Consider the following 72089-nt stretch of genomic DNA (forward strand, 5'->3'; position numbering starts at 1 on the left):
CCTTGGCTCACACCTCACTCTGCTCCCTCTGATTTTTCAAGTCCTATCTCCCCAAGGATTCAGGATCCTGGTGTATTTGAACAACACTTAAGATGAAAAAGGAAGACTCTTAGCAAACATAGTTCCTGGAGTCTTCTTTATTGCTCGAGAGTGAAGGCTGCTTCTTTCTTAGAATAAATAAAAATTCTACCGCACTGAGAATGACTGGTTCTGAAAACATCCACCAAGCACAGGCATGGGTCCTCTTCAGCTGTAATCATTGCACACATACTTAACAGAATGCAGGTTCTTCGTCTCTCCCAGACAGAAATAATGACTCTCATAAAGTCAGCTTGTTTTAAACCAACAAATGGTGTGGCTGACAATAGAAGTGTAAATATGGTTATAGTTAATGGATTTTATTCAGCCTTGCTCCGTTTCAGCTCTTTAGACTGATGACTAATAAAGAGCTGGCCAGCATCATTCACTAATTGCCTCCAATTAAATCAGGGGCCAGGCCCCGCCTCCTGTGCAGACCCCAGTCCCTGGGAGTTCCTGGCATCTAATAGTGCCCAGGAAACTCTCCCTGGCTGCTTGGTAGAAAAACAGAAACACACAAGGCAGCCAAACCAGGCAGTTCCTCTACATCCCAGCTGGAGAGGGGTGCCCTCACTGAGCATGACCACAGCGACTACCGGTGGGCGGAGCTTTACACCATACTAGAAGCTTCCGCATCCTTTCCTCACTCACAGTCTGGCGAGGCACAGAGTGAAGGTATTGTTGTCTCCATTTTCCTGATGAGCAAGGGGCAACTTATAGAGGTAAAGGGGCTCTTTTTTTGCAGAATCAATGGCTCCCATGAAAGGAACAAGGAATTCATGCTAAGTGTTTTCCTTCCCCAGTCCAGATTCTTTTCTACTGCACTGCTTCCAGTTCAGCTGGCTCATTCACTCATTCACTTATTCATTCACTGACCGATTTGCCAAATGCTTATTAAGCACATACTTTACACACAGGGTGGCATAGGCCCTAGGGAAACAGTGGTGAGCAAAGCAACGTCCCTGCTTTTATCGAGCCTGTGGTCAGGAGGGAGAGAGAGCAGTAAGTACCTAAACAATTATATAAATAAAAGAATTTGACAGAATGGCAAATGCTATAAAGAAATAGAACAGAGTAATGGGATAGAGAATGGTCAGGGAGGTAAAGATGGGGCCCTTTAGCAGGATTGTCAGGGAAGCCTTCCTTAGGAAGATGATGCTAGAGCTGGAACCATAATGATGACAAGGGCCAGGGATTTAGAGATCTGAGGGGTAAAGAGTCCCAGGAGGCAGTTACAGCAGGTGCAAACGTCCTGAGGCAGGACTGCAATAGGCTGGTTATGTTAGAGTGACAGAAAGCCCAGTTGGGCTGGAGCATCTTGAGCAATGGGAAAAATGGAAGTGACCAGAAGGTGTAGGGCCTTATAGGCCAAAGTATAGCCTGAGTCAGGCACTATACTAGATGCTGTGGTATGGTGGTGAAGAAATGGGCAACCAGGAACAGCCAGCCCAAGCCTCCATGAATCTCTAATGCCTGATGTCAATATTACACCCCTGCCCTCTGCGTCAAAGCAACCGTGGAACCACTCTAATCCTTTCACTGACAGGGTTGCCCCAGGGATATGGCTTTCATGGAAAGAATTAGTCAATCGAGATAAACTGGGGATTCCCACTACTTCCGATGGGTTCAATCTGCAACCTGCCCAGTCCCTTCTAGACTTTGCCTGTAGATCCTGGAATTGGAGGAGGAAATGCCTGGAATTCCATGACTGCTTCCCATGGTTCCCCCACCCTCTCCTACCATGTCCAGCCTGAAGTCAGAGCCACCCTGGCCAGCCTGAAAGGAGGATGTCAAGAAGCAAAAAAGCATCTCCAGCTGCCCAAATCCCTTTGCAGCATCAGATGGACAGACACACTGATGCGGGGTAAACCCTCTGGACTCTGCGTGAATGTAGTTGTTTCCCCAAATCGAAAAAAAATTCTCCTGAAATACAGGAAGCGTGGACAGGAGCCAACCCTGTTAAAGTAAGAATAACAGCTCACTCTGTGTGCTCTTCCCTTAGGAGCTATAACTGGGACCCAGCAACAGGTTATCTCCAAGTCATGACAAAGATGGGTAGGTAAGAGGGAAGGAAGACAGTCTTTCCTGACGATTCCCTTTCCCTCTTCCATCTTCCACTCTGGCCTAGTCACCCTTTCACACACACACACACTCTTTCCCAGTTTCATTCCAACCCCTTTTCCTTGCTGTGAGTATGTACTGCCCCTCCCCCAACCCTGTCCCTGCCTCAAACCAAAGACCATGTTTACTCACAAGCCGACCTTCAGACCTTCAGGAAAACACATCCTGGATTTGCTTCCTAAACTTCCTCTTATGCATAAAGAACACATCGTCCTTGCAAAGCGAGGACTGAGACCTAATATCCCATGCATCACCACATTACATGGTTACCATGAACTTGGACAGCCTGTAAGCAACCTTGCAGATGCCTCAGGATCTGAAGTCATAGTCACTTCTGCTCTGGCTGACACATCCAGCTGACCTCACAAGTTTCCTGTTGACTGAGGAGCATGTGACAGCTCTGTGAGGCCACCAGCCTGCCCAAAGGCAGCTCTCGACATGGCACTCCTTCACAAAGGAGCCAGTTGTGGGCAACATGGATGTCCACCCCTGGGGGACAGATAGGCAAAATGTAGTGGGTAGACTTCATGCAGTACTATGCAGTGGTTAGTCATTGTCTAGAGGCACACGTGGCGGGATGGATGGATCTTAAAACCATAGTGCCAAATAAGACATCGGAAGTGGAATGAGACAGAGAAAACCCAAAGTCATTTACATAAGTGAGAGTAACATGCCTTCTAAGCAGCTCAACAACAATGCACCTTGTATGAGAAAATGTACAAACAGAACAAAAGAGGTCAAGCATATTAAAATGTGTGGCTTATGGATGAGGAAATGGGACTAAATAAGTAAAACAGAGAGGGAATTTGTAGGGACCAATGACAACGTGTCATGAAGTGAAGAGAACAATTAACTCAATCCTCTCCTCGAAGTTATAAAACATCAAAAGGAAGGACACAGAAACCTCTGAGCTGGCCCAGGCTGAGATTCCCAACCTCAGCTGCCACTTCCCACTCAGGTCAAACAGGAAAACCAGCTCCACACACAGCACTGCTGCTTCCTCGCCTTTGATGATGCTACCCCCGCCCCTACAGCCAGGTCCACCCCACCCTTTGAAGTCCAGCCCCTGCCACCTCCTCCAGAGATTCCCACCTCTGAGCAGCCACGCCCTTCCTCTGCACCACACTGCAGGCACGATCAGTGTGCCTGGGAGCTTGTCCTTATTAGTAGGCAGATGTGGTCCCAATGGAGTCCCAAAGGTTGCTCTTTTCAGGGGGGCAGTGCAACAGTGGCATGCTGTGACTGTGACATCTGCACACCTGGATTGCAAGTCATGCCTTCGAAGGACTTCCTGGAAAGAACTGACCCAGGAGGAGCCCTTTCTCCCCACAGAGATGCAATACTTTTCCATGAAATTCATCACAAAGAGCAGGCATGCATGTTTGGTGAATGGCTAAATGACAAGATTGCTCACACCAGCCCTTCTACAGTTAAGCCCTAGGCAATGGGTTCAAGATAGCTCTCTGAGGTCTCCTTTCCTACCTTCCTGCAAGACTAAGGCATAGCCAGCTTACCTCTCCCCTTCGAAACTACGTCCATCCCTTTATCCTCTGGACCTCCTCTAAAATTGAGCCTGACTGTGGAAGCCATTACCCTGTTATTCCTGATGCTCCACCCCTACCCTAGACACCAGGCTCTTAACCAGAACCCACCGAGAGTCCTATAAACATAAAGATGCTGGGGTTGTAAATGTCAAGAAGTAGCGAAATCTCCTTCCCTGGCTTCAGCATGTATGCAGCAATAAACAAATGTTTTTAAGTACCCGTTATATGCTTGGTACTAGTTTTAGCCCTGAGGATTGATGAAGATTCTCTCCTTAACTTCCTTGTCTCTTCATTGTCCAATTTTAGCAAGAATCCTACTAAGTCAGTTTAGCTAGAATCCCTCTTCCTCTTGGTGTCTAGTCAGGGTCCTCACTGTGATAGTTTGATTTATAATAAGAAATATGTATTTGGTCTGGCGCGCCATTTCTGGCACAGAGCACCTAAAACCCTTGGAATTTCCTAAGTGATAAGAGATACAAATATGCCTTAATATTCATTCAAAAAAAACCTTTCAACCACACCTGAGTTGTTGCTAATGAGGTGACTGTTTAAATCACCTAAGGATAGGGGCTGGTTGCCAGGGGAATTGACCTTGTGATTGAAGGGTGGGAACCACTGGGGAGGGGAGAGGGGCTGGAGGTTGAATCAGTCACCGATGGCCATTGGTTTAATCACTCATGCTTATGAAGCCTCCATAAAAACCCAGAAGGATGGGGTTCAGGGAGCTTCCGGGTTGGTAAACACATGGGCATCCTGGGAGGGTTGGATCCAGAGAGGCATGGAAGATCTACTCCTTTTCCCCATGCCCTGCCCTACACACCTCTTCCATCTGGCTGTCCCTGAGTTATATCCTTTTATAATAAACCGGTAATGTAGTAAGTAAAATGTTTCTCTGAGTTCTTTGAGCTACTCTAGCAAAGGAGGGGGTGTAGGAACCTCTGATTTATAGCCAGCCTGTCAGAAGCACAGTTGATACCCTGGACTTGTGATTGGCATCTGAAGTCAAGGGCAGTTTTGTGGGATGAGCCCTTAACCTGTGGAATCTGGCGCTCTCTCCAGGTAGACGGTGTCAGAACTGAGTTGAATTGTAGGACACCCAGCTAGTGTAGAAGAATTGCTTGGGGTAGGGGGTGGGGGAACTCCACACACTGGAACTGGTGAGCAGAACTGTATTCATCCACCACCAGCTCCCAGCTGACACCTGATCACCACGGTCCACCTTGAGCAATAATCCTGTTAAGGTAGTTTAGCCAGAACCCCACTTATAAGCCCCCATGTTTCCTCTTACTAATTTTCCATCTATTGATCTACACACTGCCCATCAGCTGTAAATTCCCCCTCGCCGTGCTGTATTTGGAGTTGAGCCCAGTCTCTCTCCCCCACTGCAAAATCCCACCTTCGCCTATCGTGTTGGTCTCCCTGAATAAAGTCTGCCTTATCGCTCTTCAGTGGTGTCACTGAATCATTTTTTCTTAGCAGGATATGATAATTAGTAAAAGCAGGCTAGGCCTGCCCTCATGGGGCTGATGGATAATGTATTACTTCCCACAGGAGGGGGCCGCTCCCACCCATTCTCAAAAGAAGACGTGTGAATTTTGCCAAATTCCATTTCCATTCTCCTGGGGCCCTTGCAGTGTTGGCAGTAGAGGGGAGCTACTGGCTGGAGACCAGCTGCCTTGCGAGGCCCTGCCAGGACTGGTACAGAAGGGCTGACGTTTCTGTTCCCAGAGCCTGGCTCCCAAGCAGGATGGCATCTGCTCAGAGTCTGATAGGCTCAGAGCCTAGCACACTCCAATTGTCCTGTGGTCTTGTGGCACTTTCAACCTATCAACTGAATCTTTCTTAAAAAGCTAATCCTGTGTTTATTGGTTTTCTGCTCTGAACTGGCATCACTAGAATTTTCCTTAAGGATGGAAGAGCTCAGAGAACCAGATCTGGATGTCTCTCCAGTGCCAGGACCTGAGTGAGAGAGGCTGGTGACATACTGAGGAAAAACTGGCCCAGTGCCCACCCCTACCACTCACCGCCCCCTGTTTTCCTGAATGGCACCAGCCCCTTCTGAGCCCTTGGACAAGATGCTGGGGATCTCACCCCAATCAGATGTCACTACACTAACTGGCTGAGTGGCCACGGCCGAATCTCTCCCCTCTCTGGACTGATATCCTATCTAAGTGTTTCTTGAATAAGTGAAATCGCAGATGCAAAGGAAGTTTTCAAGCTTTGTGAAAATGTAAGGTCCTGTGGGAACACTCTGTACTTCCCACTCAATTTTGCCATAAACCTAAAACTTATCTAAAAAGTAAAGTCTGTTAAAAACAAACAAGCAAACAAAAATGTTAGGCCCTACAATGAACCCTGGACAGAGAATGAAGCCCTAAGTTCTTATAAAAGCGCTGCACCTTCCTGTGTGGCTTTGGGAAGTATGGAAACTTTCTGAGCCTTGGTTCCCCTGTTCTACCCATTGTGGCTACTATAAGAATCAAATAAACTAATGGGTTTTTAAATATTGAGTTAATTATAGAGCACTGTCCCTCAGTGAGCACTTCTTGTTAATATCTGTCACTTACTAAAGAGACTGTACTGAAGGTTGACCAGCCAGTCCCAAGGTGGCAGAAATTTTGTAGCTCTTAGAGAGCACTAGGAAAATCTAAAGAAAAGATGGGCACCACAGACAGCACATTCAAAACTGAACAGCTTACAAATAATAAATGCTGGAGAGGGTGTGGAGAAAAGGGAACACTCTTGCATTGTTGGTGGGAATGTAAATTGATACAGCCACTATGGAGAACAGTATGGAGGTTCCTTAAAAAACTAAAAATAGAACTACCATATGACCCAGCAATCCCACTACTGGGCATATAGCCTAAGAAAACCATAATTCAAAAAGAGTCATGTACCACAATGTTCATTGCAGCTCTGTTTACAATAGCCAGGACATGGAGGCAACCTAAGTGTCCATCGATAGATGAATAGATAAAGAAGATGTGGCACATATATACAATGGAATATTACTCAGCCATAATAAGAAACGAAATTGAGTTATTTGTAGTGAGGTGGATGGACCTAGAGTCTGTCATACAGAGTGAAGTAAGTCAGAAATGGAAAAACAAATACCGTATGCTAACACATATATGTGGAATCTAAAAAAAAAAGTTCTGAAGAACCTAGGGGCAGGACAGGAATAAAGATGCAGAAGTCGAGAATGGACTTGAGGACACGGGGAGGGGGAAGGGTAAGCTGGGACGAAGTGAGAGAGCAGCACCGACATATATACACTACCAAATGTCAAATAGATAGCTAGTGGGAAGAAGCCGCATAGCACAGGGAGATCAGCTCTATTCTCTGTGACCACCTAGAGGGGTGGGATAGGGAGGGTGGGAGGGAGGCACAAGAGGGAGGAGATATGGGGATATATGTAAACGTATAGTTGAGTCACTTTGTTATACAGCAGAAACTAACACACCATTGTAAAGCAATTATACTCCAATAAAGATGTTAAAAAAAAAACTGAACAGGAGGAAGAGAAGGAGGAGGAGATGGAGAAAGAAAAGGAGATAAAGGAGGAGGAGAAACAGAAGGAGGAAGAGGAAGAGAAGGAGGAGAAGAAGTAGTAGAACAAGAAGCAGCAGCAATAGCAGAAAAAAAAAAGAAAAAAAAAACAGAAGCAGCAGCAGGTGCCAACGCAGAAGGATAAGAAACAGAGGAGATGCTGAAGAAGCAGAAGAAGTACAAACAGAAGAAGCAGAAGCAGAAGAAGAGACAGAAGACGAGGAAGGAGGAGGAGGAGAGAAGGAGGAAGGAAGAGGCGTGGAAGTTGCCAGAGAAGAAGGAGGAGAAGTGGATAAAGCCGAATTCACGAAAGTAGAAGCTGAAGCCAAAGCCACCGCCGCTGAAAAAGCTGGCGGGGGAGAAAGAAGGAAAAGCAGAAGTGGAAGGAGAGCGTAAGAGGCAGGAGCAGCCCAAGCAGAAAAGGAGCAGAAGCGGAAGTGAAAGAAACAGAGGAAGAGGAAGAAAAGAAAGGAGGAGGAAGCAGAGAGGGAGGAGAGAGAAGTAGTAGAAGGAGCCGTCGAGGAAGAAACAGCAGCAGAAGAAGAAGCAGAAGCAGGAAAAGCACAGAAAGCAGAAACTGAAGCCAGAGCAGCAGAAGCAGAAACCAGAGCGGCAGTGGCAGCAGCCGGGCCCGGGGCAGAGGTGCAGCATCCACCCAGGGGCAAGGATGAGAGGACGTAGGGCTGGCTGGGCACCGGCTGCTCCTCGAAGCCCAGTTTCCTTCTACAGCCAAAGAGGCAGGTAAACCAGTGACAGGCTCTTGCAGTTCTATTTCTTTGGGCCCTCAAGACAAGGCCAGGGACCGAGAAGAATTCCTTCATTCTCGTTTTTGTTCCCCAGACAAAAACGAGAATGAAGGAATGAACTTTGATCAAGCGCCTTCTGAGAACCGAGCAGAGACAAAGGAGACACAGTCCCTGCTTCCCATGAGCTCAGAGTCCGGGGCAGGGCAGTACTAGTGGTCAGAGGAGGGGCAGAGATCTTTCAGGTCCAGAATTTGGGAAATGAGGAAACGTCAGAGAGGCTTTAGAAAGAGGTGAGATTTGAGTTCTGAGTCAACAAGTGGAGATGGAATTTAATACATGGATTGGTGTGGGGAAGAAGGGTTCCTCTCCCAGGAAAGGGGTGCACCCAAGGCTCTAACGTTCAGCCAGGCTGGTGGCCTGGATCAGATACCGGCCTTTCGCACCCGGGGCTGAGCACAGCAAGCCGCTGTCCGGGAAACAATTCCTCTCCCAGTCAAGAGGTCTGTGATACGGAGATCAGGCCTGTCATGGGACAATCTTCCTGCTGGGGGAGAGATGGTCATTTGGACTTGTCTCACCTCACTGACTAGAAGTGCCTGGGAGGTGACCAGAGGGACCTTGGTACTGAAGAGCAGACGCCTCCAGACCCTGGAGGATGAGCTCGAGGGGAGAGAGAGCAGGGACTGTCAGGAACCCTCCAGGGTCCCCCGTCCTCTGCAGGGTTTCTCCTTCCAGGAAGACTGAAGGCTTCAGTGTTGCCTCCAAATCTAGTGAAGAGATCCAGCCTGTCTCCAGAGCAGACCCTTCCCTGATTCCTCTCAGGAGCCAGATTCTCCATAGCTGCCCCAGCCTTTGAGCAAGGAGTGACCCAGAGTAAGTGAGAGTCAGGCCCTGAGCAGAGAATCTCAGGCTCTGTGAAGGTCCAGCAGAGAGTGGGGCCCCCTCAGACCTCCCCCATTCACCCCAAGGACCCCAGCCCTCATTTCTTGAGTCCTGCTCCAGCCAGAGTCTATGAAGGTGTCCCTTCCTGAAAACCCATGGCAGTGTGACAATGAAGCCAACATGATGGGGCCATCACCTGATGAGGCAGCATCTCGGTGGATGGTACAGACCCTTCTCCCCTCCCCTCAGGCCACCACAGCCCTACCACGAGGGTGAGATAGAGGAAGTGTCTCTCATGTTTGTCTGTGTGTGTGTGTGTGTGTGTGTGTGTGTGTGTGTGAGAGAGAGAGAGAGAGAGAGAGAGAGAGAGAGAGTTGAGATGGGGAAAATTGGGGAGTTCCAGGCAGTGATGGGATCTGTCACAAGGGGAAATTCCAAGTGATAGCAAGAGTTGGGGTAAAACAGGAAAATCAGAGGGGATAAGGAAAGGACAGAGAGGAAATTCTTCGGCCTTGACAATACAAGGAAGCTTCCTAGGTCTGGTGAATATTAATTGAAAAATGCCCAGTGATGCATTTCTCTTCACAGCATCCAACAAAGTGCTGGGCGCTGGGGTGCTTGGAGCCCTGGCTTAGAAACCAGTTTGCTTCTCACAGCATTTGTAAGATGGTCCCTCTCTCCCCGCATAGTTACTATATGTAAATGGCTTAGAGCAGTACCTGGCAGACAGTAAATGCTCAATAACTCTTAGTTATTATATTATTAAAGGAAGCATATTAAAAATGCCTATTAATTGATTAGAAAAATTATCTTAATACCTGAATGGGCAGCAAAAATTCTTGTTCTGAGCAGGTCAAAGTTGAAAGTATTTCAGGACTGAGGAGGCTATGTCCTTCAACATGAGGGCAATAAGAGGAATTAGGACCATTTTCTCAAACCAGTGTTGTCTTTGAATCCTATTTACTTTGGGTGAAACTAACACCACCAATAACCTTGTATCCACCTGGGTTGCCTCCAAGTTTGCAATTACAGTAAAGTAAAATCAGTAACTTTTCAAGTCACTTAATGGCAGGCCTAGCTGTCCATCTCACCCCTCTCATGCTGGAGTATCTTTGCAAAATGCTTTAAGAGCTACAGATAAAAGAAATTGTTATGGTGTAGGAGGACCAAGGCTCTGGGGCTTCTCTGAGTGAGAAATGAAGGAGGCCCGACTTCTGTGCCTTATGCAGCCATGATTCACGAAATCTCTCAACTCACCTTCCCAAGCCAGGTTTCCAATCCAACGTTTTCTTCGTATGTTGCAACATCAATTGGCCTTGATGGTCAGCAAAGGGGACATCTCCTCTCAAACCTGTCTGTTCTTCTCCATGTCCACCCCTACCACTCTGGCCAAAGCCACTCTTATGGCTCTTCTAGAGCCCAATGACCTTGATGGTCTCAGATCTGCAGCTGCCAGCAAGATCTTCTTATTTTTTAAAAAAAAATTTATTTGAGTACAGTTAATTTATAATATATTAGTTTCAGGTGTACAACATAATGATTCAATATTTTTATAGATTATACTCCATTTAAAGTTATCGTAAAATATTGGCTATAGTCCCTTGCTGTACAATATACCCCTGTAGCTTATTTTTCTGTACATGGTAGTTTTTCTTAATCCTTGACCCCTGTATTGCCCCTCCCCCTTCCCTCTCCCTACTGGTAACTACTAGCTTGATCTCTCTACCTCTGTGAGTCTGGTTCTGTTTTGTTATATACAGTCGTTCGTTGTATTTTTTAGATTCCACATATAAGTGATAACATACAGTGTTTATCTTTCTCTGTCTGACTTCACCAAGCTTAATACCCGCCAGGTCCGTCCATGCTGTTTCAAATGGCAGAATTTCATTCTTTTTTTGACTGAGTAGTGTCCCACTGTGTATGTGTGCATCACGTCTTCTTTATCCATTCACCTGTTGATAAATGATTAAATTGCTTGCATATCTTGACTACTGTAAATAATGCTGCTGTGAACATTGGGGTGCATGTATCTTTTCAAATTAGTGTTTTTGTTCTCTTTGGATATGTGGTACAGCCACTATGGAAAGCAGTATAAGTTTCCTCAAAAAACTAAAAATAGAACTACGATATGATTCAGCAATTCCACTCCTGGGTATATATCCAGAGAGATCTTTTTAAAATGCAAATATGGTGGTATTTTAGCCCCTCTCCCTTCCAATCAATCCTATGACCTTGGGCAAATCCCTTCCCACCTTGGGACTGTGAATCCTTAGAATGATACTGAGGAGCTCCGGCTACTTGGTTTCCCAGGGTCCTCTCCACTCGGTCTATGGTTTTCTGTTGCTGAGGGTACTGATTTCAGACTCTTCCGGCCCAAACAGACTTTGGAACTAGCAGTGACATGGCAGAAGTGGAGGTGCGAATAAATCTCCCTAAAGAAACAAATTCTCCTGCTCGCTGTATTGTCAGAACATTTGTGCTTGAAAGTGGCCTTCACAACCAGAACCAAGGGAATTCTTTGTCATCTGCAGTTTAATTATTGGTTCAGTTACTTAAATGAGTGACTTAAACTTTCCATTTCCTCTCCAGACATCCAGAAAGTGGGTATGAAGCACCACAGCATGTCCCAAAGGCATGATGTGTAGTCTATAGGTTAAAAATTTGACACAGGCAAGTCTTTAAAATAAATCATTTACAACTGTTCATGTTCTATTAAAGAATAAATAAGGACCTCTTGGGCACATTAGTTTTGGGGATTCCCTTTCTGCCCTAGGATATATTTCTTCTCTATTTAATTTTCATTCCTTCTAACTTCCATTCTTAGATCTCTAGAGTTAGAATACCTAACCTCCTTTTGCTTGGAACACAAAGTAATAATTATTCCCACTTTGTTTCCACAGTAACAGCCTGTGTCTCATATTTGCACACTTTATTCCCAAACATCATTTAAATGCAGCAGAGAAAAAATAGAGTAATTCAAGAGGATCAGATAAGCACCTGATTCTAGTCGCTCCCTGAACAAGACATTTTCTCTCAACAATTCAGAGGCTCTTGAAATTTGCACTTTCCCATACAACACTTTTCATGTTCCAGTGGAACAGGCTCTTTGTTGGAAACTCATTGCATGGGCACTTGCTCTTGTCAAATCTACCCTCCAAGAAGCCTGGCAGGCTGCCAGGGACCCCAGCCTCCACGGTTGACACTCTGGGTCAAGGATTTCTTTAGTGACTCAGAATCTGAGAACCTGAAGTTCGCAGCTGTGTCCCTTCTTGGAAGTTCTCTTTGCTGTGAGCATTACATGAGAAGCAATTGAAGTGCAAAGCAAGGTCCATGTGGATGACAGCTCTTCTAGTGAAGTCACCCCCCTGTCACTTCAAGGGCACCTGCTTTGCATTTAGTGCTCATCAAATAAGATTGAGAGAGTAAGCTCGTAGCCCCCTGGCCTGGTCCTAGGTTGAGAGCATCCTTAAGGGCACGAATTGAACACAGCACCTGCCATGTAATAATCTGTATTTCAAAGGATCAACGTCCTATCTAGATAATCCCCAGGCATTTTAAGTTGAGTCCCATCTTATTAGGCTCATAAAAGCTCTTCTACCTTAATTAATTTTGTTCCAGGTAACTTGTATAGAAAGCCTGAACACAAAGGAAAATTAAAAGAGCCCCAGAGTGGTGGTGTTCTCCATATTACCTTGAAAGTGATAGCCATTTAGATTTTAATCAGAGGAGTAACTGAAATTCTTAACATCTCCACTGCACACTAGGGAAAACTGAGAATAGTTTCTTGTCCAAACTGGTTGGAAATCTCCGTTGCAAAATGTCTATAGGACCACTATGATCTATGATATTGCCACACCTGGCCTCCTCCCAACACACACGAAACACTGACAAATTACGTCTCTCAAGTCTGAATCATTCCTGACAGTGTACAATAGCTTTGCCATGTGTGGACCCTAAGATACAGACAGGTGAAGTCACTTATGCCGGTCATGCAGTTAATTCGTGTGCTGGCTCTTAGCTGCCATCTGAGATTACTCCATTACCAACTTGATTGATATTCGTGTCCCCAGTGGTAAAATGAGAGTTTTAGAGGGAAAAGAAGCAGAAAGCAATTTTTTTTAAAAGAAAGAAAGAAGCTCAAGTGTTTGTTCCCAGGGTTCTCTCTTGGAACGTGGCTTTGGAAAATGGTTTAGTCAGCATTTTTCCTCCCAAATGATTTTTTTTTTTTCCTTACCTCTACCTTTTCAGGTATTGGCAAAAATGGGAGGGAGTCTTAAAAGACTGGAAGTTCTTGGCTGTGTGTTACAGCCAGCCTCAGAACAGAAAGCCCTGGTACCGTCTCAGTCTCTCCCGCCCCTCTCCTCCTCCCCCTTCTTCTCTTTCTCTTTCTCTTTCTCCCTTTCTCCCTACACCCATACACAAGATCATTCAGCCAGTGGAGGGACTTCAGGAGAAGAGAGAGGGAGAAGAGAGATAAGCCAGCAGACTTTTAGGTGCCTTTTCCATTCCCCTTTCAGTGAACTGAAGTAAAACAGCTGTCTTCCTCGGCATGTGGCCCAGAGAGTCACCTGCTGATTCTGCGCATCTAGCCGAGGCTCTTTAGTTAATGCCAATTGCGGAGAGGCTAGAAGGAGCAGGAAATCTGTATTCCCACAGAGATGGATCACTTGGTAATACACTGAGTTTCCATCTGTAAAACAGAGGAGATGAACACTTAAAACCTGAAGTGTTCTTTTCATAAAATTTGTTCTCTTTATAAAATAATAACAAAACAAAAAATTAAGAGCTATGCCCTAAAAGCATCAGTGAATTTCAAAACAGCACAAATCCTTTCAACGTTTTTCAAAAATCCTAAAAGTAATAGTCCACAGATACATTTACCCCGCCCACCAGCTACCTGGAAATCTTATCAACAAAGAAGCTGAAGTAGGGTCAGTCAAAGAAGATACAGGGGGCCAGTCAGAGGCTAAAACAAACCCCACGGCTACATGGTACTATCCACGCTGCCATCTCCAATCCCCTCAACACCCACATTCTCCCTGAACTGCTCTCCCTCCCCCACCCATCTCTTTCTTAACTCAGTCGATTATTTCAGCTGATTTCAGTAAGCAAAAAAAACAGCCTCTCTCTTTCCAAGGTGGAGGGTAAGGGAGACTTGTCCTCACAAATACAGGATTCACTTTGTTAGCTTGTGGTGGTTGTGATAAGACTATGAACATTCCCAGATGAATGACTTAAAGCAAAAGAAAACAACAACAAAAACCTTAATCAAAGGGAGGTATCAATTGGGAAACAAGCATTGCATTTCTTTTGTGCGTCTGTGCATCAACTCAGCCAACAAGAACAGAGCACCACTGCTGTGCAGGCCCACAGTGAAGCCCCAGCTCATTCATTTAATGGTTGCCCTTAGGTAAGTTACTTCATCTTTCTAAACATCTGTCTCCTCATCTGTAAAATGGGGATAATAACAGTTCTTACCTCAAAATGTCACTGGGAGGGCTAAATGCAATCATTCATACAGGAGTGATCAGTCAGTACATGGCACAATGTAAGCACCTAATACATGTTGATAATTATCATTTATCTTTTTCTTACCTTTGAGATATCATACAGGATATGGGACAGGAACAGGAAGTGGATGTCTATAAAGATTCTTGCAATAATGAAGACCATGTTCTAGCTCCTTTGAAATGGGTTCAATTAGTTTCTGAACATCAAGCTTCACTGTGCTACAGGCTTCTGGGGAGATCTAAGGGAGCAAGAGTTCACCCCCTCTGTAGCTTTCGAAGAGAGATGTTTATCCTCACAATGACCGTCAGCAGTCCCTTACAGGGAAAGCTGGAGCTACATTAAGCGCATGCCTGTTGAGTTGCCTTCTTTTAGTCACATGGTCCGTGATAGAAAACTGGACTATCTAGACTTGGGAGGAGCCCTAGGGCCTGAGGGAAAGAAAATGTTTCCCTTCACCCAAGCAGCAATAGCTTCATAAGAAGGTGTTCACTCCTCTGTCTCCCAAGGAATTACAAGCAGAGCTCCAATCCCACCTCTGCCATGTCCTGTGGAAACCTGAGCGAGTTATTCATCTCCTCTGAGCGCATTATGCCCATCTGAAAAGCAGAGTTGATACTACCCGTCTTGAAGGGTTGTTGTAAGGACTAGAGATAATATATAATTTAAACATATGACACCATGTGCCCAGCACTTTACAGATACTTAATAAACAAGAGTGTTTGTCAGGCAAATTGCAATGGCGTGTGATCATTACTGGGTCAGAGAGAAGAATTCCCCCATGTGAATACTAAGAGGTATTTGACTAACACGAATCTTGATTCATACTGGCCCAGAAATGAGGAGACCTGGGGCAAGTCACACAGCCTGAGTCTCAGGCTTCTCATATGAAAAAGAAGGGGCTGGACAAACCATCTCAGAGGCCATAGACTGCAGAGACTCAGACTGTGTGGTTCCAGGGTCTAGAACTCTGCTCCTGGGCTTGCTGAGTAACAAGAATATGACCAAAAGCATATATAGCATTTGGATATATGACCCAGCCATCCCACTCTCAGGTAAATATCCAGCAGAAAAGTGTACATGTGTTCAATAATGTGTGCAAGAACATTCATTGCAGACCTACTTGTAAAAGCTAGAAATGTCCAGTGACAGTAGAATGGATCAATAATTGTGGTATATTCAAACAATGGAATACTATACAGCCATGCGAATGAACAATGACTGCTACACACACACAGTGGATGGGTCACAGAAATAAACTGTTGCGTAAAAGAAGTCTGACATAGAAGAGTACGTACTGTTTGATTCCATTTATATGAAGTTCAAAAACAGGTAAAACGAATCCATGATGTTACAAGTCAAGACAGTGGTTACCATTGAGTAATGAGAAGGTATGAGGGAAGTTTCGGGACTGCTGGTAAGGCTCTGTTTATTGATGAAGGTATGTCTACTTTGAAAACACATTTGTGTGTGTGTGTGCACACACGTGTGTGTGTATATACACACACATATATAATAGTTCAAGAAAAAGTTTACATTAAAAATATGCATAGGGCTTCCCTGGTGGCGCAGTGGTTGAGAGTCTGCCTGCCAATGTAGGGGACACGGGTGCATGCCCCGGTCTGGGAGGATCCCACGTGCCGCGGAGCGGCTGGGCCCGTGAGCCATGGCCATTGAGCCTGCGTGTCCGGAGCCTGCGCTCCGCAACGGGAGAGGCCACAACAGTGAGAGGCCCACATACCGCAAAAAAAATAAATAAAAATTTAAAAAAACAATGACCTCCACACTGCTATACCCAATGATCAGTTCTCCAGTCGTCACCTTACTTGGCTCATAGCAGCATGTGACCTAGTTAATGATGACTCTTCCTCCTTGAAACCCTTTCTTTACTTGGCTACCAGGGCACTCTGCTGGCTTTCGTCCTACTTTACGCCCTGCTCTTTCTCAATCTTTGCAGGTTCCTCATCTCTAGACCTCTTTACCTTGAAGTTACCCCAAAGCTCAGTCTTTCTGAACATATTAGGTTCTGAACTATCTGAACTTCACTATCTGATCTCATTCAGCTCCATGTTTTTAAATTCCATCGATAAGCTGATGACTCCCAGATATGTATCTGTGGCCCACATTTCCCCCTCTGGATTTTCAGACACATCTGTCCAACTGCCCACTTGGATATTTAATAGGCATCCCAAATTTCACCTATCCAGAACTGATCTCATGATCTGTCCCTAAAACCTGCTCCTCCCACAATCATCCTCATCTCCAGAATGGCAACTCCAGTTCCTCAGGTCACATGGTCATCCTGACTCTTCTCTCACACAGTGAAGTCAAACTGTGAGCATCATGGTGCTGAATGGTGGGAAATAAGAGGAGATGGGGTAGTAACGTCACGATCAGCTTTTTAAAGGACTGCTGAGTACAAGCCCGAACATCAAGGTTGGACATCGACCATTGTTTTTTGAAGCAGAGTGTGGCCTCTTGCACTGTATTCTTAAACACCTCACAAACAGCAAAGTTCTTTTTTATGAATGAATGAAAATAGAATAAGTGGTAGTAGAGAGCAATTGTTCAGCCTTAAATGGAAAGCACTGTGCAGACCTTAGTTGGTCTCAAACAAAATGCTTCACCTTATTAGGGAACTTCTCAACTGGGACTCTTAGCCAAAGTTCACCCAGCTTTACACCACACACTGAATTTCCAATGTGGGCATATAGTTGCTTAGAAAATAAGGAGGACTTCCTGTGACTGGTGTAAGGCCTATTTGCTCTTGTCTTTCCAAAAAAGGGTCTAAGATAATCATAGCAAATGCTTGGCATTCATGCTTCCTTTCCCTCCTCTTGCATTCTCTAAGACATTGCTAATCGGTCTTGGTACTCTTTCCCTCTGAACGTGGATTTGGCTTCAGAACAATTTTTAACCCAGCAGCCCAAGCAGTCACTACCAATGGATCTATCACTTTTGGCAAACAAGTTTAAGCCTAATTGGCCTCTCTTGTCTGGTCCTTGCTAAGTGTTTGTATAGTCACATATACATGCTCAAAACCAAAAAGAGATGACAGCAGTGGTGCTATGCCATGAAAGCTAGATTCAAACCCATCCACCTCCAGGGAGTTGAGTATTTCCACCCCACAATCATCCCTCCCTTAAATGTCCACATAGCACCTACTAGTTCATGTGAGGATGGGCAATTCCCACCTCTTACCAAGGTATACTCCTGAAAATCATATTATAAGTGGATTATGTTTTCTTATAACAATAGAATAAATGGAGGTTGTGTTTCTAATTAAGAACTTGGCAGCAAATAAATCACAAAGATGATCAACAATGTCATACAAAATTATCAAACAATAGCCTCCTATGATTAATTCAAGTGTGAAACTTTAAAGTCCCTTAAAATGAGCCTAAGTATGTATGTCGATTAGTCAGTGTTTATAAAGTGCTCAAATACCATGTAAGAACACCTAACTCTCCTGAATCATCCGTTTAACCCATCTAAAATGAATATAGGAACTTCACTAAATGGTAATTAACTTTTTAACTGAAAGAACTGGGTTTGCCTTCTTAATAATTAAGAAGCCTTTGAGGGGTAATTTGGATGATCTAGATTTCTTTGGAAGAGAAGAGAAGCTGCCAAGGGAAATCTGAACCATGGCTTTCTATTTTTCTTAAAGAGACGCCATTGGCCAATGTTTCTTGAAGCCTGCTCTGTGCTAGGTATTGTGCTGAAGGCGCCAATAAACAAAATGATTCAACCTCATTTCATTGACCTCAGAGCTGCACTTGTGGGAGGGACCATTCTTTACAAAATAGCTGTTGCATTGTTTAAATATTTGAGGACCTTACTATAGAGTCTGATTGCATCCTGGATGTTGACTTTTTGTTTATCTTATTCTCTCTCTTCATTATATATTTTAATGTTTTTACTAATTTTTCTTAATTTACTGTAACCATTGGAAAATGTCACCCAATGGCTGGAATCTACAGGTACTTATGCCACTACTTCTCAACCCTAACTGCACTTCAGAATCATCCAGGGGAACTTTTAGAAATGTTGATGCCCAGTGGCAACCTAGACTAGTTAAATCAGAATCTCTGGGATGAGACCCAGTCATCAGTACTTTTTAAAGTTTCTGGGCTCTTCCAATGTGCCCAGTCAAACACCATGTCAGGCTTTCTTCCCTAAATAGAAGTAGGCAGGTATCCCTCATTGCCACTCAATAAATATGTGTCCATGCCTGAAGCAGGACTCTCAATGCTATTGGATTTAGTCAGCTCAGTTCTCTGGGAAGAGCATTTGTTTCTCTAAAATAAAAGTGGATTCTGGTCTCCAGTTTTCAGTTGTTATGGTGATCAGGTAGCTAGAGAAAAGCCTTCATAAATGTTGCCTATTCTTGACTTCCAGAAACTGTCATACACCGTTTGGGTTTCTTTTTCTCACCACTTGATGAAATGGGAGGGAGACCGTCTGGAGAACACTTAACCCACATCAAGACCTCAATCTAAGGGTCTCTGAGAAAGAAAGTTTGGAATGAATGTCAGTCCAAATTCCATCTCAAATTCCATTATTTATTGCTTTTAAAGGGCTGCTGTAACAAAGTACCATAAACTAGGTAGCTTAAGCCAACAGAAATTTATTCTTTCACAGTTGTGGAGGTTAGAAGTCCAAAATCAAGGGGTCAGCAGGAACATGCTTTCCCTGAAGGCTCTAGGGAAGAATCCTCCCTTGCCTCTTCCTCGCTTATGGTTGCTGGCAATCCTTGGCATTCCTTGGCTTACATCTGCACAACCCCAGTCTCTGCCTCTGCTATCACATGGCCTTCTCCCTGTGTCTCTCTCCTTCTAAGGACACCAGCCATTGAATGTATAACCCACCTTCATCCAGTATGACCTCAACTTAACTTGATTACATCTGCAAAGACCCTATTTCCAAATAAGATCACATTCACAGGTTCCAGGAGGACACAAATGGGGGGGCCGGGGGACACTACAGAACCCAGAACAGCTCATATACTACTTGTGGGTATTCTTGTTCTTCATTCTCAGGATGCAGGTGGTGGAAACATTTATCACATTCTACCTGTAAGTCTAGTTAGATACTTAATCTTTCTCTAGAGTTTTAGAAAGAAAGCCATCTGCCCATAGTTAAAGGAAAACAATTTGGCTAATTAGGTTGGCCTTTTAAGTGTTATCAATACAGAGGGATGAAAAAGGCAGGTATTATGCTTTTGTTTTTTTAGACTTTATTCCACATTTTTAGCCATTTTTCTGGTTCCATACGTGTTCAGAAATGGGAAATATGTAATATTTAAAGTGTAATGAATTCATTTTTTTTCCTAATGAAGCTTGACAGACTATACAACAAACACACACAAAGGAACTGAACTGAGAACTCCTTTTATTGTTCAAATATAATGTTGTAACTATTCAATTAGATGGCCCCAGGAAGCTCAAAGGGGAGCCCAGGCTGATGGTGAGACTGTAGGAATTCCTATGAGATAATCATTTAACACCAGTTCCTTCTACTTCATCGCAACTTTCTTTTACAAAACCTGAGGCAGGTTTTAGCCAGATCTATTGCTTATATTGCTCTTCAGCCCCACACTCCAGGTGTGTTTGCAAAATTAAACTGTGTTAGACTTTGAGTATGAGAAGAGGCATTTAGAAAACCCCCAAAGTCCCCAAGGGTCCTGGGCTGACGCAGAGGTCTGGGTTTGGGAATTCACTATTCCCTCTCCCATTTCTTCCTGTCATTTGAGCTGTCACCTTGGAGACGTCACAGCCCATACATGCTTCCTTCTGTGAAATGAGGCTCATGATCATTGGCTATGAAACATCAGGGGAGCTGGCAGAGCAGCCAGGAGATGTTAACTTATTTTCACCCACAAGTTGCACCAGCTCTGTGCTCAGAAAGGCAGACACGACAGCAGCTCAGGGTTGGAAACTAGATAGCAGTAAAGAGTAAACAAACAAGGATGCAAGCTCTGGAGTTGGACTGGCTGGGTTCAAGTCTTAGAACCATTGTAGGGGTGGGGGTAAGATACTTAACTTCTCTAAGACTGTTTACTCATCTGTAAAAAGAGGATAATGACAGCGCCTGCTTCCTGGAGTTATGCGGAAGCAATGTGATAGTGAATGAAGCATGGTGCCCAGCACATAGTAAGTGCTCATCAAATTCTGGCTCTCATTAACTTGAGTACAAATTCCACTGAATGTTCATGGTTGCCTAGATCAAAATCTTGAGAGGTCATGTTCAGGCTTAATGGGAAGGAATGGCTGATAGATCTGTGATGTCTACCCGGGATGTAGAAAGGAGAGTGGGTCTACTGGAGCCACACATCTGCCATTCCTGTAGGGACATATCGAATTCATCTCTGTCTTTCCATGAGCCCTTTCCAGGACCATCCACATGAAAGGTACTCAGCATATATGCAGAGAAATAATTAATTGGCTAGTGCTTCTTGCCATAGTGGTATAAGGCAGGAGGGGAGGGCATGGGAACTAAAGGGGGTTCAGCACATGAGACAAAACCTCTCTCCCCAACATAGTTTTTGATGTCTCCCTTTTGTGAGTCAGATGATCACCTGGACTACATAGAGTCTTACCAGCAGGTAAATCCTTGCTTTGAAATGGACTGGGCTGGTGTGCAACGGTGAAGTAGAAACCTAGAAAGCTGATGGGCTAATGCTGAAAAACGGGAGGAAGAATGCTGTAGAGGAAGGAGCCATGGCCTTTCCCAGCTCCTCTGACAACCCAGCCCACACCTCACTGGTCCTCAGCTCTCTTATCTGTAAAACAATGATAATCTCAACCAGTGGTGTTGTGAGGTTGAAATGGCATAAGCCGTCAAATGGCATAAGCATGCAAGTTGTTTTACAGGAGTAGGGGAGTAAAGTATGAAATTCCACCTACCCATCAAGAGCCTAACCAAATATCAAAAAATATATAGTCAGGTATATTCAACCTGTTGGTGTTTTCCCCAAATTTCAGCCAACCTTCCTTGGTACTCCTGTCTCTCTCGGTCTAACCGCATCCTGATATGACTGTTAAAGTATAAGTGAGCCTCCCCCTCACCTTTCACAGCAAGTTCTAAGCCAAGGTCTGTGGAACCTCCCAGGGGGTCACCACCTCATTTAGCCAGAAGATAGACTTTAGCCATGCTGCTCATTCAAAGCTACATGCTGCTGATCTAAGTATGCAGCTCCAGATGCAACAGCCCAACCCTAGGCCCTGGACATGAAGGAAGCAAAGCCAAGAATTCCAAGCACTGGCCCACCAACCACATCATTTTTAATTGCTGTGGGTAAGCCACTTCTACTCTCTAGGCTTCAGATCCTCCATTAGCCTGGGGTCTGTGCTTGGAGTTGGAGAAGCAGCCTCAGAGAGAACCAGAACCTCCCAGTCTTGCTGTGTCATACACATCTGGGAAGTCTAATAGCTAGGAGGAGCCATGGATGGGAGGACATGGGCTAATGTAAAAGATTTCAGAAGGATCCTCAAGCCCACAATGCCTGCAAGGGCCAACAACACCAGGGCTGCTCAGAGGTGTCAGCCATGGTGGAACATCTGTGACTCAGGAGTAGATGAGTCAAAAATAAGCAGGAAACATTACCTGAATACAGAGTCTTCACAGTGGGCTTGATTTAGCTGGGTTCCATGTTGGCTGTTTATTCCAGATCTGTGGCAAAGGAAAAGTGAGCCCTATGTGCAGACTGGTAGCTGGGTCCCAGGGCAAGCCAAACAGAAGTACATATCGGCTCTGGAAGGAAAATCCAATTCACCCTTCAGGGCAGCCTGAAGGTTATTTCTGTTCTGTCTACCATACAAGTTATCCAAGGTCAAAGTTAAGGGAAAACTTCAGGAAGAACCTGTAAATTATTAAATGTTTCTCAAAAAAGAGTTTGGGAAATGGAAAAATGAAGGTATGGTGGGTTTCCCCATTGTTATGATAATAGGGGAGCATGCCAAGGAGGGAAGGGGCCCAAGAGGAAGTTGTAGTGCTTTCAGGGATAAGAGTCTTCAAATAGACATGAGGATCACCTGCCCCGGTAGGGGTGGGGAGTAAAAGAAAATACAATGCCTGCCCCCTACCCCCGCTTCAGACCAAGTGAATCATATTCTCCAGGGGGTGGGGCTGGGGGTTGGATGGGAGACTGTTGTTGTTGTGCTGTTTTGGCGTTTGGTGCTTTTGTAGCTCCTTAGGGGATTCTAAGGTTCTGCAAGGTTGAGAATCACTGTTGGAAAGTCTTATCCAGAGCTGCAGGCTGGGGTTCAGGCTGTTCTATAGGAGCCTGAGCACTCAGAGGTAACCTAGGGAAAGGGAGTTGGGAGAAGAGAGGGGCAGAGGAAGGAAGAGGGGGAAGTAGCTTGGTGGGAAGAAAGAAACGATCAGAACCTGAAAGGTCTGCCAACATTAATTGCTAAATTTGTCCCTAGGAAAAGTTAAATTAATGTGTTGTGTCTTGTGCAGGCACTGTGCTTGGAGCCTTGACAAGTGAGACATTATGCAATCATGACATCATGCCAACCTGGTGAGGTCCATGACCCACTTACCAGGGGAGGAAAGGGAGGTCCAGAGAGGAGACACGGTTTGCTGGCTGAGCTGGGATTCCAGAGCAGGTAGGTCTCCAGATTCCAAGACCAGATAAGGAGGCCCAGACTGGATTTTCTTGGAATGTTGGCACTGACCTGGACTCAACCCATTCTTATGAAGAATAAAGAAGATGAGGTAGACAGATTAATAAGTGCCTGAAACCAGGACATCGGAGACCCATGCACTATGTGAGCACCTGGGAAAGACTGAGGGAGATAAATCAGGATCTCCAAGCCTCCAAGATTCCCCTGTCCTTTGGCAGGAGGTGGGTGTGAACTTGTGCTCTTCTTACACAGCCCCAGGAGTACAAAGGCTGGAGCCACCCAAGGAGGTGCACGCGGGCAGGCAGTTCACCAGTGCAACAGTAGTCAGGGGCTTAACCTTGGTGCTGAGATGTGTGATTCCCAGCAGACGGCAGATCAGAGAGGAGCCACCAGATCGGACATGAAAACAGGAAGAGGAAAGAGGCACCGCACGTGTTTGTGAGCAGAGCCGAGACTGCACCATGCAGGGAGGCATCCAGGGCCCTCGAGCCTGGTGTTGCCACATCCAGACTTGCATCCCGAGTGCATGCCAGCCCATCTCTTCCCTGGTCATCTCCACCTGTCTCATGCTCAGAACATCCTGGTTGGTGCCCTACTTTATTTTTGTTACTATATATGTTTTTATTATGACATTATTCTAAAAGGAAAGAGAATAGAAAATGATATAATTTGTGCACATCACCAGGCTTTGTCAAATCCTAAGATTCTTCTCCATATTTGTTTCAGATATATATTTTTAAAGAAAGAACTTCACAGATGCCTTTGAAGCCTCCATAGGCTGATTTCTTTTTCTTTTTTCTATTCCCAGGGGAAACCACTCTCTGGAATTTGATGTTTACTATTCCCATGCATGACTTTACTTTCGCTATGAGTGGACATCCATAAATAATGTTGTTTTCACATATTTTAACTTAATCTTAATGGAATCATAAATGTAAACAATATAAATTAATATAGTATTAATAAATTATATTTTATATAATATAATAAATAATATATGAAATATGATAATAAACAAATAAATATGATATTATTATAGATGGAATCAAACTGCTACTTGCTCTGTTTTTCGCTGATATTCTTGCTCAGGGATTCATCTATGTTAATGCTAATTCGTTTAATTTGATGCTGAGTAGTATTTCATTGTATGAAAATTTATGATTTATATATTCATTCTCCTTTTGATGGAAGGCAATGTGTCTACTTTTTTCCCAGTGTTCCAATTTTTTACTATCGCAAACAATGGCATAATGAGTTTTCGTGAATATGTGTGGGTTTGTCCAGGCTGTGTATCCAGGAGTGGAGTTGCTGGGCTGGGGGAATGCATATCCTTCATCTATGCCTCAGTCTCTTTTAAGCCTCTTTGCCCATACCTTGCTATCATGGGTATTTCAGAGGCACTCACGGCACCAAGGGTAAGATCAGGAAATGTTAACCATGGAAACAGAAACCGCTGGACATATGCTCTCAGTACATGCATGAGTGTCCCCTCTGAGCTGAGCTGAGTGTGCTTGTCGGTGAATCGGGGCCTCTGGTCCAGATGTTCTCCAGGAACTAAGAAAATCAACCTGCTCGACTGAGACCTGAAGCCTGCAGTGACCTCACCAGCTATGTTTTGGGGCCCAACCTCAAACACACAGCTGCCCTGTCTTTATTTTTTCTTTTTAAATATTTAACTCGATGACTAATAAGAACCTGCAGTATAAACAAACAAACAAACAAACAAAACAACTAATACTAAACTTTCTTTGGGTTATTTGTATGGAAATATGTTAATATAAATGTTTCAGACATTACATGAAATTTCTAAAAATCTTATATGTTCCGGTATAATGTTGTAAGTCATAATTCTAGTTATTACTTTAAAATGTATATCTCAGAAATAACTAAATTTCCTGGTCAATTGCATTATTATGAACTTTCATCAAATCTTTACCCGTGGTCATTTTTAACTCTTCTGTCATTTACAGACAGTTCTGGGTATACTCTGATGCTTTTGCAAATACGCTCCTATAAAAGGGTTTCTTTCATCTTCAAGGAATTCATGGAAAAGACTCTGACAAGTACGGGTTTCTGGTCACTGACTATACTGCCGAACTGAATGAATAAGCATTTTCAGAACTCTAATGGAAAACTGATGAACTCATAAAAGTGCTAACAAAAGATCAAGATAAAAAAAATTAATTACATGGGACTGAGTGAACTGATGAGGATGATGATAATTTTTGTGACTTTCTGTTTGAATAAAAAAGAATTTAACTTTATTTCCACTATCAAAGTAATATGTACTCTTTTTTTATTTTATTGAGTATAGTTGATTTACAATCTGTAATATGTATTCTTAACATAAATTTTAGACAAATATATTTTATGTTAATCATTTAAAATATCACTCCTGGGACTTCCCTGGTGGTGCAATGGTTAGAAATCCGCCTGCCAATGCAGCGGACACGGGTTTGAGCCCTGATCCGGGAAGATCCCACATTCCACGGAGCAACTAAGCCCATGCGCCACATCTGCTGAGCCTGTGCTCTAGAGCCTGAGAGCCACAACTACTGAAGCCACGCCTGCACACCGCAGTGAGGAGTAGCCCCCGCTCGCCACAATTAGAGAAAGCCCACGTGCAGCAAAGAAGACCCAACTCAGCCAAAAATAAATAAATAAATAAATTAAAAAAAAAAATAAAATAAAATATCACTCCTCAGAAAGTCACTATTAGCGTTTTAGCCTAAATATCTTGTCTTTTTTCTTAGCATTTTCCCCTTACATATATATTCTATTGCATTCTGATTTTTAACCTAACATTATATAATTTTCCATATTGTTGGAAACTCTGTAAACATAATTTTAATGGATTCAGATTATTCTTTTACTCATTTTCTATTATCTACTTAATTAGATACTCAGTTATCTACTTAATCCCCCTCAGTAACCATGAAGGATTGGTTCCAGGAGCCCCTTCATATACCAAAATCCTGGGATGCTCAAGTCCCTTATGAAAGTCCACCTTATAAGATGGTGGAGCACAATGAATACAGCTGGCCCTCCATATCTGTAGATGCAAAGTCCACGAATAAGGAGATCCAACTGTATATTTATTGAAAAAAATGCAATCCACAGGTTTGGACCCTGTGTTCAAACCTGTGTTGTTCAAGGGTCAACTGTATATTGGATATTTAGGTTATTTCTAATTTCTGTTTTTACAATTAAAATGCAGTGGCCATCGTTGGGGATAAATCTTTGATGATCTGTCAGATCCTTAAGAGAGGATCTTAGAAGTATAATTCTCAGAAGGGGAAAGAGCATTTTTAAAGCTTTAGATATTATACAACTGTTCTAGAAAGACACCCATATTACGAGCCCACCAACAAAGTGTTCATAATGCCCAGCGGGCCTACCTTCACTGAAGCTAATTGTGAGAGCTTGTTACACTGGGGCTCAGATGTGAAAAGAAAGGGAACCTTTAAATGCCGTCGTGCCCAGTAACAGACTGTCCGGTTTGGTGGAGTAGAATGTCTGGTGTCCTCCCAAGCAGTATGTACTAACCTGCTTTCCCTCCATGAGAACTAACAAGACAGCAAAATGGATGAATCATACCGTGGGAAAGTCGGACTCCAGAACCAGGTCTCTTATATATAGTAGACACTTGAAATAGGCCACTGGGACAGTAGAAGATGTATTATTTAAATTTCCTTAGGTTGAAAGTAACAAGAGCAAAAAGACTCTGGCTAATTTAAGCAAAACAAAAAGGAATTTGTTAGAAGGATACTGAGATCAAAGGACTGTGTCAACTGTTGGGCCAGTTGTACACTGTACAACTCAGGCAGGGTGGAATCATTCACGTTGCCACCTATATGATCTGCACTTCCTAGAGTTGTGCAGTGCACTACCTACACAACCGTATATAGCAGCCCTGCTAGAATATCTCATAGACCAGTGTTTCTCAAACTATCTGTGCTGAAGGCCCAGGGGTTTTTTTTTTCTTTATTTATTTATTTATTTTTGGCTGCATTGGGTCTTCATTGTTGCACACGGGCTTTCTCTAGTTGTGGCAAGTGGAGGCTACTCTTCGTTGCCGTGCGCGGGCTTCTCATTGTGGCAGCTTCTCTTGTTGCGGAGCACAGGCTCTAGGCGCACGGGTTTCAGTAGTTGTGGCACGCGGGCTAAATAGTTGTGGCGCACGGGCTTATTTGCTTCGCAGCATGTGGAATCTTCCCAGACCAGGGCTCGAACCTGCATCCCCTGCCTTGGCAGGCAGGTTCCTAACCACTGCGCCACCAGGTAAGCCCCCAGGCCCAGGTTTTATTATTATTATTATCCATTGTAGATCAATACTTTGGTAAATTACATCAATATGAATTACTAGAAAAATAAAATGCCTCTTAATTTACTAAACACTCACTTTCTGAATTTACCTCACTACAGACAAATAATGCACAGTTTGGGAAACAGCACTGGTCCACAAACACACCTGAGTACACTTTGAGTAGTACCAACATAGATTATCCAAACTGCACAAAAGTGGGGATGGAATGAGAAGTCCAGAGCCAGAACCAAGGAGTCAAATACATCTGGTCTCTCCATCTCCCATGTTTTTCCCTCTGCCTGTTAGTACTATTAAACACCATCACAGAACAGCTTCCTCCGGATACGAGAAAACATAACAACTAACAGTTCTTCACATTTTATGTCTTACAGGCTCAGCCACCAGGCAAAGAATCATTGGTCCCAAATTCAAAGATTTCAAAAAAGGGACTGAGTGGCCCAGCCCAGGTCTGGTGCTCACTCTTATGGCTAGGAGGTGTGTTGCTTGTGGTCAAGAAAATGCCAGCTCCCTTGGGGACCACATGAATGTGGCTGGGAGCAGTTCTCAAGAGAGGGGTATGGTGTTACCAGAAATAATTGAACGTGGATGTGGCACACAGATGAACCGGTAGGTTTGCAATTATTAGGTCTATGATTTCCTATATCTATTTTCCTCTGAATACTTTTTCTGAAATATGTCCCCCCTCCCAAAACGGTTTATGATCAAATAAATGTGGGAAAAACTTTAGATTGTATCACCCTCATAGAGATTCATAAGGAATATTAGTATATTAAAGGCTCTGAGAAGTCCTATAAAAAGGAAGCTTGTTTAACTATGTTTAATCCAGTGTTTCCTGACCTCATTTGATCACTGAAACGTTTTTAGTGTAACATCCAGTAACACCCCATGGGATTAGTGTTCCAAGAACACGTTTTGGGAAAACCTAGGTGATAGATGTTCTCCAGAAATATGTGCCTCAAATCCTTTAAAAAAGAAAATAAAAAATGTATAAACAAACCAGAGAGCTGGATATTTACAGAAACTGGTAAATTATTTGCAAAGAGTCATTTTATAAGTTATAACACATCAAAATTACCAGTTTCTAGGCTCAGAGTTTTGTATGTTCAATATTATTAACATGAGATACATCTCTGCAACTCCAAACCTTCCTGCTCTGGAACATTCCTTTCCAAGGGCAATTTTACAGGTTGTTCAGAACCCTTTTCATGTGATGTCTGGTACCCTGCCCCCTTCAAGGTGAGGTGTATCTTTATGCCATTATGTAGTTGGCCACTACGGTTTGCAAAACCAACTTAATAGCATGGGGCATCTTCTCTGCCCTGTGTGCTCATGTAATAAAGAGGCCCACTGGGGTGAGCAACACCCTGGAGAGCAGTGTTAGCAGCACCTACATCTGGGGAAGCTTGGAAGTGGGGTCAACATTAATAAGTATAATGAGGGCCTTCTCCTCTCTAGTGAGAGATCAGGATCTTATACCAGATCAGCCAACTGGATTACAGGCACAACTAAAGGACAGAGTAAACTGCATGGACAGTCAGGATCAGAGGGCATAATAGAGGTTGGCCACCTAGTCTGGCAACACAGGCCAATATATAATAAATGGTTTATGGATATCACATTATAACACGTGATAAAATAATATCTATGTTTCCAGACTTTGTGGCCACTCTGGAGCCAAAGCTAGGATTTATATCAAACAGTCACTGAATGTCAGGAGGCACTGTTCTTAATGTTTCACCTGAATTAGCTAATTTAATTTTCACAACATCCCTATGAAGCAGGTACTGTCATCATTTCCACGGAAATATGTGCGGAGACTGTGGCACAGAGGAATTGAGTATCTGGCCCCGGGCCACACCGTTGGTGAGTGGTGGAGCTGAGTTGTGAACCCAGGAAGCCTCACTCTAGATCCCATCCTTGTACCCACCGCACTGCAGCTGCCTCCCCTGGAGGCCTGAATCCCTATGCTTTGCTGAATAGCCATCAATAAGCAAGGACGTAGGGTTCTCTCTCTTGCATTTTTTTTTAAACGAAGGTGGCTTAGGAATAATCACTGGAAATAACATCTGTACTGTTCTTTGCAGTTTGGTCCTCATCACAACTCATTATGGCAAACCAGGCAGGACCAATTGTCCCACTTTAGAGGTAAAGGAAGTTAAGTCTTTTTTTTTTTTTTTTTGCGGTACGCGGACCTCTCACTGTTGTGGCCTCTCCCGTTGCAGAACACAGGCTCCGGACGCGCAGGCTCAGTGGCCATGGCTCACGGGCCTAGCCACTCCACGGCATGTGGCATCTTCCCTGACCGGGGCACGAACCCGTGCCCCCTGCGTCGGCAGGCGGACTCTCAACCACTGTACCACCAGGGAAGCCCGGAAGTTGAGTCTTTAACGGGATCCCTACCTACCAAATGGCAGACCACGTCCTCTGACGTCAAGAGTCTCCCGGTTTTAACTCACTTGCTGTATTGGGTTCTGTGGTAACCAACATCCAAGCTGGTCCCCAGTGATCCCTGACTCTTGTATTATCCCCTCCCACACTGAGTAAGACTCACTCGTGTGACCACTAGGATATTGTGGAAATGATGATGGTGACTTCTGAAGCTAAGTCATAAAAGACTTTGGAGCTTCTGCCTTGATCTCTCTGGATTACTCACTCAGGAGGAACCAGCTGCCCTGCTGTGAGGATGCCAGCGGACCTACAGAGGCCCCCGGTGAGGACCTGCAGCCTCCTGCCCACACCAGCACGAATATGCCAGCCACGTGGGCGAGCCCCCGTGAAAGCTGATCCTCTAACCCGTCTGATGATGGCGGCCCCAGCCGACGTCTCTACGGCAATTTAACGAGAGACCCCATGATGGTTAATTTCCTGTGTCAATTTGACTGGCCATAGGGTGTCCATATGAAACATGATTTCTGGGTGTATCTGTGTGGGTGTTTCTGGATGAGAAACAGTAAAGTTGATGGCCCTCCCCAGTGTGGATGGGCATCATACAATCCAAAGGGCCTGAATAGGACAAATGGTGGAAGAAGGAGGAATTCATCCCTCTTCTTCCTGCTTCACTGCTTCAGCTGGACTTCTCATCTCATATTCTCCTGCCCTTAGACTTGGATTTACACCATTGGCTCCCCCGATTCTCAGGCCTTCAGACTCAGACTGAATTACAACACCAGTTTTCCTGGGCATCAGGTTGTAGACAACAGATAATGGGGCTTCGTAACATCCACATTGTGTGAGCCAATTTCTCATAATAAATTATATATACATAGTATATATAGGTTATATATAGTTATAGTTATATAGTTTATATATAACATATACATTTTATATAATATACAATAGTTTAGATATTTTATATATATAAAAGCCAAATCCACCCAACTAAATCACTCTTGAATTCCTGACTCTTGAATTCCTGACTCACAAAAACTCTGAGATAATAAATGTTTATTGTTGTTTTAAGCCAGTTTTTTAACTGTTTTTTTAAAAGTTGGGAGGAATTGTGCTTTGCAGTTATAGGTAACTATTACAACTTCTACCTCCAAAGTGTTGATCCTGGGGAAGGTCACTAGCTGTGATCCTGAGAAAGTCTTTGGAGCCCTCTCCGGCGCTCCGCTGCTAAAAATAACCTAGGAAAATTTCTGAGTCATTCTTAAGGTAATTAATTAACCATTACAGCTGGATTCAGGGAATGCTCTGTGTAAAGATGAACTCCTGGCACAAATGGACTAGTTCATGGTAAACGTGCCTCACGTACCTGTAAGTATTTAAAGAACATTTCATTGGTGCATCTGATCTACTTGAAGATTCTGCTAGCAGTAGCCAACAAACGGTCACCAAGAGTCTCTTAAGTTCCATTCTCTGTGCCGAGATACCCCAGAGGAAGGTAGGCCTTTGCTCACACTGAGCGTTCACTAAAAATGTCTTCCCTTACCCCCTACCGACCACAAACTTATCGCTTGCCCAAGGCTCATCTCAAATGCCTCCGAAATCTCCGGAGGCCACTGCCCCTGATGCCTCCCTCTGCACCACCCACAGCAGGAGAAGCTCAGCCAAGGTGTGTTGGTAAATATTTAACAACCGGCTCTCTGAGGAGAAAAGATCCTGATTTGTAGACTATTTTTAATTTCTGTGGTGTTAATGCTACTCCCACGGCTGCTTTAAAGGTGCCAACATGATGTTCCTGAGTGCAGAGTTAGGAAAAGATGTACACAGTCCGTCTCCTGAGCCAGTGCCAGCCGGCTCCAGCACACCCCTGCATTTTGGACACCTCACTCTCTCTTATTCTTGTCCTCCTGATGATTTCGAAATGTCCCTGGGACCTGTCCCCCTTCCCCATGCCCAGCATCTCTCCCTCAGCCCAGGTCTTCATCATCTCCTGCCTGGAATATTGCAAGAGCCTCTTCCCTGTTCTCCCTGCCTCAGGGCCCTCCCTCCTCACTCCCCCCCTCCTCCCCACCATCAGGAGTGAGCGTTCCTACACCGCCGTCTCACGGCACCATGCTGCCCATCCTTCAAATCCTTCAAACCCACGGTTTTCAACGGAAAGGTCAGAGTTGTCGGGTGTGCAGGCTCTTTATGATCTGACCCCCATCCACCAATCCATCTTCACACACACACGCGCACACACGCACTGAACCCCAAGGCATTTCTCTGATGAACCATGATACTCTTCCTGTCCCCCCTTGACGTTCCTACAGCCTAAAATGCCCTGTCTCCAGTCACAGCCCCACTCCTCCCTCTGGGCTTATCAGCATTGTCCGCTTCCTCCAGCCCCTCTTGTCCCACATTCCCACGCGTTTTATGGAAAACCCTGTGGGGGAACTTGCTACGGGGAACCATGGCTGCTTCTGTGTGCCTCCACCTTTCTCTCCCCCCACCAAAGCCACAAGGTCCTTGAGGGCAGGAGCCTAGAGTGAGTCTCCTACTCTTCAGTGCCCGGCACCGTGTCCTGCGTGATGGGAGAGCCTGTCTGGCTCTGGAGAGGGAGGGTGGTGCTACGAGGTCAATGGGGTGAGGCAGTGGGAATGTGCCCAGCCAAGCACCTCTCCCACCCCAAAGCCTCGGAGCTCCTGGCAGACAGGGGTACAGGTTGCTGAGGGAGGTGGGGGAGTGTGCGGGAGGGGAGTGAGGACCAGGAACCCTTCCAGAATGCTCTATGGTGGCTGAGGCTCCCAGGATCCCTCCCCCATCTGTTTCCTTCTTCTGGGACTGAATGCCTCACTCTGCATAGTTAAAACCCGTCTCTTAGGTTCTATGTCTGTTACATTGCATTAAATTGGTAATTACGGGCTCAAAACAACCACTGGGCCACATGTTAAAGGCTCTGGTCCAGGCTCCGATCCTAAGGCTGGAGGGCAGCCACCCCCCTTTCCCCAAACACATTCAAACTTAAATCCCAGATCAAATGGACAATGTCTTGGATTTCAGGTACTTTCCTTAAAATAATTGTGAGAAAACACCCTTGGCAAGTTATCTCTGCTCCAATTACTAAGACACTCGGCAAGTCTCTTCCCTCCAGCTGGTTTTTCCATCTGAAAAAGAAAGTCAGTGACCAGCTGATCACTAATATCTCTGCTGCTACGATTCTAAGCCAGTTCCTGTTCGTCGTGCCTTAATCTCCTCATCTATAAAATGGTCATAATATCTACCCATCTCAGAGGTCGAGTGAAGATCAAAAGAGATAATGGACATAAAAATACTCTTGTATGCTATAACTATATTAGTTATTATTATTTTTGAAATTTAATGAGGGCACTAACGTCTTCTATGAACATTTCTGGGTGATTTAAATAGATTTTAACATGATGGTAGTCATCATGGTGACTGTGAATTTAGGAGAAAAGTGAGAGTACATTAAAGGCAAGACTTCCTAAATGGGGACTCTTCACATAATTGGGCAAATTCATAGGTCAGACATCTCCTAGGTGAACTATGGACAGTTACAGGCCAGGCCTGTATCAGTAGTTTTCATTATGGCTTTTCTTATTCCACAGGATCTACACAAAGGACTGGCCATTACAGTCTGTGCATGCCGGGTTATACTAAGGCTTGACCTGAATGTTCAGTCAGCCTTTTAACAGATGAGCTGAAGAGAATTAAAGTAACTCATGCCTGTTCGCCTTTCCCAGGTGGAGTGTAGCTAGGTCACTATAGTATTTCCAAACGTCTTCATTCCATCTTTTTTATTATCATTATCATGATTCAGCCCTTCAAAACCAAGGTCAAGATTCAGAAGTAAGCCATGTCTTACTCTGATCTTCAAGATCATGGGCACACTCTGCTCGGCAGCCTACATACCCGTGTCTCCAAGCACAGTAAAAGCCTAATTAGGAAATCTTTAGAGTGTCCTTGAGAATTGGGACTCCGGAGATGATTGAGGCCAGGGACAACAAGAGGAGTCCATGTCACTCCACAGCTTTTGCTTAAAAATTATGGCTGACCACTCTTCCAAGCCCCCAACCAAAGAATGACACTCTTTTTTTGCTCGGTAGATTAGTAGAGAAGTACTTGTTGGTAAACACCTGTGACTGAATAGCCATTGACCCAGGCCTCCCTGCGGTCCTCCTGCTTGTGTCACCCTGGCCACCCTGGCCACCCACGCCCTCCCTCTGTACCCCGCACCACACACGTGATATTGGGAGTGTAGTTTCTGTTCAGTGGTTCCAACTGATGCTTAGAATGAAAGGTTGACGCCTCCTAAGCAACCCACTTTTTCATCAATATACAGTTACCTGATCTACAAAGGTGGACAGATACAGGTGGCCTACGCACAGGTGACCATCTATCTTGCAACAATGTAAATGTATCTTACCGATGGAAGACACTGAGGAAGAAAGAAAAACTTACTCTCCCCACCACCCTAAAAGCAAGAGTTAACCAAGGCTCCCAGTCCACTGACCAGCCAATCAGAATCATCCTCTTGGGACTTCCCTGGTGGCGCAGTGGATAAGAATCCATCTGCCAATGCAGGGGACACAGGTTTGAGCCCTGGTCCGGGAAGATCCCATGTGCCGCGGAGCAACTAAGCCCATGTGCCACAACTACTGAGCCTGTGCTCTAGAGCCCGCAAGCCACAACTACTGAGTCCACATGCCACAACTACTGAAGCCCCCGTGCCTAGAGCCCGTGCTCCTCCACAAGTGAAGCCACCGCAATGAGAAACCCGCACACCAAAATGAAAAGTAGACCCCGCTTATCGCAACTAGAGGAAGACTGCACGCAGCAACAAAGACCCAACACAGCCGAAAATAAATAAATTAGTTAATTTTTTAAAAAAAGAAAGTGAAATTCAAACATAATTATTGTTCTTTATAAAAAGAAAAAGAAAAGAAAAGAAACAACTTCTTGGTATCTGAAAGGCAGCCCATTAGAAAATAGGCATGAAAGCAAAGTCCAATAGTGCTGTTATGAAGGGACTAAATGTCATCATTTTATTATTATAAAATAGTTGATACTCATAAATTACTTTACAGATAAAAAAGTACTTTTCTCATGATTGATATTCTGCTAGTACAGTCATATTGGTTGGTAAAACACTGAATTATTTCCATATCTATTGGTAAATAGCCACTGACCCAAGCCTCCCTGCAGTAGTGCCTCTTGGGTCACCCTGACCACCGGGCCCTTCCTCTGGACCCCCTCCCCCACCCCAATACACACACACACACACACACACACGCACACACGCACACACACACACACACACACACACACACACACACCTGTCCAAGGTCCAGCAATCAAAGAGTTAGCACCTGGCCAAACAGAGGTCCCTAAGACCCGCGCTAGGCCAGTGTTACAGCCAGTGTCCATTCAGATGGGTAGGTGAACATGCCGCGCTGGTTGTTGCCTATTTTAATAGCTCCCTGCCTAGCTGCACTGAGGACTTTAGGATGGAACAGCCTGCAGGGTTCCTGTACTCTGCCCCCCACACTCTGCTCTCTGGCTCTGTGGCAGCTGCATTGTGGGAACACAAGTCAGGTGGCTTCAGAAAGCCACAGGGCAGACGCTGAGTGCCTAGGCAGGCCCTTCCTTAACTGTGAGGGAGGAGTGGGAAATGTCCTCAGTGACTAGCACTTAAATGCGGCCTCCTTCCCTTTGGCTGTACCCCAGAGCCCCAGGTTAGGTGCCTCTTAAAAACCAGAAATAATAACACATAACAGTCACATGGGCAAGTCCCCAACCTGCCATCTGCATCAGCTTCCCTCTGTTCAGTCCAATGGAGAGAGATAATAACCTATCTTAGGCTTAATTAACATCTGGGCTCTGCTGCTGGGGGAGTCCCAAACCCACGTCTCCCTGTAATTGCAAACCTTTATTTATTTGGGCACTTTGATGACAGCCACATAATGGGAACCATGGCCCAGACCCCATCCATAGCCTCATACTTGCCAGCAGCTGCCAACCTCCCCTCCGCACCCCGACCTGCCCCTCTCTATTACTCTCCTGCCTGTCTACCCAGCCATCTCCCAGTATTCCTTGCTCATAATCCCCCTGCCTCGTGCCATTCTGTGCTTGTAGAGCACTTGGAATCTGGAAGCCTGGACCGCAGTACCAGATCTGCCCGTTACTTACTCCACCACCATGAGATGCATACACTTGAAGTGCCCAGCGCTTTGCCTTGCATACAGTAAGTGCTAAACACTTGCGGTGGCCTTCCTTTCTACTCCATTCCATTCTTTAACCCCTAGGTCTCTCACCTGAAAACTGAGTTATTTATGCTGCCCAGCCTGCCTCCCTTGAGTGGTTATGAGCATCAGAAGAGAAAATGGCTAAGAGCATCCTTTGTAAAGTATGCTACACAGAAGGGTGGCCTCCTCAGAAGGAGGGAGGGTTGGAGTGCCGGAGGGATCGCTGACCAGAAGAGCCTCCCAGCGGGGAGAGTCCCTTGGACAGACCCCAATCTAGGGTCTATCCTTTAGTAAGGTAGGTCTCTAGGAAATAGGTATACATCCTCAAGAAGTTTTCGGGGAAGTGGAACTCCCAGGAAGCAACTAGAGACGGATAGAGCAGGCTTGGCCACCACATGGCCAGAATCTCTCCAGGGCATGCTTCCCGATCCGCCTGAGACCCAACTGTCAGCAAGGAAAATTCCTCACATTTGTGTCATGCTTTTCCATAAGAGGTGGCTTATATATGTGATTTCCTTTGAATTGCACAATGCCATAAGGAAGCATAATTACCCTGTTTACAAATTTAGCAGACCTAGGAGAAATGCACCTCTTTGTGCAACATCACACAGGGAGCCTTGTAGAATGGGGTGCAAACCCAGGTCTCTGAGTTGGAATCCTGGCTTCTCCCCCTGTGGTGGTTACCTCTGGAAGAGGCACAGCTTGTTGCCTTTGTTTTCTTTTTTTTCCCCTCCCTTCCTTCCTTTCTTCTTTTTTTTTTCCTCAATAATGATGCATTTATTTAAACTATTTGCTAGTTTATCTCTAAACTTATCAAAGAATAATAATGAATAAAGTAATGCCATATTCCATTAACACCCACACCAGTACATTTCCCAGTTAATCCTGTTAGGTACCCTAAGCCTTTTTAAAAATACTATTTTGAATTAAAATATTTCTAAAATGCACTATACAATGATTTTTAAAAATTAGATTAGTTTATTATAAATGTAGCATGCTAATAAAATAAAAATTCAGCCAGTCTAGTTCCATATAAAGTATAAAGTCCCCCTTTCCTGCCCTCCCCCGGGTCAGCATGCAGATTGAGCGTTTAGTAGAGGCATTTCTTTTTTTATATATATAAATTTATTTATTTATTTATATTTGGCTGTGTTGGGTCTTCGTTGCTGTGCACGGGCTTTCTCTAGTTGCAGCGAGTGGGGGCTACTCTTCGTTGTGGTGCGCTGGCTTCTCATTGCAATGGCTTCTCTTGTTGCGGAGCACGGTCTCTAGGCACGCAGGCTTCAGTAGTTGTGGCACGAGGGCTCAGTAGTTGTGGCTCATGGGCTTAGTTACTCCATGGCATGTGAGATCTTCCTGGACCAGCGCTCGAGCCCGTGTCTGCTGCATTGGCAGGCGGATTCTTAACCACTGCACCACCAGGGAAGCCCAGTAGAGGCGTTTCTGACATGGGACAGTGGGACTTCCCTCAGACCTCTGGGGGACAGTGCAATTCACTTAGGGCCTTCCCAGAACTTTCAGAGACCACTCACGCATCTATCCAGGTCTCCCTTTCACTGGAAAAGCAGAGCCGTTCTCTCCCCAGGTGTCTGGGTCCCTGGTGGGAGAAGCTGAGGCCTTTCTAGGAGAGAAGAACCCAGGCATCTCCCTGAAGGCAGCTGGGTCTGACCAAGGAAGAATTCGCTGACTTGTTCTCTGCAGCCTCACAGGGCAGAGTGACAAATCTTAGAAGAAACTTTCAAGAATCAGAACTGTCATCCAGGGGCTGGGTTGTCTCAGGAGAAAGAGAGATCTGCTCCCAAAGGCCGTAGGAATTCACAGAGCCCCCAGAGAGCGGACAGTTTCCCTCAAAAATCCTTCTCGTGTTGGGCTAATGTTTGCAGCAACTGTTTCTGAAAAGTTACTGGAACTCTGGGTCCTGAGTTCTTCAAAGCAGCCCTTAGGACCAAGTGCAGACTGAATGATGACTGTCTTCACAAACTTTTTTTTTTTTTTTTGTGGTACGCGGGCCTCTTACTGTTGTGGCTTCTCCTCGTTGCGGAGCACAGGCTCCAGATGCGCAGGCTCAGCGGCCATGGCTCACGGGCCTAGCCGCTCCACGGCACGTGGAATCTTCCCGGACTGGGGCACGAACCCGTGTCCCCTGCATCGGCAGGCGGACTCTCAACCACTGCACCACCAGGGAAGCCCCCACAAACTTTTATAAATAACAGCTTTTCTCTGATCCTCCTAAAGTCTCAGCTCATCTAAACCTGGGCCTGTGGTCATAAGATGAAGAGTTTCTGTTGCAGAGACTATGTATCTCTTCCCCAAGTCCATTTCCATTTCCTTATGAACATAATGTTGGACTACATTTCCCAGCTGGCCTTGCAGTTACATGTAACCACAAACTGAATTCTGGCCAATGGAACATGGTGAGTTTTGTGTGTCACTTCTAGGCCTGCCCATTAAAACCTCCAAATGATCATGCACACTTTTTCTCTGTCCACTGGAAGACATTCTCTGGCTGGAAGCAGGTGACCCAGAAGGAATTTTGAGGTACTAGGATAGAGGTCAGCAAATTTTTTCTCTAAAGGACCAGATGGCAAATATTTTAGGCTTGTGGGCTATACAGACTGTTGCAATTACTCAAGTCTGTTGCCATAGTGCAAAGCAGTCATAGACAATGTGTGAATGGATGAGCATGACTGTGTTCCAATTAAACTTCAAATACAAAAAACAGCCAGCAAGTCCAACTGGGCCCATGTCTCCTGCTCTAGAAGATGGTGGAGCCACAATGTAGAAGGAACCTGGGTCCCTAAATGACTGCTTGACAACCACAAGTATTCACACTGAATATTGCATAGGTGAGAAATAAGCTCTCCTTATGTTAATCCAGTAAGATTATGGAATTTGTTAAAGCAGTTAACATTCTTTACCCTATTTAATTATACCCAACATATTCTATTTCTTCTGGTTGCCAAGTTCATGGATCAGGAAATGGACCAATGAGGAAGAAAACCCAAATATTCTTCTAAAATGGCCTTTAGAAGTACAAGGCTGGAGAGAGGTTGCAGGTAGGAAATTTTCAAAAGCATCCTCCAATCTCACCCTTTAAAAAAAAAAAAAAATGTTCTGGAGGATTATACTTCCCCCAGAACCTAGATGAGGCAAAGTTTTAACTCATTCAGAGTCTTTGAGAAGACCATCTTGATGGTTGAAAAGGATAACTATGTCTTTTGTGAAGCCCTCTATGATCATCCCTCCCTCACTTGGCTGGGTAGCGGTGGGTTGGCTGCTTGTCCTGTGTTCCCTCAATACTTTACACACTGACTGCCCATACTTCTTTTTAGGTTGTACAGGTATTACATGTTTTGGTCTCTTCCACTGGATTACAAGCTCCATTAGAGCAGGGATGTCTTCTTGTTTCCCTAGGTGCACCCCATCCCCCACCTCAGACTAACCCACCTCACCCCACAGCCAGCACAGTGCTTGGCACACAGTAGGTGCATTATAAATGTTTCTCCAGTGAAGGAGAGAACTGGAATGCATGGATAAAGACATGCACAGACTAAGGTCCAAATTATCTAGGTAATAGGTAGGGAAACATGTAATTTATCATCCAAGCTAGGACACTTTTGAGAGTGAAATGTGGCTCTACTATAATTATGTGAGGACATCAGGCATAAATGGGGACTGTCCTGAGCAAACCAGGATCTGTGGTCATCCTAGCAGAGGCCCCTGTGGATCGTGGTCTCCCACGATATAGAGCATTCCTCAAGGAAATTGGTGATTTCTATTAGTTTCAGGATCCTTTAAGATTAAAAACAAGCCAAAAAGAAGACTCAGAGTACAATGGAAAGGAAAGGGTGACGTGATTTGAAGTTTTTCTTGGCCGAAATCTCGGAGGATCAGCATAGCTCTCTCATTGCGCTGTGAGTTTTCACTGATCATTTCACACTAATGCCAAGCACAACATCTTGAGTTTACAGTACAGCTCAGCTGTGTCCTACAGCACAGTCCCAGGCACATCCACAGGAACCTGCACGTGTGCACACACACACACAAGAGCACAGTCCCAGGCACACCCACAGGAACCTGCACACGTGCACACACACACAAGAGCACAGCCCCAGGCACACCCACAGGAACTTGCACATGTGCACACACACACACACACACACACACACACACCAGTTCCATCAGAACAAGAGGATCCTAATTATTCCTGTGTGTACTCTATCTACATAGCATGTCTTCAAGGAACACCTCAGAACTTCCACATTTCTAGAAAATAGTCTAAAGAATCACTCTAAGAGAACCATGTCCATTTCAGGGACATCCATTTGAGAAGTAAATGAAATCATGATTGTGAATATTTGTGGAAAGTTTCGGGAAGTAGTGCGTGTGTGTGTGTGTCTGTCTGTCTGTCAGTCTGAGTGTAGAACAGTAATCACACTAGAAATACTGATCTGGCTGATCATCACATCCCGACAAAATGAATCTAATTACAGAGAACAAATAAAACTCTAGCCAGAGAACACAGGCAGTTGCCACGCTCTCCCGCCACAGCCGATGGAAGAGATTGGGCTGGAGGTGGAGCCACATAGTTCAGGTGGCTATCTAGAGCTTCAGACGGAAAATTGGCCCATAATCTTTCCACATAAAGCATGCCATTTGAACGCCCACCTACTGTTTCCTATTCTTAATAGATTACTTCCTTGTGTTTGCCTGTTTTCCCTCCTTGGGTCCCTGGAATATGTTTCATGGAAAATGTCCCTGCCCAGCTATACATTCCCTCCGTGGAGGAGCCCCACTGAGGCTCACTCATGCCGATTGTGTTATTTCAATCTGAATATTCCAGCAGCCACCACTCCTTTCCTGGACTGCTCTTTACCAAGAGCACTGGCTTATCCAACATTTAGATTTTGAGCCTCAAAGCAACCTGAAAGATCGTTTGGTTAGCTATTACTACCTCCATTTCACAAAAAGAAACTTGCCCAAGGTCAAAGAGCTGATATACGGGAAAACCAAGGCTAGAACCAGGTCTCAAGTCCAATTCTCTTTTGGCTCTACCCACAGTCTCATCCCCCACCCCACCCCAGCCCCCCAGTTATTTCAGTTGTCAGTTAATATTGGACATTTGCTAAGACCTGGGTCAAAGAAATGAAGTGGCAGAGATATTACGTAACTAAAACCTCTTTGGACTTCATCAACATGAACACCTCCAAAAGGGTCTGGACAGCCATGGGCTCTGTGAGCTTCCTTCACCAGCAACGACTGCTACAGATATGAGAGGAAGGGTCCCACACACCTTGGTGTGGCTCCACATCTCCTTCGGGTAAGTAGTGTGGTTTGGTGCGGGCACAAACAGGATCACCTGATCTCATGGTGTTCCTTTAAAGAGATGAGCTCCTCTACTGGAAATCAGGTAGTGTGAGCATTTTCCCTGGGAATTGAGGACATAGAGGATGAGTTAGCCTGCAAAGGCTAAGACAGGCTTACCTGCAGAGGAAGCCTTGGTGGAGGGCAGACAGCAGCTGTGGACAAGGAACTGCTGATGGTTTTGTAGATCTTTAGATGGTGCCTGGGAATCATTTGCAAGCCCTGATCTGGCACACAGAACTGATAGTAGGACCCAGTGGCCCTACCCACCCTCCCTCCTCAAACTCATGAGACCTTGGAAACATCACTTTCTCTGTGTATGAGTTCAGCTGCAAGAGTGTGACCTTTAGGAACGTGGCTTATGACGCTAGAACATCTGTAATGTTAGGAGAGGTATTCCCTGCACTAAAACATTTTTTCCTGCCTACTCTGGCCGCCTACATCATGGCGCCTGAAATTCTCTTATTATGGGGTTTTATATCTCAAAGGCTTTTAATATCCAAGAATACCCTATTAAAATGTCAGTTCCCTGAAAAGGCCACTTAGGTAAGAGTTTGGGACACACTGTAGGCTTTAGGAACAGTAGCTTGAGGATGCAAAAGTGTGAACATTACCACTTAGGGAAGGGAGGGAGGCAGGCCCTGTGCTTCACACACACACACTTGGCCCATGTCACCAAGGCAGTGAGGGGAGAAATTAGAAGCCTGAGTTCTAATCGTGGCTCCACTGTAAGCTCCCTGCAACACCTGAACGAGTCCTTTCCCTTCTCTGAGCTTAGCGTCCTCATCTATAAAAGGAAGGGACTGGTCTGGAAGTGCGCTGAGGTTCTGTCTGGCTCTCAGGCTGTCAGGGAGAGTAGATGATCTTGGAGTGAGCTGGTGACCTCTTGAGCCATTCATTGTTGGCTAATTCTGGAACAGAGGGAAGGGAGAATCCCTGACAGGCAGCAAAGAATAAATTCCCCTAGGAGAGGGATCCAGGATTGGGATGGGTCCTGGAGTAGGGAGGAGCGAGAGGGTGGGGAAGATGCCCCAGGATGCCTACTCCCTCTTTTTTTTGCAGTACGCGGGCCTCTCACCGTTGCGGCCTCTCCCGTTGCGGAGCACAGGCTCCAGACGCACAGGCTCAGCGGCCATGGCTCACGGGCCCAGCCACTCCGCGGCATGTGGGATCTTCCCAGACCGGGGCACGAACCTGGGTCCCCTGCATCGGCAGGCGGACTCTCAATCACTGCGCCACCAGGAAAGCCCCCCACTCCCTCTTACTCCCAGACTTGTTGCCGGTGGGTCCTGGTCTCCCTTGTTAGGAAAACAAAACACCGTTCTACCAGGTGCCCTTATGGTCTTTGATCAGATGCCTGGGTTCTGCCAAATCTCCTTGGAGAGTGGCTGGGTTGCTTTCAAACTACCTTATCCCAACCAAAACAATACAGAGAAAAAGAGGGTAGGACTTGGAGTTAGGAGACCTGACTTCTAGCCCCAACTTGCTGAGTGATCCTAGGGCAAGTTATCTTATGTTTCCTAACCTGGCCCTTAGATACAGTATCAGTCTGCATTTTAGGACACACAATGGCCTCCAGGTTTTGAGGTAGTGAAAGGGATGTCTAGCAGGCAACTCCTGCTCCGGCTTGGCCAAGAGAATATCACCTCCAAATTAGACTCTGGTGAGGGTCCAGGCCACAATGAATCCTAAAGGTGTCCCCAGAGCCCCAGACAGTTTCTAGCCACAGTCAGAGGTTTCTTCTGTTCTTACCCACTAGGGGATGGAGGAAGGCAGAAACACACTTGACCTTAACCTTTGCTCCTTCTTTGATTCAGAACACTAGTTTTGCTATTATCTAATGCAACCCATCCATTTTACCTATGAGGATCCCAAGGGTAGAGAGGGGAAGTGACTGGACTGGGTCAGTGCAGACAGAGTCCGGATCACTTCAAGGCCTGGATTCAAGGCTCTTCCTTCAGGCTTCTGCCATGCCACATTTTGCAAACCTTCATTTGGCTCAAATTACAGGGAGGGATATGGGCAATAACTTTGGTGACTACAATTCCATTAAAGCTAATTCCAAGTAAACCATCCTTCTCCAAACCAGGACCATCCCTTCCCTAAGAAGGTCGGGGAAGTTCCAAGGAAAATCTTGAGAACTGAATCTACCTGATGTGGAGTGGAGGAGTCAATTGAATCCCAGTCTTCCCTCCCTTCCAAACATAATATCCTTAAAACCTTGGCTCCTCCATCTGGGTGATGACCTTGAACTTTATCAGCCCTATTCTCATAGCATGAAGTGGAATCACCCCCTTTACTTACTCCCTCCTTAGCATTTCCTGAGCACCTACTAGGTGTTGGGCTCTATGCTAAGTTTGGTGAATCAGAGATGCCTAAAGTCACATGCCTGTCCTGGGAGAACTCAGCCAACCAGGAGGGACACAGACGATTAATAAATATGGTGCAAGGGAAAGAGCTCGCCCACGCTCAAACCACACCTGCTCTTCTAGGGCAAGACCTTGCCAGACAGACCTCAGGGGTGGAAATAAAAGGAGACCAAGTTTCTCTGGGGGTGGCCACCCCACCCACCAGCAGCATCCTTGCCAGAAGGACAGACACCTGGCCCCTCTACCTTCAGCATCATGCAGCTAGTAGACACTCATGTGCACTTGTTGGTGGGAGTGGCACGTTGAAGAATGGCACACAAGTTTATCATCCAGCATCTACCATGTGTAAAATGTAGGGGTACATAAGAAAGGGGGAAACAGGGCTTCCCTGGTGGCACAGTGGTTGAGAGTCCGCCTGCCGATGCAGGGGATGCGGGTTCGTGCCCCGGTCTGGGAAGATCCCACATGCGGCGGAGCGGCTGGGCCCGTGAGCCATGGCCGCTGAGCCTGCATGTCCGGAGCCTGTGCTCTGCAACAGGAGAGGCCACAACAGTGAGAGGCCCGCGTACCGAAAAAAAAAAAAAAAAAAAGGGGGTGGGGGGGAAACAAAGAACAATTCAACTGCCAGTTTCTGCTATCCCAAAGCTAAACATCTAGTTATAAGCCATAAAAACTGGAGGAATATGAAAAGAGCATGGGCTTAGGAGTTTGAACCCCTGGGTCTTGGTGTCTCCTTGTATAACTTTGGGCAGGACATTACCCCTCTGTACCTCATTTGTTCATTTCTAAGTGGGGGGTGGGCAGGGCCAAAGCATGCCCTGGAGTTGCAGGATTGGTGCTGATGGATGACTGTGTGCTTGGTTTGTTTTTCCTTTAAAGTTTGGGCTTTCTTTTCTTTCATGTGATTAAAGTCTGAACTAGGTTTGTGGGAAGAAGGAAAAATGAAGCCAGGATCAGGTGGGAAGCTGGGTAATAGGAGAAGCCCAAGGGGAACGATGTGTTACAGGAGGAAGTGGGGTGGAAGATAGATGAAGAAAAGAACCAGGAAAGGAGGTGGTTGGAAGGGCTGCTCTCCCTCGGGGTTAGAAACAAGGGCCTTTGCTGGTGCCACTGAACAGCCCTAGAGCGGTGAAGGAATTAGTGCCAAGCTGCAGGGCCACCTAGCCATTCAAACCACCAAAATGATGGTTAGTCAAGGCTGTTCAGATTGGGTCACTCCAGAGCTGGCGGGGGGGGGGGGGGGGGGCGAGGGCCGGAAGTGGGGCCGGTCCCAGGCACATTGTGAACATGGATGAGCTAGCAGGAGCAGGAAAGGCCCCAGCTAACCATAAAGCCAGATCCAGATGGGGCCGAGCACATGGAACATTCTCCAGGGTAGATCACATGCTGGGTCACAAAGCAAGCCTCAGTAGATTTCAGAAAACTGAAATCATAACAAGCATCTTTTGCAAGTACAACACTACGAGGCTAGAGATCAACTATAAGGAAAACACTGCAAGAAACGCAAACACGTGGAGGCTACACAATATGCTACTAAACAGCCAATGGATCCCTGAAGAAATCAAAGAGGAAATCAAAAAATACCTAGAGACAGACGTGGCCAAGTACAGAAAAACCTGGTGCCAAGAGTATAGAGCGCCCTGGCCCTAGGGGCCTCCTGCCCGCCTGGAGCCCTGAGTAGTTTCCCACGTGTTAGGCAAGGCTCCTAGCACCAACAGTCTACGCACATCGCTAGCTCTGTCACGCATCACTTACCAGCAGATGCTAAGGCTACGGTTGCATACCACACAGAGGAAAGAGTTCTTCTTATTACATGACTAAACCCTTTAGAAATGAGGGCAACGAGCTCCTAATAGAATTGTTACGTTTCTCATGGTTCTTGGTGACTCCCATGCGGTTTTCTAATCTCCAGTGTGGTGCTAGGGGTGGATTCTACCGGCCATTTCTTTCTCCTTTCACAAGTAGAACCCTTAAAAGCAACTCTGTCCCTGGGAGGGCATTGTGCTTTCTCAGTATAACAGAGCCTTTCTGATTTGTTTAAAATCTACTCTTCTGCTGACTGAGGGGCAGTGAGGGGGAAGGTTTTCTTTAGGGGGGAGCATGCGTGTGTGTAGAGTGGGTGTTGTCTGACACTGTAATAGTTGAGAGGCTATGTAATACCATTGTTTATTTTACTCTGCCCTGCTCCTCTCTCCTTCTGCCTCAACACACACAAAAATTGTACAAACAGGGGATGTTTGTGCCGAGAGAGGTGGAGAAACACCTCCTCCGTGGACGCATGCGGCCACCCCTGCAACCATCTCTCTTTCAGCCAGAAGTAACTCCGTGTTTTGTGCAGTCAGGGCTGCAGTGTTGGACACCGAGGATTACTTAGGCTGGGGAAGACTGTGGCAAGAGTCTCACTGCATTTAAAGTACCATCGGGTAGTAAAGGAGAAACGTGAGCCTCACCTTGCGAGACGGAAAAGCTAAATTTGATGAATAAACCAGACCTCAGGTGCTTTCTGGAACACGTATTTCCACTACTTCGCTGTGCTTTTGTCACACCACGCTTTTCCCTCTGAGTGTCAAGAGTAAATCGGTTTTCCGGTTTGGTTTTGTTTTGTTTTTTCATTTAAAACATCTCTCCTTACGCTAGTGATGTCATCCCTGGAAGACTGAGATGTAAGAAGAGGTGAATCATGTATCACTTTCGCATCTCTTCTAGAATTACATCAGCCAGAACCCTGGGGTGCAGTGGGGATAAAAGCCAAAAAGTAGAGGGGAGGAAAGAGGGAAAGGGAGGGTGCCGGTGGGGGGAGGGAAAGAGAGAGCCGGTTCTTTTGCAGTCTGCTTATTTTCTTCTTTCTTATTTCTCCTTCCTCAACCCCTAAACACCCCTTCCCTATTTATAAATCAGATAACGGGAAAAATCAGACTTTAAAGAGACAGTTGCCTTATATTTATTGATGGTGTTGGTGTAAATGTCACTTGTCTGAACTTTCTGACCAATCACCATACCCCCATCAGTCACAGACGAAAGCCACCTTGGCATTCTCACTGGACACATCAACTGGATTAAGAAGGAAGACATGAAGACCCTGCCCCACCCCCAAGTATTCATCAAATGATCTTCACCGTGATTAATGTTCTCGTCAGTTTCAAACAGCAAAGGAACTGGCAGTGCATGGAAATAACCTGAAATATGAAATTACTGAAATGTGAAATCTAACCGTGCAAACTAGCGATGACCCACAGCTGACTTTCCTGCCCTCTCTCTACCTGAGGGTTTGAAAACATCATCCAATAATGTGTAGCTGAGGTATTCAGCAAAAGGGATAGGGACTCTCAACCAAACCAAAATATAACGGAAGAGAAATATAAGCTAGGCCTTGTTCTAATGCCCTCAGAAAGTGACTCTGAATATTTTTCAATTTCCCACCCACCCACCCACCCTTTGCTTTTCTAAAGATCATCTTATACCTGAACCACTCCTGTTAATTCGGGAGAAAATCTACCACCTCCCTTCCTCTATGGCTCCAGTGAATTCCAGACTCCTTAGGATCACTGGGTCTAGCTGCTCGGGATGTATTTATGATGAAAACAAAACCAGGGGCCTCAGGACGCTACACGAGGGAAGGCCAGGAGAGCGATCAATTTCTGCAACATAGGAAAAGGGGCCCATAGGGGCAAAGGGAAAAAATAGTTTGCAGAATGCAGTTTTGGTAGAATCTTATTACAGCTTCCAGCTGATCGGGTGTAGCCAAACTAGAGACATCTGTTTGGAGTTTACAACAGAAACAAACACACGGAAAGCATGAAAACGCTAAGACACACACACAGACCAAGCTCTAGCAGTTCTTCTCAGCCTTGACCTCCAAACCATTCTCCCACTGGGTCATGCTGGGTTGTAGAAGGAGAGGAAATAGGCTCTTCCACCTGCCCCTGCCCCGACCCCACCCCACGTGCACCATGACTCATTCAAGCCATGACTGGAACCTCTCCACTTTCCTCTCTCCTTGACTTTCCTCCCAGGAAAAACAGAGATGCTCCCACTCCTGAGAGCATCATGGGGACTTTCCTTAGTTCTCTAATTCACACCTTCAAAGCTCCTTGAGCTGTCGAAAAGGTGAACCACAGAAGGAGGTGGTAAAACTTCAGAAGACCTTGAAAGTCACCCCTACCTAAATAACCTCACAGGTCTGGCAATGAGGAACAGAACTCACCCGGCATCTCCAAGATTTGCCTCAAAGAAGTCAGAAAAAACCTACGCTCACACAACTAATAATAAGTGAAGAACACGGCCCCAGCTGCAGCACACAGAGCTGCAGAGGACCAGAAAGGCCCCAGGCTACGCATAAAGTGGGTTCCTCTTCCCTAATTACCTCCAAGCCCCGCAAAGGACAATGACTGTCCTCCCACTCCATCCCAGCCATGGTCACACCCTCTGCCGCCCAGCCCCACAGCCAAGCATTTTCTGAAGCAGGTCTAGACACTCACCTGTTCTGTTAAATTTTCCTCTTTATTCTCTCCCCACTGGCGGGCAAACAGAACCAGAGCAGTGCTACTCTTTAAAAATAACAAAATGTTTTATACACATTTCTGTATATACAACTGAACAACATTTTACATGTCCCTTTTGCACAGCAAAAGATATAAACATTGGACTCTGAGAACAGTTATGTACAAAAAAAAAATGTCAAAAATACTTCACAACAGTGCAAAAATATTTTACACAGTATCATGGAGTGAGATCTTTTGAGCAGAAGCAAGGTGTGTGTGTTTCTAAAGGAAAACTCCTTTTTTAGATATTAGATGTCTTTAACTGTAAACAAAATGCAACTTTCTTTCTCCCCCCCCCCTTCCCCACCAGTTATTTGAGGAATTTGGCAGAATTTCAAGGGTCTGAGTCTGAGGTAAACAACCCAAGCTCTCGCACCAAAAAGACTGGGGGCAAGAAGGTGGCACTAAAGCCTCAAACGTTGAGAGCAAATCCTTTTTTTTTTTTTTTAATGACATGTCAGTGACAGCGCCAGGCCGCTCCCAGTTGGGGGCTGGTGGAGGAAGTTAACCCCTCCTCCTCAGGCCCCAGCTGCCCACAAACAGGAAACTGGCCAGCAGGCACCTCACGCCTGCGGGGCTTTGCTAACACCAGCTGCCCTTCCCCTCCCCAGACCCCAGAGGGCTGCCTCTCTCCCCTTCCTTGTAGGGTTTCCCTCCCCCATATCTCCACGTGCAATCTGAGCCCTGCTTCAAACAGAGCCAAACGTATGGGGGTGGGGGAGGGTCTGGGCCTCAAGTGTCCCCTTTCCCCTTTCTTGGGGGGGGTTGGGAAGGTAAGGAAGTGGTGGAGAGACGGGGGTGGGGTGTCACGATGCGGCAACAGGGGCGCGCACAGGACATTGCTGGGAGCTCAGCCCAAGTGGGGCTCGTCTGGTCTGGCGCAGTCGGCGGGGTCGGACTGGTCCCCGGCGGTGGTAGTGGTAGCTTCCGGGCCCCCTCCTTCGATGGAGCTCTCGCTACCCGTGCTCTCACCCGACAGCAGGCGCGTCACCCGCAAGTCGGCCTGCAGGCTGCGCACGTCGTTGCCGAAGCTGAGCTCTCCCAGATCATTAATAAGCTGGGACAGCTCGGCCTTCATGTCGGAGGTGCTGCCCAGCAGCAGAGACGGCGACCCAGCCTCAGGGCCCGGCGAGACCCCGCCGCCCCCCAGCACCTCTTCGCGGCCACTCTCCAGCGTGTCTAGCAAGTCCCCGCATTCGAAGTGCATGGCCACCACCAGCGCCCGCTGAGCCTCGGCCTCTTGCTCTGCCGGGTCTCCCTCCCCGGCTCGGTCCTCCTCCTCATCCCCCTCCTCCTCCTCCGGGCAGCCCTCCGTGTGCACCCCTCTCTCTTCCTCCTGCAGCTCCTGCTCCTGCTGTTCGCCGAGCAGATCCTCGGTGATGGAGCCGAGCTTGGGCGCGCTGCGGCTGCGCTCCACCGGCGGCTTGTAGCAGCAGGGTCCGTGCAGGAGCAGCTTGCGCAGGGGCACTAGCGGGATGGTGTGCGCGCCCACCAGCTCCTGCTGTTGGTGACGCGCGTCGTCCCGCCGCTTGAGCCGTTTAAATTCCGCCAGAGCGTTCGCTGACGTCTGGTAGAGCAGCAGGGCCATGGCCTGCGCCTTCTCGGGCTTGGACACCAGCACCGCGTGGCAGCGCAGCATTACCGCCTTGTGTTTGAGCTCGTGCCGGTACACCCAGGCGAAGACCTTGGGCAGTCGCGCGTCCGCCACGCAGTAGGTAACGCGGTGCAGCAGGTAGAGGTGGCCCGGGCGGCGCAGCGCACGCTCCTCGGCGTGCACCATGCGGATACCCTGCGCACTCACAGTCAGCTTCATCTTGGTGCCCTGACGGCCCGCCTCGCTCTTGCTCCAGATCTTGCCCACCGCTAGGTCGGTGCAGCCGTCGCCGCGCGCCTGGATGGTGGTGGCATTGCCCAAGTAGAGCACGGTGTAAGTTGGGTCCTCGCTGGTGATGTGCAGCTTCTTGCGCTTGGAGCGGAACATGCTGCCCACCCGGCTGAGCGCGCCTTCGGGGCACGCCCGTGCCAGAGAGCTGAGCGCCGAGTAGTGCAGGCTCACCGCGTAGCCCTTGGGTTTGGACGCCTGCCGTGGCGGCGCCTCGGCCAGCAGCTCGAACTTGTGCTTCTTCCACGGCAGCATCTCCGGAGGGCGCCCCAGCGCAGCTGGGCGGCGGCGGCGGAGCGCCGATTGAGAGCCCGGCTGAGCCACCCGCCCCGGCCGGGCCCGGCCGGGGCAAGACCGAAAAATAAAACTCTGCTGGGAGTGGCCCAGTCGGAGGGAGTGGGGGCGGGGGAGATGTTCGAGAGCCCCGCCGAAAGAGGTAGGGGTAGAATTTTTTTAAAGAGGATTTAACTGCAAGGAGAGGGGGTGGGTAGGAGCACACAGATTTACCCCAGCCTGGGCAGGACCAGGGCAAAGAGTCTTGGGCAAGCAAAATGAGAGAAAGCACGAGAGTGGAGCAGAAAATGTCTTTAGAAAAAAGGGATGCGTGCGTGCAGCAAAAGCAGCCGGGATGGTGCGAGAATACGCAGGAACTCCTCGGCGAAGGTGAAAAGGGGCCCCCGCTCACACACACACAATCCCCAGGGCTAGGGCCAGAAACCGCGGAAACTCAACCGCGAGTGTGCCCAGGGGTCGGTGCTCCCCACCCCCAAGGGGTGCTGTAGGCAGAGAGCCCCTCGGCTGAGCGGGTCCCAGAATCAGATGCTTGCCCCGAGTGCGCTCAGATGGTGGGTCCAGCTGGCCGCGGCGGGCCCAGCGCAGCAGTCCCGCCGTGGCTCACTGCATTTTCTCTCCCGCAGGACGCCGGGGACTCTGGCTTCGCCGGCTCACTGTCCGGGCTGGCTGCGCCAGGGCAGCGCCGGCCTCCGAGGGCGGGGCGTGCGCATGGTCGGCTCCGGGGATGGTCGCTACCTCATTTCTTCTCTCCGGAGGGTGTCCGACTGCGCTCTCGGGATCCCCTGGCTCGGCTGCCCGCCTTTGCAGCGCGCCCCCTCCGGTGTCGCGAGCGGTAGCTGCCTCGCCAGCCTCATATCTTAGCCGTCTGGGAGGAAGATCTCGGGTAAATATAGGCCGGCGCGAACCATTCGCCGCGCGGGGACAGGGGAGGAGCAGAGAAGAGGATCTGTTTCGGGCTTGGAAGGCCGGCGGGTTCCTGGTCTCTTAAAGGGACCTGGTTGCAGCCATTGGTTGAGGGAAAGGGGAGAACGGTCCAACCTGGCAATTAAATCCCAAGTTTACCAGCAGAAATTCTGTAGAATTTATCTACAAAAATCGCCAAGACCTTTGGTTACCCCGCAAGAAAAGCAACTTGAATTCTGACACTCCACCCCCAGCCTGAACTGCAACTCACTGATGTGTGTCTCCATCGGAACTTCTGGGGGAGGTGGTGGAGGGTGGGATTTACACTATAAAATACAAAAAGGTTGGGGAAATAGTGATTCTTTCCGTGTGTAATAGCTTTCTGAAATTGACTGGGTGCTGTTTAATTTTTTTTTCCAAAATTTTATTCTATTAAAGAAAATAAAGAGGGGCAAAGAAAACGCTGAGACTTCTCTAACACCATCTTGGAGCCCTTTCTCCACAGGCAAAGAGCAGATGGTGAAAAGAGAGATGAGTGGAAACGGGATGATTGGAGTGAACACTATAGTATGTGTTTGGTAAATAAGGTGCTTCCAGCTTCTAACCCCCAGCAGTGCCCCCTCCTTCTGTCAGGCCTCAGAGTAGAGCAGTTTTCTGAGATATATTCAATTTCTAAGTGATGCTTGTGTGTGGTTAGAACTCAGTTTATAATTTGGCAGGCCAGTCATTCAGTTTTATTACATCATTGTCACATTATGGATGAGAATTCCTAGTAAAAATTCAAATGATGTTTTTTATTTGTGTCAAATAATGCCCGGCCACCCTCCACAGAGAATGATTAACATTACTCATTCTTTTCTCTTGTGCCAGCTGGATAATGTCGCTTTAATCATCTGGCCAGCTTGACCCTTGGCTAGTAACTCATTTCTGGGCCCTCGAAACAACGGGCTTGCCTCTACGTTCTGCTCAATCAAAGCAAAACCACTTCTAGCTGGAATGTGCAGGTGACCCTGCATCAAACTCCCAAGCTCATCCCAGAGGAGGAGAGTAGGCCCTCCCACTCCCCAGGCCCAGTCTTCTGGGGATCTAGATGTCTCTGGCTTCCATACCAGGTTCTGATTTCAAAACAACTGTAACTCCTCATGGAAATTCTCTGGCCCTCTACCTTTACTAACTTTTAACCTTTCTTTGAACTCTAACCCAATTTTCTAGAGTCACTGGTGCTGCGTTTCAATTTAACTAACTTTCCTGAGTATCTTTTGGTACCAGGCCCTGAGCTGGGAACAGACCTAATTCCTGTCTCCAAGAAGCTCCCAGTCCAATGAAGGATGTAAACTTCACCCACCTCTGGGCTTCTTCTGGAATGTAAGTTCTGTGAGAGCACCCTATCTCCCTCCAGTGCCTGACACTACTTAATTGTTGAATGAATGAATGACATATGCATGTAAACAAGAAGACAGAGGGAACTAAATGCCCTGAGACAAGACCCAAAGTACTCTGAGAAGCTGGAAGAAAATGTTCTTTGTGACTAGGAAAATCAGAAGAGGTTCCATGGAGGTGGTGAAGTGTGAAATATGGACAGGATTTTGCCACGGAGGGAAGAATTAAAGGGCTTTCCAGATATAGAGAACAGCAAAATTATAGAACATAAAAATGCATGCACATGTGTAGTTGAGGATGGCATTTGACAATTGTGACAATGAAAGAAGAAAATTTCCTGATCAAACAAGGAAGTCTCCTGATCATGCCCTCCTAGTCTCTGAGAGAAGGAATGGCCTTTTCATGGCTGGCTGGTCCCAGAATGTCATTAGACCAAAGCTCTAATGCCTTACTCCTCAGCTACACTGATGGGTTAATGGAGGTACGGTGTTGGAATGAGCTGGTTAGGACTATAATAAGCCATTTAAACCAAGGTTAATTCCTCTTCTGTTCACATTTCTGAATATCTTGCAGTGGCAATGGAGTAGATGGTATGTGCTCCAAACAAAAAATTCCGATAAAAAACCCACCAAATTAACCTGTGCTGAGTGACCTTTAGCTGGTCCATAATCTCAAAGTCTAGACTCTACAAAAGCAGGCACCATATTCAAGCAGTTAACATTTCCAAATTACTCAGAGGTCCAGGGACCAGAAGTGTTTGAGCAGGAAGAGAAGGGACCAGTGGTGGGAGCTAAGGCTGGTCTCAGCCTCCGCAAGAGGCACCTCTTTGGGCTTCATGCAGTGGCAGGGAAACCAGTGGACCACAGCAGCAGGGAGGACTCCACTGGCGGGCCAGGCTTTCCAGTGGAGCCAGAGTGTCAGACCCAGATGCACAGGCCCACAGAGCTGCTCCTGGGCTATCTTCTTAATAAGCCTGTTTTCAACCTGGGGAGGACAGAGAAATTCTAGGCAAATGTCAACACTCTGACATGTGAGTCCCGCTCTGTGCAGATTTGAGACACAGAGCAGTTCCAGAAGAGACCTCAGCAAAGTCAGCCGGAAACGGCTTAGAAACTGCATAGGACCGCAGACTGCACTTGTTTTTTATGACACTGCCCCATCTACTGGTGCCAGGCAGAAGTGACACTTGATGAGATGGTTTCTCATAGAACTGGATAAGCCAGTGGTTGAATCAATGCACAGCCAAGTCACAGCTGGAAAGAAACCCAGCCTCTAACGTAACATGTAAGAGTCAGCCTTTTAGCGCGCAGGAAGCTTTCAGGCTGGTTTTCTCCCACCTTATTTCTTGCATAACGCTCCTGCCTCTTGGTCCCCCTCCCGCTACACCCCACTGAATGAACATGGGCTTCAGAGACGATAAATGACGTACCTGGGATCTTCAAAGTCATTCAACAAATATTTGTGGATGTGATTTGTGGATATACTGTGGATGTGATGTTGTTGCTGGGGATACTGCCCCAAAGCAGACAGACGGGTCTCTGCCCTCATGGGATTTATATCCTACGGGGAGGCAGATAATCAGCAAACAAATAACTAATAAAGTATCAGTTAGTGATAAGTCTCCGAGGAAAAGAAAACAGTGTTAGGAGTAGAAAGTAGCTGGCTTAGACAGCAGAGCCAGGGAAGGTATCTCTGGGCAGAGACCTGGATGAGATGGAGCCAGCCAGGCAAAGATATGGAGGGAGAACATTCCAACCCGTGTTGGCCAAAGTGGTAGTCACTGGCCACGTGCGGCTAATGAACACTTGACATGTACTTGGTCCAAATTGAGATGTGATGCAAACATGAAATACACTCTGTATTTTAAAGACTTAGTAAGATAAGGAGGATGTAAAATATCTCAATAATTTGATAGTAATTGTATATCGAATGATAATATTTTGAGGTAATAGAATATACTATTAAAATTAATTTTGCCTGTTTCCTTTTACTTCTTTAATGTGGCTGCTAGAACATTTAAAACTATACATATGGACAGCTTTGTGCTAGGCAAAGGGCACACCCAGTACGAAGTCCCCAAGGTGGGAATGTTTCCAGTGGGTTCAAGGACTCTCTGGCTTCAAAATCCCACTGTGTGATCACAGCCTCTTACCCTTCCAGCCCTCTTCATTCCTTACTCTATCACATCAGTTCTTTAACCTTCTCAAGACCTCCAGGATCTACATCAGCATTCCTCACAAGTAGACTCACCCACTGGCTGCATCAGAATTCCCTGGGACAAATCCTGGATCCCACCCTTAAATGGGAATTTCTGGAGTTAGGGACTGGGAGTATACATGCTTAAACTCCTCCATGATAGAACAGTTACTCAAGTTTAGTGAGCCCTGTCCTAGCCCACTTCATTTTTCCCACTATCAACTCCTTCCTAGCCTCTTATCCTTGCCTTCCTCCCCATCCAAGACCTTCTGGATGAGCATCGGGTCCACAATTTCTGTGCACTGCATCCACCCCATCCCTGGACCACTACCACAATCACTATGCTCTGCTTCTGGAGCTATAACGCTGAGTAGAATCCCTCAGCTGTTCGGGCAGTGCCTCAACCCATTCTGACCCCTCCTATGGTAGGCAGAATAATGATCCCCCCCTAAGATGTCTATGTCCTAATCTCCAGAACTTGTGATTATGTTACAGTACATGGCAAAGGGGAAGGAAGATTCTACAATTAAGGTAGAATAGGTAGATAGAAAGGTAGATAGAATTAAGGTTGCTAACTAGCTGACCTTAAAAAGGGAGAATAATCTGAATTATGCAGTTGGGCTCAATGTAATCACCAGGGTCCTTAAAAGTGAAAGTGGAGACCTCAAAAACATTATGCTAAAGTGAAAGAAGACACAAAAGGTCACATACTGGGCTTCCCTGGTGGCGCAGTGGTTGAGAGTCCGCCTGCCGATGCAGGTGACGCAGGTTCATGCCCCGGTCCGGGAGGATCCCACGTGCCGCGGAGCGGCTGGGCCCGTGAGCCATGGCCGCTGAGCCTGCACGTCCGGAGCCTGTGCTCCGCAGCGGGAGAGGCCACAACAGTGAGAGGCCCGCGTACTGAAAAAAAAAAAAAAGAGAGAGATAAGGACATACTGTATAGCACAGGGAATTACAACCATTATCTTGTAATAACCTAAAATGGAGTATAATCTACAAAAACACTGAATCACTAGGCTGTACACCTGAAATTAATATATTGTAAATCAACTACACTTCAATTAAAAAAAAAAAAGAAACCTGCCAAAGATTTCCAAAGCCTATGCTCTTTTTATTTTAAAATTTATTTTATTCTAGTAGAGTTGATTTACAATGTTGTGTTCGTTTCTGCTGTACGGCAAAGTGATTCAGTTATACACATATATATATATATATATACATTCCTTTTCATATTTTTTCCATTATGGTTTATCACAGGATATTGAATATAGTTCCCTGTGCCATATAGTAGGACCTTGTTGTTTATCCATTCTATATATACTAGTTTGCATCTGCTAATCCCAAACTCCCAAGCCATCCCTCCCCCATCCCTCCTCCCCCTTAGCAACCACATCTGTTCTCTATGTCTTTGAGTCTGTTTCTGTTTCGTAGATAAGTTTATTTGTGTCATATTTTAGATTCCACATATAAGTGATATCATATGATATTTGTCTTTCTCTGTCTGACTTACTTCATTTAGTATGATAATCTCTAGGTCCATCCATGTTGCTGCAAATGGCATTATTTCATTCTTTTTCGTGGCTGAGTAGTATTCCATTGTATATATGTACCACATCTTCTTTATCCATTCATCTGTTGATTGTTTCCATGTCTTGGCTATTGTGAACAGTGACGCTATGAACATAAGAGTACGTGTATCTTTCTGAATTATAGTTTTGTCTGGATATACGCACAGGAGTGGGATTGCTGGATCACATGGCAACTCTACTTTTAGTTTTTTGAGGCTCCTCCATACTGTTTTCCAGAGTGGCTGCACCAATTTACATTCCCACCAACAGTATAGGAGGGTTCCCTTTTCTCCACACCCTCTCCAGCACTTGTTATTTGTAGACTTTTTAATGACGGACATTCTGACCTGTGTGAGGTGGTACCTCATTATAGTTTTGATTTGCATTTCTCTAATAATTAGTGATGTTGAGCATCTTCTCATGTGCCTGTTGGCCATCTGTATGTCTTCTTTGGCGAAATGTCTATTTAGGTCTTCTGTCCATTTTTCAATTGGGTTGTTTGGTTTTTTGTTATTGAGTTTTATGAGCTGCTTGTATATTTTGGAAATTAAGCCCTTGTCAGTTACATCATTTGCAAGTCTTTTCTCCCAGTCTATACAAACCCTATGCTCTTTGTGTTGAGTCAAGTCAGGCCTGACTCTGGAGGACCTTGAATAGCAGGTGGACGCATCTCACAAACTGGGCGAGTCATTGGAGGCATTTGAGTAGGGACGTGCCTTGATCAGAGCCGGAGCTCAGACACCCGCATCCCAGCTCTCACTCAGTGAGGGTTCCAGAGCAAGATGTTGCCCCTTTCTGGCCCTCACCTTCCTGCTTGTGAGCTGAGCGAACTCCCCTCTGGTTCTAAGATCATAGGAGGCTGTGTTGGTTTTCTAGGGCTGCCATAACCAATTACCATAAACAGGGTGGCTTCAAACAATAGACATTTTTTCTCTCACAGGTCCTGAGGCTGGAAGAAGAGAGCATCCTTCCTTGCCTCTTCCTGTTTCCACAATCCTTGGTGTTCCTTGGCTTGTAGACATATCGTTCCAGTCTCTGTCTCCATCCTCTGATGGTGTTCACCCCCTGTGTCTTTTCTGTGTGTGCCCAAATTTGTGTCTTCTTATAAGGACATCATTACAGTAGGGCCCACTCTAATCACATATGACCTCGTCTTCACTTGATTACATCTACAAAGATTTTATTTCCAAATAACATCACATCCAGGTTAAGACTGGAAGCTCTCTGTTTTTTTTTTTGTTTTTTTTGGAACCTCTGTTCTTGAGAGACACCATTCAACTCAAAGCAGAGGCCATGATAGGAAATTGCAGGGGTAAGAGAAGAAAATAGACAAGTTAGATGTCTATAAACTCTGAAGGTCACCCTGTGTCTGAAGCCCCCAGAGATGTTCTCACCATGACCTTGTTTGCCCTGAAGCCCCTCCTTTCATGCACTGCTTGCTTGGAATATTTACCACCTGGACAAGGGCCAGGCAGAAATGCAAAGGCATAAGGAGGCAATCAAGAGAAGAACGATGAGCCTTGCAAGTGAGCCTTTCTCATCAGTGCCACCAGAGGCAAGGAAGGCCAAGTTTGTCCCCTCCAAAAGCAGAGGGCAGAGAAATTGCTATGCCTGCATGGTTCCCTTTAAAAATGAAACCTTGTATCTTCACTTTTCTGTTTGTGCTAACAGTACTTTAACTAATGATGACCGCATTTGCTAGATGGTTGGTTCATGGTGCCCTCAACCCTCACATGACAAAGAGGGTGCAATGTTGTCTTTTCCCTGGGTTATATGGTGAAGGAACCGCCCTGCTATTGACAGCCTGGGCACCTTTTCTGAGACCGTCATTGTGCCCCTGTTATTTCAGAGACTGGGGTGAAACAAAGGGTAGCGTGAAGCAGAAGGGAACCCATTGAGGTAAGGAGTCTGTTAAGCACCTTGGTGATTATGTATTCCAACACCCACTTTGAAGTATGAACCTACTTGAGAACATCCTGATGCCTGGTTATTTAGCCTTTGCTTAAACACCTCCAGTGGCAGAGAGCTCACTCCCTTTCAAAGCTATCCATTCCATCTTTGAACCATTCCAATTGTAAGTAGGTGGAAACAGATGGCAGTGGCAACTCTGTAGCTTCGCCCTATTTGTTCTAGTTCTGCTTGCCTCATGTCTACTCAGAACACTCTTCTCTCCTGTCCTAGGGTAGTCCTTCACATAAATAGAAATGGCCCATTATACCTTCTCCTGAGACTAGCCATACTTCCTCCACCTTTTCCTCATTCCCTCACCATGCAAGTGTACCTGCTAACATTATCAATGTATCTATTAATCTATTAAAGTGACTTAGGGGAGGGCCCACAGTTAGACACAAAAAGTAAAATCCCAGTAGTCAGAAGACTTTCCCAGTGGATTAGGGTCTACCTGGTGGTATAGTTTGTGGCTCCACCAGCGACTTGAACTATTTAACCTTGGATAAGTCCCTCTGTCAGGCTGATCACCACTAAAATACAAGCTCATAGGGGCAAGGAGTTTGTCCAATGCTGAATCCCCAGAGCCTAGAGATGAATGAATGAATGAATGAACAAGAGAAACCTGGCACTTTCCATCTGCAGATTTTAGAGTTGGTGATTCTTTTTCTTTTTTTTTTTCTTTTTTTTTTTTGGTGGTACGCGGGCCTCTCACTGTTGTGGCCTCTCCCGTTGCGGAGCACAGGCTCTGGAGGCGCAGGCTCAGCGGCCATGGCTCACAGGCCCAGCCGCTCCACGGCATGCGGGATCTTCCCGGACCGGGGCACAAACCCGTGTCCCCTGCATCGGCAGGCGGGCTCTCAACCACTGCACCACCAGGGAAGCCCTAGAGTTGGTGATTATTCATTCTACTTGGAGCCTTCTTTACTTCGTATTACTTCACTGAACTTTACTGGGTCTCAATTTCTACAACTAAAAGTTCAGAAAAACAACAGTGCCCTTTCTCACCTGTCTGTTGTGAGGGAAAAAAGAATGACAAAGTCATCTGTGAATAAAAGACCCCAGAAATTCCACATGTAACTACAAGAGTTGGGGAAAAAGTCCACAGGTTCAAATACAGTACACGTAGGATCTTGTAGCCTACACACCAAAACAAGAGGTCATTTACACGTTTCGTTGCACACACAATGACTTGCACAAGCAGGAAATCGATGTTTGAAGTGACTCAAATTAATCATTTATAATAACCACAAAGGGTTGCTGAACTACTGAAACTTGATTATGTGTAAGAATCCACTCATTTTCAACAGGGATAAATTGAGAATCGCAGATAACCGAAGGGAGTTTCCCTACTGATTCAGTGACTCTGCAGAGACTGCCAGACTTCTATTTTCACAACTCTCAGCCTTATGCAAACTGCTTTAATGTCCTTGTGGAAGTAGTTGGTGTAAAGAATGGGAGAGAGGGAGGGGCAGGGTTGCAAGCTTGCCTGGGAACAATTTTTCTACCAGTGACACATTGTTGGCCAAGGGGTGAAAAGAAAACCAAAACAGAAACCCACCTACTCACCCCTCTCTATTCCCAGAGAGAGGTGGAGCCCAGAGGCAGAACAGTGCAGAGTTGGAGAGCAGAAAGCTACTCCAAGGTTTGTTCCTGGGTGTGGGTTTGCGGCGCTTGGAACTACATTTGTTGAATCACAGTAAATCGAGTAGTATGCAACATCATGAATGAGGAACACTCCGTATTGCTATTTGGAAACTGGATACGAGGCTTCCAATCTCAAAATCAATGCAACTTTCTCCAAGGGTCAGCTATTCAGAAAGTCTTGGCTTCAACAGAAGGTCTAAGCTATATGGGCATTCAGGAGGATCTGACCAGTCTTCCAGACAGAAACATTTCCACTGTCGTGACAAAGGGATGAGGGCAGTTTGGCTGGGTTGTGTTGTTCCCTTAAGTGTGTGGGTGGAATGGCTTCTGTAGTTAGAGGGCAGGGACCGGGCTGATTCATCTTTGCAACCCCCTCACTCGGGAGCAGCAGCCAACGCCTTCCCCACCCTTCACCACCACCATCATCACTCCCTCCTCATCTCACTTAGTTTCTCTGAATCTGGATCCCATAATCATGTCTCATCAGCATCCTCAGGTCCCCTCCCTCCTTGCCCTTCTCACTGAACTAGCGTCATAATCCCTCAACATGGACCAATTATACATCTGGATTCTCACCTGCATTGTCCACTTCTGGGGAAAAAGTTGTTCAGTTGTGAAAATGGGTACCCCACAAAATACCAGGCAATGAACTTGCAGTATTATCTCATTTGCTACCTCTGCCGGACAGGAATTATTATTATCCCCATGAACCACATAAGAAAACTGAGGCTCGGTTAGTTCTTTTTCAATGGTAGATTTGAGGAGCATCTTGGGGCGATAGAATTATTTTTATTTTTGACTTACTTATTGGTCAGCCAGGAATAGTTGCTGCTATTTTAATTTTATAATGTCAGTGTCTTTTTGACGCCCCACCCATCTTGATTAAATTATCACTTTATTTGGTCAAGATTTTTTGGAGCCCATAAGAGGAATGACAATAGAAACCAAAAGTGTTTGCTTTCCTTAAATCTCTGAAGGTGACAAAATCTGGAAGAGGAAATGAGGGTGAAGTCCCAAGTTTCTGATTGAGCTCTAGGAATGAGGTGGCAGGTTTCTTTATATCATCTATTATTATTTTAACATCTTTATTAGAGTATAATTGCTTTACAATGGTGTGTCAGTTTCTGCTTTATAACAAAGTGAATCAGTTATACGTATACATATGTCCCCATATCTCTTCCCTCTTGCATCTCCCTCCCTCCCACCCTCCCTATCCCACCCCTCTAGGTGGTCACAAAGCACCGAGCTGATCTCCCTGCGCTATGTGGCTGCTTCCCACTAGCTATCTATTTTACGTTTGGTATGTATATATGTCATATATTATTATTATTGTCACTAGAACATAAAGTTCATTGAATCTTACTGTATGAGTTAGTTTTATCTTTAACCACTCCGCTCCAAGAGAATGCCAGAAACTGCTAATTCTCTTCCATGGGTCTTCTCCATATCTTACTTCTGGAAATGATGTTCAGGTTTTTTAAAAATACACTGTTTCTAAGTTGAGAAATGGGAGAAACCATGTTCTAATGTATTCCTTTACTGATCTGTGAGCACTGCCTTCCCAAAGCCTTGCCAGCTACTACATGGCTTGTCAGCAGCCCTTTGGGTATTTCCCAAAGTTCACTCCAATTCAGTAAGAGTCAGCAGTGAGGTGTAGCACAGAACGGTCAGGGTCCCAGCTTTTCCTGACCCAAACTTGCTGTGACTGACTTTTAGCCAGTCCACTTCAGTATCTTCACTAGCAGGGAGTGGACTTCTCTTGCTACTCAGAGTGGCCTGTGGCCCAGACCAGCATCACCAGCATCTCCTGGAAGTACAGAGTGCCGGCCCCCCCAGTCCTTATCAATCAGAATCTGCACGTTAACAAGATTCCCAGGGGGTTCACATGCACATCAAAGTTTGAGAACTGGATTCTGAAATACACACTAACAACCGTCATTCTCCCCTTGCCCCAGGAACGAATAAAATAGTGAGGAGACCTGGGTTTGATGCCTGACTCCGAATATAGTTCATCTCTGACTTGGGCAAGCTGCTTCCTCTCCGGAGCATCACAACATTGAGGTGTTTCTCCTGATTAAGGAGAATGGAGCTTAAACGCCCAACACCCACACAATTCTGACCCGACTTTTCTAACGATAAAGTGAGAAACAAAATCCAGGCCGAAAAGAGTGGAGCGGGGTCACTGTTTTTCACTTCATTTTAATTTATAGGAAAATTTAAATACAATTCTAGGTGGAACTTTTAAACGTTTTTTTAAAAATTATTTGAAAACAAAAGCATTTAAGTCAGATCCATTTGGCTTTCCTTGCAACCCTGCCAAGCTCTTTCCATTCCCAACTACCATCAAGGCTGGGACTCTTCTCACCAATTCACAGCTCCGGAAGAACAAGTATACAAAAAGCTGTTTAGTTGCTGGGCTTGACAGCAGCGAGGCCACACCTTAGAACACCGGCCGAAAACTAGCGCCAGGAACCAACGCCACCTAGCGCTGCAGGAACACCCTTCACCCGGGTCTCCGCCTCCTACTGACGAAAGTAGCCGGGAGGCGGGGCTAGTATCAATATGAACGGCCACGTTTTCCACGTCTCCTAGTTCTACACCGGACGCTAAAGACCGACGCGCAAGTTTGGAAGGTACCATTCTTTTAATTTAATCAACTTATCAAAATTTGAGATATTCATAGGAAATATATTGAAAATTAAGTCCTCAGACCACTTTACATTTATTTCCCATCATAGTGTCAAATATGAGATATATAAGTGGTGATTTGAAACAATTATTGTGTTTCCCTTCAACTTCGGGCCTTAACTACTTGGGCTAGCTCATACGTCACTTCCGGAGATCTATCGCCTAACTCTCCAAAAAACAGGAGCGGGTACGGCAAGGAAGATTCGTGTGCAGACGGGGCAGATATGGGTCGGAGGAGAGCGCTGGAGGCTGGGACCCTCGGTCGGGCTCTTATGCGCCAGCAAGTTCAGCGGAGCCGTAGCCATCGTCAGACCGACTCCTGGGTAAGACCTTGTCATCTTTCCCAGTCTGTGTAGTTATGAGAGTCTGAAAGCTGCGAAGCTTGGGGTAAGAGGTCACAGGGAAATTTTCCAGAGGAAATGATGCCAAAATAGGGTTTCTAAGGATGAGTGCAGTCGTCCCCCGTTAACCGCGGGGATCGGTTTGGGACCCCCCCCCCAACTCCCCGCGGATACCACAATGCGCAAATGTTCAAGTCCCTTAGAGCCTGCCAGGCAGATAAACAGGCCCTCCTTCTAGCAAGGCACAGGGCCCAGAGGTGGAGGCTAATGTGGTGATGAAGTTGCAGTGAGATCTTGAATGCCAGGATAAAAGTTTGGTCTTTGCCCTGTAAGCCATGGAAGCGTTTGGAAGTTTCTGCACAGGAAAGACATAAAAACGACTTTTCGTATTCATTTGTTCAAAGAATTGACCCTCCAAGAGCCGCTGGTTGGTTCCAGAAGTACAAAATAACTCAGATTCCTGCTTCACCCTTTTTATTCCCTAGCGGTTTCACTCAAAGATGAACAACTTATCTCCAAAGCGTGGCGGGCCTAATAGTTCCCTGGGCCTGGGAACGGTCATAGTTTTTAGGATCCTTGAAAAGCGGATAAGTAGTTTGACTTGTGTTTGTCATTTTGACATTCATTCCCTCATGTATTTGAGAACTCACGAAGTTCTCTGTAAGAATCTGTGCAAAGTCAAAGGCGTCTCTAATTATCCATGTGCACTTCACACCATCTAACTTCCATCTGTGTAATCTGCAGAGTAAACAGCATACAGAGCTCATCAATATTCACCAGGTCAGAGTTACTCTGGACATTAGATTACCAGTAATTTTAATTCATTTTGAAGCAACCTGTTTTTAATGTACCCATTAGGAAGTAGTGGGAAGATTCGATTATGAATTCTAAAGAACTGAATTCTAATCCTTATGCTGATTTTTGCTGATTCTGTGGCCTTGGGCAAACCACCTAGCCTTTTAACCTTTAATTTTTTCATTTACTTGCACCTGTACAGAGTGTAGAGCTTAGGATGGTGTTTATCTTATCAAACTATGGGTTGTGTCTGGAAATCAGTTCAGTAACTCTCAACTAGCCAGGTTTTTCACCCTACAGAATAGAATTCAAGAAAATACCAGTCTGTGTGGCATGTAATAAAGTAACTTTGTTTCAGGATTCTTTTGTTTCCATTTTACCATACTGAATGGTACACAGTTGTATCACTAAGTTTCTCACAGCATTTGGGTCACTATGTGAAATGTATTTCTTACTGTGGGTCTCCGTCAAAAAAATTTGACTAACAGTGGCTGCCAGGACCAGAGTATATGGTATATGGGTTCAGGTTCTTACCTCTACCACGTATTAGCTTGCCACTGTAGGCAAGCTGTTTTATCTAATTTAATCCTGTTTCCTTATCAGTAAAATAGAGATACAATAAAATTTATCTTAAAAGATTTTGAAAATAAAATGAGAAAATAAATGGAGAGTAACTATCCATCTGTAAGATGGATGAGAAAGTGAGGTAAGAAAGTGCTCATTTAAATGTTAACTGTTATTAATTTTGACTCTAAAGGGGCTGATACCACTCTTAAGACCATAGAATAGTTACTTGGGAGTTAGTTTGGATGTTAAGAACAGAAGAGAGCAGCTGTATTACCACCTTGTGTTTTATTCATAGTTGCACACAAGTGAACTCAATGATGGCTATGATTGGGGTCGTCTTAATCTTCAGTCCGTGACTGAACAGAGCTCCCTGGATGACTTCCTTGCCACTGCAGAACTTGCAGGAACAGAGTTTGTAGCTGGTAAGTTGTTGCTGAGTGCCTACAGCACATTTGTGTCTTTGCTGACTATATACAAATAAGTCTGCTCGGAAATGTTTTGCCAATCCTACCAAACTCATAAAGGAGCTGTCTTTAATCCAAAGGCAGATATCCCAGAAGCAGTGTGGGAAGGTCGAGATGAACTCAACTGGGAGGTACAGAATGTGCCACAGTTTTCAAATTCAGCTCTAAAAAACACTTCATGTATCCATCATCATATCAAATTCAAGAACCTCAGTCTCTCATAAGGAAAGAGACCAGTCAACATTACAGTGGACAATACCAGCATTTTCCAGAAAATATTTTCTGATACCGTGGTTAGAAGCAAAATCCTGGGCCTGCTGCTGTAACGTAGGCAATTTGAGTTGTATTTTAAAGCACTTGTTAACACATTATAGTGAATTTTTCCATGCACGTAATTTGTTTTAGTCACTGCTTTCCCTTTTTTTGTTTTTGTTTTTTCTAAGCACTTAGAAAACTACCTGGCACAGAGACAGCATGATAAACTACCATTTCTATTGCTCTTCTCTTATTATAAGTGTTATTATGTTGTTTAGCAAATTCATTCATTTGTTCAAAATGCTTTTATTGAGCCCCAGCTACTCTCAGGTATTGTACTGGCTCCTGAAAGTATGGTGTTGACTAAGACAAATTTTGTTGCTGCAGAATTTTGTCTAAGGTGCTATAAAAGAATTCTGTAGCAGAGAATAGGGTCATAAAAGATGGAGTTGGTGTTCATTTCTATCTGAAGGAAAACTAGGGCCAGTCAGGGCAAGCTTTACCCTAGGGCTGAGTCTTAAAAGATGAGTAGATGTTAGCAGGACAGGTGAGATGACACAGGACATTATACACAGGCAGGCAGAGCACTCCAAGCTAAGATCTGAGCAGCAGTCTGCTTTGTTCAGAAAATGGACTGAGTGAACCAGTGAGGATGATTATAATTTTTGTGACTTTCTGTTTGATTAAAAACAAAATCCCCCCCCAAAAAAACAAAACAAAACAAAACAAAAATAATAATGTGCAAATAAAATAAAATAATGTGCAAAAAAAAAAAGAAAACGGTTAGGAGCTTCGCCCTGTTGGTGCTTAAAGTACATGGGGACAGGATGTGATGCACAAACACTAGGGAGGAGGGCCAGGGCCAGGAGAGAATAAGGGCTTGAAAGGAGTCTTTAGAGGGATGTAAGCAAGTAGGAAACATTTTTTGAAAGATCACTGATGGATTTTGAGGAAGAAAGAGTAGTTAGGAAACTATTGCTTTAGTACAGCAAAAGAATCAGGCTAGAACTGAAATAGTAGTAGTAGAAGAATGGAGAAAAGAATAGGAACAAGATTTTTAGTGAGCTAGAATAAACCAGACTTTATGGAGGGGGTGGAGTAAGTGAAGAGTGAGGAGTGTCTTTTTGCATTTCAATGAGGACCCCTAAATAGCTTCAGGATGGGGGTTGGTCTTGTGAGCATTGTAAGGATAATTAGAAGGTTGGAATTTTTAGCCCCACTGGGGAGAGGAGAGGAGCTGGAGATTAATCACTAATGACCGATGACTTGAGCAGTCATACCTACATAATGAAGTTTCCATAAGCCTTTCAAAAATCGGTAAGAATTCCTCATTGAAATTAATTTCATGCCTTTTTCCCTTTTCCTTAATAATGTAGAAGTGATAGAATTTTGTCTCAACTCTCTATGACCTTCAGACAGCACTTGTCTCCTGGATACACAGGGACAGGGATTTAACCTGGAGGCTACAAGTTTCAGCTGTGAGCCCCTCAGATTGCAGGCAAAATTGGACGTGTGTGTGTGTGTACATAGTGCGTTTTGAATCAAATTAGGTCCATGGTTTTTAAGCCGGTTCTCACATGGATCCCTGACCTTGCAAAGGAGAGCAAAACAATGAGAAATGCTAAGTGTTCACTGGGAACTCTTTACCTTTAAAAGATGGCACAGGCTGTACTCACTTCTTATGTTCAGCAAGTAAGAGGAAGATGTGATATTGTGATATAATAAGAAATACATTTATATTTGGTCTTCATCTCTGGTTCCTTGATACAAGAGCTTCTAAAACCCTTGTAATTTCTTGAGTGGTAGGGGTGAGAGGAGTGTCTTTTGTTGTTCATAATAAGCCCCTTGCAACCTTACTAGAGTTTATGCTAATGAGGTGACCGGTGGGCCCCTAGGTAACTTCTTTGTGGGGGCTGATTGCCACAGAAACCAACCCTGGGATTTGAGGGTTGGGACTTTCAGAAACTCCTCCCTCAACCACCGGGGAACGGAGTCGTCCTGGAGATTGAGTTAATCACCAGTGGCCAATGATTTCATCTATGGGGCCTCCGTAAAAATACATTCAGAGATTTGGCATGTGAAGGGGAGAAGTCACTTGATAATTAGTGTCAGAATAGAATTGAATTGTAGGACACCCAGTTGGTGTCTGGAGAGTTGGAGAACTGGCTGTTGGTGTGGGAAAACCCACACATTCGGTGTCAGAAGTGTTGGTAGTAAAAGCAGTCCAGAGACGGGTGGCTCCATTATTGTGTGATTACCTCCAGCAGAACTCAGCATCGTTACTGAAATGAGAACGAGAATGGATAGTTGGCTCGGTGCAGTGGGCTAAGGAATTTGATGTTTGGTCGGAGAGTGGTAGAGTGGATGGACCATATGGTTTTAGCCAAATAGGGAAAGAAGTGAAGCTACAAGCTGGGTGGTACACTGGGAGAAGAGGAAAGAATCAAGGGGCGGGAGACGATTACAGAGGTTGGCCCAAACAAAGTGGGAACACTGGGTGGGAGATCACCATTGGAAAGAGGAATTAATGTGAAAGAATTATCCAGTATGGGGCTAAAGGGATGTGTATTCTGACTGTTGGTTGAGGATGACATGAGTGAGAATGGTGACTGAATTGGCTGTACTCTAGGTCAGGGGTCCCCACCCTAGGTACCAGTCCACGGCCTGTTAGGAACCGGGCCGCACAGCAGGAGGTGAACGGTGGGCCAGCGAGCTAAGCTTCATCTGCTGCTCCCCATGGCTCGCATTACCACCTGAAGCATCCCACCCCACCCCCACCCCCCGCCAGTCCGTGGAAAAATTGTCTTCCATGAAACTGGTCCCTGGTGCCAGAAAGGCTGGGGACTGCTGCTCTAGGTGACTGGACCGTGCAGTATTGGTGGTCCAATGAGGGTAGCAGATTGCGGTCTTTGCCTAAAGGTTAAGAGGCACATTGCTGAAGATGTCCTGTTATCCTTGGATAGGACCTCCCCTTGGCATTTTGGTAAGAAGCTTAGCTGGCTTCTCAGGTGCTTATCTCAGTGGAGTCACCTGCCCAGGAGACTAGGTGGCCATGTGTGGTACAGTAGAGGGGCCTGGAGCAACTTGAGGGGGATAGAGCCCTAGAGCAGAGGTCTCTGGTTCATACATAGACTGGGCGTTTTTTTATTCCTTTGAATTCTTATATAGCTTAATTGTGGATGTTCATAAATATTTCATATAAATTATAGCTGTGTAGTAATTTACCAGTTCTAACTGGAGTGAGTCTCCTTGCTGAATCTTTGCTTCCCCCCTCACTCCCATTGGCTTACAATTATTCTCCACATGTAAAATGAGGAGATTGGTTGTAATGAATGTTTACAATACCTTCCCACTCTTATTGCTTCTGTTTCCATGAAATGCATTTAGCATGTGGAGTTTTATAAAATCAGTACTTGAAAAAGTGGTTGACCTTTTGAAAGTTTTAGTAAAGATCTGTTCTTGTATTCTTTTTTGTGGGGTGGCTAGAAAACTTCCTTTAGAAATTATAATTAATTCAAGGCTAGGGGAATCTATCTAAATCGGGAAAGCTTAAATTCTGTTTTAGGTGCTCCTATTTTTAGTTTTCTAAGTAATGACCAACATTCACTCTCTATACTTCCTCTTAAATAACAGTACTTTTGTTTTCCTACAAACAGAGAAGCTTAATATAAAATTTGTGCCTCCTGAGGCTAGAACTGGACTACTGTCTTTTGAGGAGAACCAGAGAATTAAGAAACTCCATGAAGAAAACAAACAGTTCTTGTGTATCCCAAGGAGGTGAGTTGAATAAAAATATAGGACATTAAAAGGCGTAACAAGGCAACTAAATATAAAATTTTTTATTTGGTGTTCACATTTTTCTGCTTTCTTTTCTCAGCTGCTATTATTAAATCCCCATCTCCTATATTATTTTGGTAACTCATGTGGAATTTTTTTTTCCTTCATGATTGTTGCAGACCAAAGTGGGACCAAAAAACTAGTGCAGAAGAACTCAAACAGGCAGAGAAAGATAACTTTCTAGAATGGAGACGTCAACTTGTCCGGTGAGTGTTAGTCTACAGGAAGATTTGCCTTGAAATTCTGAGTTAGGCATTTTAGTGTGCTTGCGTTGCTATTTGCATTTTGAAGGCTTTGTTCTTTTAAAAGGGAAATGGTAGATTTCATCTTATAAGTGCAAATTGGTGTGTGTGCAAACCGCATTGCTTTGTGCACGTGTGTCCTTGCACAAAGATGGTGAGTTGATTGCTCCATTCCTGGCCTTTTCTCCTTTTCATACCCTTCTCTAGCCATTAGTAACCCCGGAGTTGATCACTGCTCTCTGGAGCATTCTTCCAAGAAGAGATGTCTGGGAGAAATGTCACTTTGTGTGTTAAATAAACTTTCAGCCCTTAAAAAGCTTAAGTATAAAATTTGCATTTGATTTGCATATTGACTCAGCAGAAAGTATATAAAAATCATTTGACAGTTAATAGTTGTGTACTTATTTTTTTAATGCAGTGAATTTGGGTGTTTATACTACTTGAACCCTACTATTATAATCTGGCAGAGGTATAAGCTTCTCATTCTAAAATCAGGTTGGAAGAGGAGCAAAACCTGATATTGACTCCATTTGAAAGAAATTTGGATTTTTGGCGCCAGCTCTGGAGGGTGATTGAAAGAAGGTAGGTTACCGTTTTCTTTTTGTTTAAGGAGTATGTGGTGGTGGCGGTATATTAGATTGGGAAGTTATATATGTTTGTGAGCCCAGGGAGGGGCTGAGGGGACAGGATCAAATTAGGCACAGTGCTACTGAGAATTATTATAAAACCTGAAAGTAGGATACTATATTTCTTTTTAAATATAAGGGGTTTTTGTTATTAGATAAACACATTGATAAACTTGCAAGAGTGGTGACTATTTTCTGTAAGATGAGTTCTGAAGCACCTGTAGTTATTTCAGCAAATGTATATGAGTTCCTACCGGTAATACGGAAAATATGGCTGGGAGGTGTCTGCTTGCAAAGAGCAAATATGTTATGGGGGAGGCCAAGCAAAGGGCCAAGCACCAGGGGCACACAGATGGATGAAACGCGATCGTTGCACTAAGGTATTAGTAAAATACAAACTGGAGTGTGATTCCTATTGTATTAGAGAGAGGGTAGTGGGCTGAGTCAGAGCAGAGGAAGGAGCAGTTAGTAGTATTGGGGGAAATTAAGGAGTGATTTGTTTTAATTGGGCTTTGAAAAGAAGAGAATGCCTTTGATAAGTTGAGACTGGGAGATTTTTTAAGTCTTTTCCATATCCTGATAGCTAAAAGGTTTTTATTTTTGTCAAAGAGTGTATGAATTATTTATAAGGATTCCATAAATAAACCTTTTTTTTAACATCTTTATTGGAGTATAATTGCTTTACAATGGTGTGTTAGTTTCTGCCTTATAACAAAGTGAATCAGTTATACATATACATATATCCCCATATCTCTTCCCTCTTGCGTCTCTCTCCCTCCCACCCTCCCTATCCCACCCCTCTAGGTGGTCACAAGGCACCAAGCTGATCTCCCTGTGCTATGTGGCTGCTTCCCACTAGCTATCTATTTTACATTTGGTAGTGTATATATGTCCATGCCACTCTCTCACTTTGTCCCAGCTTACCCTTCCCCCCCCCGTGTCCTCAAGTCCATTCTCTAGTAGGTCTGCGTCTTTATTCCCATCCTGCCCCTGGGTTCTTCATGACCTTTTTTTTTTTTTCTTTAGATTCCATGTATATGTATTAGCATACGGTATTTGTTTTTCTCTTTCTGAATTCACTGTATGACAGACTCTAGGTCCATCCACCTCACTACAGATAACTCAATTTTGTTTCTTTTTATAGCTGAGTAATATTCCATTGTATATATGTGCCACATCTTCTTTATCCATTCGTCTGTTGATGGACACTTAGGTGGCTTCCATGTCCTGGCTATTGTAAATAGAGCTGCAATGAACATTGTGGTACATGACTCTTTTTAAATTATGGTTTTCTCAGGGTATATGCCCAGTAGTGGGATTGCTGGGTCATATGGTAGTTCTATTTTTAGTTTCCTAAGAAACCTCCATACTGTTCTCCATAGTGGCTGTATCAATTTACATTCCCACGAACAGTGCAAGAGGGTTCCCTTTTCTCCACACCCTCTCCAGCATTTATTGTTTGTAGATGTTTTGATGATGGCCATTCTGACCGGTGTGAGATGATATCTCATTGTAGTTTTGATTTGCATTTCTCTAATGATTAATGATGTTGAGCATTCTTTCATGTGTTTGTTGGCAATCTGTATATTTTCTTTGGAGAAATGTCTTTTTAGGTCTTCTGCCCATTTTTGGACTGGGTTGTTTGTTTTTTTGATATTGAGCTGCATGAGCAGCTTGTAAATTTTGGAGATCATAAATGAACCTTATTTTTGAAATGATGCTTTTAACAAGGAGCCCTTAGGATGTGGGTTTGTTTGTTTGTTTGTTTAGTCCATAGAATATACCCAATAAGAACATTAGGAAACAGGGTGCTTTAACTGGGATTCTCAGTAAAGAATATTAGCACATTTAGCACTGTTACTAAGAAAAAGGACTTGGATTAAATTTGTAGAAGTTATTTACATTTCTTTTTAGAGTGATGAAAATGATCTGGAATTAGATAGTGGTGATGGTTGCACCACTTTGTGAATATACGAAAAACCACTTAACTGTACATTTTTTAAAAGATGGAACTTATGATATGTGAATTATCTCTCTCTCTCTTTTTTTTAAGTCACTTATATACTCCCCCCCCACCCCCACTTCTTGCTCCCTCAGGGGCAGAGAGGGCTGTTGGCCTGGGATGTGAGGAGGCCAGAGTAGCTAGGCAAATCTCTAAGCCTGAA

General features: G+C 45.3%; 2 protein-coding genes across 2 annotated transcripts in view; one reads left to right on the plus strand and one right to left on the minus strand.

The window, feature by feature from the left end:
- Nucleotides 1–48740: 48740 nt before the first annotated feature.
- FAM43A (family with sequence similarity 43 member A) lies at nt 48741–51319 on the minus strand. The gene has a single exon (XM_029213596.1). The coding sequence runs from the start codon at nt 50427–50429 to the stop codon at nt 49143–49145; it is 1287 nt and encodes a 428-aa protein (XP_029069429.1). The 5' UTR covers nt 50430–51319; the 3' UTR covers nt 48741–49142.
- An 11360-nt stretch (nt 51320–62679) lies between these two features.
- Nucleotides 62680–72089, plus strand: part of LSG1 (large 60S subunit nuclear export GTPase 1) — a 25150-nt gene continuing 15740 nt past the window's right edge. The window contains exons 1-6 of the mRNA XM_029215458.1: nt 62680–62742; nt 62979–63120; nt 64796–64922; nt 68876–68996; nt 69176–69262; nt 69794–69880. Of these exons, the coding sequence (XP_029071291.1) occupies nt 63022–63120; nt 64796–64922; nt 68876–68996; nt 69176–69262; nt 69794–69880 (521 nt within the window). The 5' untranslated portion in view covers nt 62680–62742; nt 62979–63021. The remainder of the gene's footprint in view (nt 62743–62978; nt 63121–64795; nt 64923–68875; nt 68997–69175; nt 69263–69793; nt 69881–72089) is intronic.

The sequence above is a fragment of the Monodon monoceros genome, unplaced genomic scaffold (assembly GCF_005190385.1).
Source record: "Monodon monoceros isolate NGI ecotype Baffin Bay Population unplaced genomic scaffold, NGI_Narwhal_1 Super_Scaffold_11, whole genome shotgun sequence".
Lineage (NCBI taxonomy): Eukaryota > Metazoa > Chordata > Mammalia > Artiodactyla > Monodontidae > Monodon > Monodon monoceros.

Bases quoted from the DNA above. Each gene is read 5' to 3' on its own strand.
- FAM43A (XM_029213596.1), bottom strand. From the start codon at position 50,429: ATGCTGCCGTGGAAGAAGCACAAGTTCGAGCTGCTGGCCGAGGCGCCG.